Raw genomic sequence first — 72,089 nt, forward strand, 5'->3', positions numbered from 1 at the left:
AATTGTCAGGACGTATTCATTGTAATGATTAAGTGCCATTAAGACTTAATTAACTGTGTCATATAAGAGTGACAGGTCACATTACTGTAATAAATAAATATAATTCTGGATCTAATGTGATGATGTATCTACATGTTTTAAAGGTTCTGCCTGCCAACAAAAACATTTTGTTTTAATCCATCCCCGTTCAGTTGACTTCTCCATCCTTGAGGCCCACTTTTGCTACAGGTCATTCTATATTCAAGAGGGTGAGTGTGGTGCCCCTTCTCAGGTATCTGCAACATTTCTCAGTAACCAGGTTCCAGGAAATGAGCAAAAGCAGCTCTGCGAAAGTAACAACCAAACCCACATCAAGACTTTAAAAGGCTGCAAAAATGGGGAGGGGAATGGGACAGTCAGATGAATGTCCTCCTTCTGGGCTGTAAAATGCTATGATTTTATAACAAGTCACCGTGGAGAGAATTATAAGTACTTGGTTGATGATTTTGACAATAAGCCTGGAATGAGACAATGAAATCCACATTACTATAGAGGACACCATGTTTCCTTTACTTCTGGGTTGGGGGAGGAGATAGAATCATTTACTTCAGGGACCAAGGAGGAGTTAGTATTATTTACTTCTGGGACCGAGGAGGAGGCAGTATCATTTACTTCTGGGACCGAGGAGTTAGCATCATTTACTTTGAGACTGAGGAGTTAGTATTATTTACTTCTGGGACCAAGGAGGAGTTAGTATTATTTACTTCTGGGACCGAGGAGTTAGTATCATTTACTTCTGGGACTGAGGAGTTAGTATCATTTACTTTGGGACTGAGGAGTTAGTATTATTTACTTTGGGACTGAGGAGTTAGTATTATTTACTTCTGGGACCGAGGAGGAGGCAGTATCATTTACTTCTGGGACCGAGGAGTTAGCATCATTTACTTTGGGACTGAGGAGTTAGTATTATTTACTTCTGGGACCGAGGAGGAGGCAGTATCATTTACTTCTGGGACCGAGGAGTTAGCATCATTTACTTTGGGACTGAGGAGTTAGTATTATTTACTTCTGGGACTGAGGAGGAGTTAGGATTATTTACTTCTGGGACCGAGGAGTTAGTATCATTTACTTCTGGGACTGAGGAGGAGTTAGTATCATGTACTTCTGGGACCGAGGAGGGGTGAGTATTATTTACTTCTGGGACTGAGGAGGAGTGAGTATCATTTACTTCTGGGACCGAGGAGTTAGTATCATTTACTTCTGGGACCGAGGAGTTAGTATCATTTAATTCTGGGACTGAGGAGGAGTTAGTATCATTTACTTCTGGGATCGAGGAGTTAGTATCATTTACTTCTGGGACGGAGGAGGAGTTAGTATTATTTAATTCTGGGACCGAGGAGTTAGTATCATTTAATTCTGGGACTGAGGAGGAGTTAGTATCATTTACTTCTGGGACCGAGGAGGAGTTATTATTATTTACTTCTGGGACAGAGGAGGAGTTAATATTATTTACTTCTGGGGCTGAGGAGGAGTGAGTATTATTTACTTCTGGGACCAAGGAGTTAGTATCATTTAATTCTGGGACTGAGGAGGAGTTAGTATTATTTACTTCTGGGACCGAGGAGTTAGTATCATTTACTTCTGGGACCGAGGAGTTAGTATCATTTACTTCTGGGACTGAGGAGGAGTTAGTATCATTTACTTCTGGGACTGAGGAGGAGTTAATATCATTGACTTCTGGGACCGAGGAGTTAGCATCATTTACTTTGGGACTGAGGAGTTAGTATCATTTACTTCTGGGACTGAGGAGGAGTTAATATCATTTACTTCTGGGACCGAGGAGTTAGCATCATTTACTTTGGGACTGAGGAGTTGGTATCATTTACTTCTGGGACTGAGGAGGAGTTAGTATCATTTACTTCTGGGACACAGGAGTTAGCATCATTTACTTTGGGACTGAGGAGTTAGTATTATTTACTTCTGGGACTGAGGAGGAGTTAGTATCATTTACTTCTGGGACTGAGGAGTTAGTATCATTTACTTCTGGGACCGAGGAGTTAGCATCATTTACTTTGGGACTGAGGAGTTAGTATTATTTACTTCTGGGACTGAGGAGGAGTTAGTATTATTTACGTCTGGGACTGAGGAGGAGTTAGTATCATTGACTTCTGGGACCGAGGAGTTGGCATCATTTACTTTGGGACTGAGCAGTTAGTATCATTTACTTCTGGGACTGAGGAGGAGTTAATATTATTTACATCTGGGGCTGAGGAGCAGTTAGTATTATTTACTTCTGGGACCAAGGAGTTAGTATCATTTACTTCTGGGACTGAGGAGGAGATAGTATTATTTACCTCTGGGACTGAGGAGGAGTTACTATCATTTACTTCTGGGGCTGAAGGGGAGTTAGTATCATTTACTTCTGGGACTGAGGAGGAGTTAGTATCATTTACTTCTGGGACCGAGGAGGAGTTAGTATCATTTACTTCTGGGACTGAGGAGGTTAGTATTATTTACTTCTGGGACCGAGGAGGAGTTAGTATTATTTACTTCTGAGACTGAGGAGGAGTTAGTATCATTTACTTCTGGGACTGAGGAGGAGTTAGTATCATTTACTTCTGGGACCGAGGAGGAGTTAGTATTATTTACTTCTGGGACTGAGGAGGAGTTAGTATTATATACTTCTGGGACTGAGGAGGAGTTAGTATCATTTACTTCTGGGACCGAGGAGGAGTTCGTATCATTTACTTCTGGGACTGAGGAGGAGTTAGTATTATTTACTTCTGGGACTGAGGAGGAGTTAGTATTATATACTTCTGGGACTGAGGAGGAGTTAGTATCATTAACTTCTGGGACCGAGGAGGAGTTAATATGATTTACTTCTGGGGCTGAGGAGGAGTTAGTATCATTTACTTCTGGGACCGAGGAGTTAGTATCATTAACTTCTGGGACCGAGGATTACTTAATATTATTTACTTCTGGGACTGAGGAGGAGTTAGTATTATTTACTTCTGGGACCGAGGAGGAGTTAGTATTTACTTCTGGGACCGAGGAGGAGTTAGTATCATTTACTTCTGGGACTGAGGAGGAGTTAGTATCATTTACTTCTGGGACTGAGGAGGAGTTAATATTATTTACTTCTGGGGCTGAGGAGGAGTTAATATTATTTACTTCTGGGGCTGAGGAGGAGTTAGTATCATTTACTTCTGGGACCGAGGAGCAGTTAGTATCATTTACTTCTGGGACTGAGGAGGAGTTAATATTATTTACTTCTGGGGCTGAGGAGGAGTTAGTATCATTAACTTCTGGGACCGAGGAGGAGTTAGTATTATCTACTTCTGGGACTGAGGAGGAGTTAGTATCATTAACTTCTGGGACCGAGGAGGAGTTAATATTATTTACTTCTGGGACCGAGGAGGAGTTAATATTATTTACTTCTGGTGCTGAGGAGGAGTTAGTATCATTTACTTCTGGGACCGAGGAGGAGTTAGTATTATTTACTTCTGGGACCGAGGAGGAGTTAATATTATTTACTTCTGGGGCTGAGGAGGAGTTAGTATCATTTACTTCTGGGACCGAGGAGGAGTTAGTATTATTTACTTCTGGGACTGAGGAGGAGTTAGTATCATTTACTTCTGGGACTGAGGAGGAGTTAGTATCATTTACTTCTGAGACTGAGGAGGAGGTAGTATTATTTACTTCTGGGACCGAGGAGTTAGTATTATTTACTTCTGGGACCGAGGAAGAGTTAGTATTATTTACTTCTGGGACCGAGGAGTTAGTATTATTTACTTCTGGGACCGAGGAGGAGTTAGTATTATTTACTTCTGGGACCGAGGAGGAGTAAATATTATCTACCTCTGGGGCTGAGGAGGAGTTAGTATCATTTACTTCTGGGACCGAGGAGGAGTTAGTATTATTTACTTCTGGGACCGAGGAGGAGTTAATATTATCTACTTCTGGGGCTGAGGAGGAGTTAGTATTATTTACTTCTGGGACCGAGGAGGAGTTAATATTATTTACTTCTGGGGCTGAGGAGGAGTTAGTATCATTTACTTCTGGGACCGAGGAGGAGTTAGTATTATTTACTTCTGGGACTGAGGAGGAGTTAGTATCATTTACTTCTGGGACCGAGGAGGAGTTAGTATTATTTACTTCTGGGACTGAGGAGTTAGTATTATTTACTTCTGGGACCGAGGAGGAGTTAGTATTATTTACTTCTGGGACCGAGGAGGAGTTAATATTATCTACTTCTGGGGCTGAGGAGGAGTTAGTATCATTTACTTCTGGGACCGAGGAGGAGTTAGTATTATTTACTTCTGGGAGCGAGGAGGAGTTAATATTATCTACTTCTGGGGCTGAGGAGGAGTAAGTATTATTTACTTCTGGGACTGAGGAGTTAGTATTATTTACTTCTGGGACTGAGGAGGAGTTAGTATAATTTACTTCTGGGACCGAGGAGGAGTTAGTATTATTTACTTCTGGGACTGAGGAGGAGTTAGTATTATTTACTTCTGGGACCGAGGAGGAGTTAGTATTATTTACTTCTGGGACCGAGGAGCAGCTAGTATTATTTACTTCTGGGACTGAGGAGGAGTTAGTATTATTTACATCTGGGACTGAGGAGGAGTTAGTATTATTTACTTCTGGGACTGAGGAGGAGTTAGTATTATTTACTTCTGGGACTGAAGAGGAGTTAGTATTATTCACTTCTGGGACCGAGGAGGAGTTAGTATTATTTACTTCTGGGACCGAGGAGGAGTTAGTATTATTTACTTCTGGGACTGAGGAGGAGTTAGTATTATTTACATCTGGGACTGAGGAGGAGTTAGTATTATTTACTTCTGGAACTGAGGAGGAGTTAGTATTATTTACTTCTGGGACCGAGGAGCAGTTAGTATTATTTACTTCTGGGACCGAGGAGGAGTTAGTATTATTTACATCTGGGTCTGAGGAGGAGTTAGTATTATTTACTTCTGGGACTGAAGAGGAGTTAGTATTATTTACTTCTGGAACTGAGGAGGAGTTAGTATTATTTACTTCTGAGACCGAGGAGGAGTTAGTATCATTTACTTCTGGGACCGAGGAGGAGTTAGTATCATTTACTTCTGGGACTGAGGAGGAGTTAGTATCATTTACTTCTGGGACCGAGGAGTTAGTATTATTTACTTCTGGGACCAAGGAGATAGTATCATTTAATTCTGGGACTGAGGTGGAGTTAGTATTATTTACTTCTGGGACCGAGGAGGTTAGTATCATTTACTTCTGGGACTGAGGAGGAGTTAGTATCATTTACGTCTGGGACCGAGGAGGAGTTAGTATTATTTACTTCTGGGAATGAGGAGGAGTTAGTTTTATTTACTTCTGGGACCGAGGAGTTAGTATTATTTACTTCTGGGACCGAGGAGGAGTTAGTATTATTTACTTCTGGGACCGAGGAGGAGTTAATATTATCTACTTCTGGGGCTGAGGAGGAGTTAGTATCATTTACTTCTGGGACCGAGGAGGAGTTAGTATTATTTACTTCTGGGACCGAGGAGGAGTTAATATTATCTACTTCTGGGGCTGAGGAGGAGTTAGTATCATTTACTTCTGGGACCGAGGAGGAGTTAATATGATTTACTTCTGGGGCTGAGGAGGAGTTAGTATTATTTACTTCTGGGACTGAGGAGTAGTTAGTATCATTTACCTCTGGGACCGAGGAGGAGTTAGTATCATTTACTTCTGGGACTGAGGAGGAGTTAGTATCATTTACTTCTGGGACTGAGGAGGAGTTAGTATCATTTACTTCTGAGACTGAGGAGGAGGTAGTATTATTTACTTCTGGGACCGAGGAGTTAGTATTATTTACTTCTGGGACTGAGGAGGAGTTAGTATTATTTACTTCTGGGACCGAGGAGGAGTTAATATTATCTACTTCTGGGGCTGAGGAGGAGTTAGTATCATTTACTTCTGGGACCGAGGAGGAGTTAGTATTATTTACTTCTGGGACCGAGGAGGAGTTAATATTATTTACTTCTGGGACTGAGGAGTTAGTATTATTTACTTCTGGGACTGAGGAGGAGTTAATATTATTTACTTCTGGGGCTGAGGAGGAGTTAGTATAATTTACTTCTGGGACCGAGGAGGAGTTAGTATTATTTACTTCTGGGACTGAGGAGGAGTTAGTATTATTTACATCTGGGACTGAGGAGGATTTAGTATCATTTACTTCTGGGACTGAGGAGGAGTTAGTATTATTTACTTCTGGGACTGAGGAGGAGTTAGTATTATTTACTTCTGGGACCGAGGAGCAGCTAGTATTATTTACTTCTGGGACTGAGGAGGAGTTAGTATTATTTACATCTGGGACTGAGGAGGAGTTAGTATTATTTACTTCTGGGACTGAAGAGGAGTTAGTATTATTCACTTCTGGGACCGATGAGGAGTTAGTACTATTTACTTCTGGGACCGAGGAGGAGTTAGTATTATTTACTTCTGGGACCGAGGATGAGTTAGTATTATTTACATCTGGGTCTGAAGAGGAGTTAGTATTATTTACTTCTGGGACCGAGGAGGAGTTCGTATTATTTACTTCTGGGACTGAGGAGGAGTTAGTATTATTTACATCTGGGACTGAGGAGGAGTTAGTATTATTTACTTCTGGAACTGAGGAGGAGTTAGTATTATTTACTTCTGGGACCGAGGAGGAGTTAGTATTATTTACTTCTGGGACCGAGGAGGAGTTAGTATTATTTACATCTGGGTCTGAGGAGGAGTTAGTATTATTTACTTCTGGGACTGAAGAGGAGTTAGTATTATTTACTTCTGGGACTGAGGAGGAGTTAGTATCATTTACTTCTGAGACTGAGGAGGAGCTAGTATTATTCACTTCTGAGACCGAGGAGGAGTTAGTATCATTTACTTCTGGGACCGAGGAGGAGTTAGTATCATTTACTTCTGGGACTGAGCAGGAGTTAGTATCATTTACTTCTGGGACTGAGGAGGAGTTAGTATCATTTACTTCTGGGACCGAGGAGTTAGTATTATTTACTTCTGGGACCAAGGAGTTAGTGTCATTTAATTCTGGGACTGAGGCGGAGTTAGTATTATTTACTTCTGGGACTGAAGAGGAGTTAGTATTATTTACTTCTGGGCCCGAGGAGTTAGTATCATTAACTTCTGGGACTGAGGAGGAGTTAGTATCATTTACGTCTGGGACTGAGGAGGAGTTAGTATTATTTACTTCTGGGAATGAGGAGGAGTTAGTTTTATTTACTTCTGGGACCGAGGAGTTAGTATCATTTACTTCTGGGACTGAGGAGGAGTTAGTATCATTTACTTCTGGGACTGAGGAGGAGTTAGTATCATTTACTTCTGGGACTGAGGAGGAGTTAGTATCATTTACTTCTGGGACTGAGGAGGAGTTAGTATCATTTACTTCTGGGACCGAGGAGTTAGTATTATTTACTTCTGGGACCAAGGAGTTAGTATCATTTAATTCTGGGACTGAGGCGGAGTTAGTATTATTTACTTCAGGGACTGTGGAGGAGTTAGTATAATTTAATTCTGGGACTGAGGAGGAGTTAGTATCATTTACTTCTGGGACTGAGGAGGAGTTAGTATTATTTACTTCTGGAACTGAGGAGGAGTTAGTATTATTTACTTCTGGGACTGAGGAGGAGTTAGTATCATTTACTTCTGGGACTGAGGAGGAGTTAGTATTATTTACTTCTGGGACTGAGGAGGAGTTAGTATCATTTACTTCTGGGACTGAGGAAGAGTTAGTATTATTTACTTCTGGGACCGAGGAGGAGTTAATATTATTTACTTCTGGGACTGAGGAAGAGTTAGTATTATTTACTTCTGAGACTGAGGAGGAGGTAGTATTATTTACTTCTGGGACCGAGGAGGAGTTAGTATTATTTACTTCTGGAACTGAGGAGGAGTTAGTATTATTTACTTCTGGGACTGAGGAGGAGTTAGTATCATTTACTTCTGGGACTGAGGAGGAGTTAGTATTATTTACTTCTGGGACTGAGGAGGAGTTAGTATCATTTACTTCTGGGACTGAGGAAGAGTTAGTATTATTTACTTCTGGGACCGAGGAGGAGTTAATATTATTTACTTCTGGGACTGAGGAAGAGTTAGTATTATTTACTTCTGAGACTGAGGAGGAGGTAGTATTATTTACTTCTGGGACCGAGGAGGAGTTAGTATTATTTACTTCTGGGTCTGAGGAGTTAGTATTATTTACTTCTGGGACTGAGGAGGAGTTAGTATTATTTACTTCTGGGACTGAGGAGGAGTTAGTATTATTTACTTCTGGGACCAAGGAGGAGTTAGTATTATTTACTTCTGGGACTGAGGAGGAGTTAGCATCAATTACTTCTGGGACCGAGGAGGAGTTCGTATTATTTACTTCTGGGACCGAGGAGTTAGTATCATTTACTTCAGGGACTGAGGAGGAGTTAGTATTATTTACTTCTGGGACCGAGGAGTTAGTATCATTTACTTCAGGGACTGAGGAGGAGTTAGTATGATTTACTTCTGGGACCGCGGAGTTAGTATCATTTACTTCAGGGACTGAGGAGGAGTTAGTATTATTTACTTCTGGAACTGAGGAGGAGTTAGTATTATTTACATCTGGGACCGAGGAGGAGTTAATATTATTTACTTCAGGGGCTGAGGAGGAGTTAGTATTATTTACTTATGGGACCAAGGAGTTAGTATTATTTACATCTGGGACCGAGGAGGAGTTAATATTATTTACTTCTGGGGCTGAGGAGGAGTTAGTATTATTTACATCTGGGACCGAGGAGGAGTTAATATTATTTACTTCTGGGGCTGAGGAGGAGTTAGTATTATTTACATCTGGGACCGAGGAGGAGTTAATATTATTTACTTCTGGGGCTGAGGAGGAGTTACTATTATTTACTTCTGGGACCAAGGAGTTAGTATTATTTACTTCTGGAACTGAGGAAGAGTTAGTATTATTTACTTCTGGGACCGAGGAGGAGTTAATATTATTTACTTCTGGGGCTGAGGAGGAGTTAGTATTATTTACTTCTGGAACTGAGGAGGAGTTAATATTATTTACTTCTGGGGCTGAGGAGGAGTTAGTATTATTTACTTCTGGGACCAAGGAGTTAGTATCATTTACTTCTGGGACCGAGGAGGAGTTTGTATTATTTACTTCCGGGACCGAGGAGGAGTTAATATTATCTACTTCTGGGGCTGAGGAGGAGTTAGTATTATTTACTTCTGGGACCGAGGAGGAGTTAACATTATTTACTTCTGGGGCTGAGGAGGAGTTAGTATCATTTACTTCTGGGACCGAGGAGGAGTTAGTATTATTTACTTCTGGGACTGAGGAGGAGTTAGTATCATTTACTTCTGGGACCGAGGAGGAGTTAGTATTATTTACTTCTGGGACCGAGGAGTTAGTATTATTTACTTCTGGGACCGAGGAGGAGTTAGTATTATTTACTTCTGGGACTGAGGAGGAGTTAATATTATCTACTTCTGGGGCTGAGGAGGAGTTAGTATCATTTACTTCTGGGACCGAGGAGGAGTTAGTATTATTTACTTCTGGGACTGAGGAGGAGTTAGTATTATTTACTTCTGGGACCGAGGAGGAGTTAGTATTATTTACTTCTGGGACCGAGGAGCAGCTAGTATTATTTACTTCTGGGACCGAGGAGTTAGTATTATTTACTTCTGGGACCGAGGAGGAGTTAGTATTATTTACTTCTGGGACTGAGGAGTTAGTATTATTTACTTCTGGGACTGAGGAGGAGTTAGTATAATTTACTTCTGGGACCGAGGAGGAGTTAGTATTATTTACTTCTGGGACTGAGGAGGAGTTAGTATTATTTACTTCTGGGACCGAGGAGGAGTTAGTATTATTTACTTCTGGGACCGAGGAGCAGCTAGTATTATTTACTTCTGGGACTGAGGAGGAGTTAGTATTATTTACATCTGGGACTGAGGAGGAGTTAGTATTATTTACTTCTGGGACTGAGGAGGAGTTAGTATTATTTACTTCTGGGACTGAAGAGGAGTTAGTATTATTCACTTCTGGGACCGAGGAGGAGTTAGTATTATTTACTTCTGGGACCGAGGAGCAGCTAGTATTATTTACTTCTGGGACTGAGGAGGAGTTAGTATTATTTACTTCTGGGACCGAGGAGGAGTTAGTATTATTTACTTCTGGGACCGAGGAGCAGCTAGTATTATTTACTTCTGGGACCGAGGAGTTAGTATTATTTACTTCTGGGACCGAGGAGGAGTTAGTATTATTTACTTCTGGGACTGAGGAGTTAGTATTATTTACTTCTGGGACTGAGGAGGAGTTAGTATAATTTACTTCTGGGACCGAGGAGGAGTTAGTATTATTTACTTCTGGGACTGAGGAGGAGTTAGTATTATTTACTTCTGGGACCGAGGAGGAGTTAGTATTATTTACTTCTGGGACCGAGGAGCAGCTAGTATTATTTACTTCTGGGACTGAGGAAGAGTTAGTATTATTTACTTCTGGGACCGAGGAGGAGTTAATATTATTTACTTCTGGGACTGAGGAAGAGTTAGTATTATTTACTTCTGAGACTGAGGAGGAGGTAGTATTATTTACTTCTGGGACCGAGGAGGAGTTAGTATTATTTACTTCTGGGTCTGAGGAGTTAGTATTATTTACTTCTGGGACTGAGGAGGAGTTAGTATTATTTACTTCTGGGACTGAGGAGGAGTTAGTATTATTTACTTCTGGGACCAAGGAGGAGTTAGTATTATTTACTTCTGGGACTGAGGAGGAGTTAGCATCAATTACTTCTGGGACCGAGGAGGAGTTCGTATTATTTACTTCTGGGACCGAGGAGTTAGTATCATTTACTTCAGGGACTGAGGAGGAGTTAGTATTATTTACTTCTGGGACCGAGGAGTTAGTATCATTTACTTCAGGGACTGAGGAGGAGTTAGTATGATTTACTTCTGGGACCGCGGAGTTAGTATCATTTACTTCAGGGACTGAGGAGGAGTTAGTATTATTTACTTCTGGAACTGAGGAGGAGTTAGTATTATTTACATCTGGGACCGAGGAGGAGTTAATATTATTTACTTCAGGGGCTGAGGAGGAGTTAGTATTATTTACTTATGGGACCAAGGAGTTAGTATTATTTACATCTGGGACCGAGGAGGAGTTAATATTATTTACTTCTGGGGCTGAGGAGGAGTTAGTATTATTTACATCTGGGACCGAGGAGGAGTTAATATTATTTACTTCTGGGGCTGAGGAGGAGTTAGTATTATTTACATCTGGGACCGAGGAGGAGTTAATATTATTTACTTCTGGGGCTGAGGAGGAGTTACTATTATTTACTTCTGGGACCAAGGAGTTAGTATTATTTACTTCTGGAACTGAGGAAGAGTTAGTATTATTTACTTCTGGGACCGAGGAGGAGTTAATATTATTTACTTCTGGGGCTGAGGAGGAGTTAGTATTATTTACTTCTGGAACTGAGGAGGAGTTAATATTATTTACTTCTGGGGCTGAGGAGGAGTTAGTATTATTTACTTCTGGGACCAAGGAGTTAGTATCATTTACTTCTGGGACCGAGGAGGAGTTTGTATTATTTACTTCCGGGACCGAGGAGGAGTTAATATTATCTACTTCTGGGGCTGAGGAGGAGTTAGTATTATTTACTTCTGGGACCGAGGAGGAGTTAACATTATTTACTTCTGGGGCTGAGGAGGAGTTAGTATCATTTACTTCTGGGACCGAGGAGGAGTTAGTATTATTTACTTCTGGGACTGAGGAGGAGTTAGTATCATTTACTTCTGGGACCGAGGAGGAGTTAGTATTATTTACTTCTGGGACCGAGGAGTTAGTATTATTTACTTCTGGGACCGAGGAGGAGTTAGTATTATTTACTTCTGGGACTGAGGAGGAGTTAATATTATCTACTTCTGGGGCTGAGGAGGAGTTAGTATCATTTACTTCTGGGACCGAGGAGGAGTTAGTATTATTTACTTCTGGGACTGAGGAGGAGTTAGTATTATTTACTTCTGGGACCGAGGAGGAGTTAGTATTATTTACTTCTGGGACCGAGGAGCAGCTAGTATTATTTACTTCTGGGACCGAGGAGTTAGTATTATTTACTTCTGGGACCGAGGAGGAGTTAGTATTATTTACTTCTGGGACTGAGGAGTTAGTATTATTTACTTCTGGGACTGAGGAGGAGTTAGTATAATTTACTTCTGGGACCGAGGAGGAGTTAGTATTATTTACTTCTGGGACTGAGGAGGAGTTAGTATTATTTACTTCTGGGACCGAGGAGGAGTTAGTATTATTTACTTCTGGGACCGAGGAGCAGCTAGTATTATTTACTTCTGGGACTGAGGAGGAGTTAGTATTATTTACATCTGGGACTGAGGAGGAGTTAGTATTATTTACTTCTGGGACTGAGGAGGAGTTAGTATTATTTACTTCTGGGACTGAAGAGGAGTTAGTATTATTCACTTCTGGGACCGAGGAGGAGTTAGTATTATTTACTTCTGGGACCGAGGAGCAGCTAGTATTATTTACTTCTGGGACTGAGGAGGAGTTAGTATTATTTACTTCTGGGACCGAGGAGGAGTTAGTATTATTTACTTCTGGGACCGAGGAGCAGCTAGTATTATTTACTTCTGGGACCGAGGAGTTAGTATTATTTACTTCTGGGACCGAGGAGGAGTTAGTATTATTTACTTCTGGGACTGAGGAGTTAGTATTATTTACTTCTGGGACTGAGGAGGAGTTAGTATAATTTACTTCTGGGACCGAGGAGGAGTTAGTATTATTTACTTCTGGGACTGAGGAGGAGTTAGTATTATTTACTTCTGGGACCGAGGAGGAGTTAGTATTATTTACTTCTGGGACCGAGGAGCAGCTAGTATTATTTACTTCTGGGACTGAGGAGGAGTTAGTATTATTTACTTCTGGGACTGAGGAGGAGTTAGTATTATTTACTTCTGGGACTGAAGAGGAGTTAGTATTATTCACTTCTGGGACCGAGGAGGAGTTAGTATTATTTACTTCTGGGACCGAGGAGGAGTTAGTATTATTTACTTCTGGGACCGAGGAGGAGTTAGTATTATTTACATCTGGGACTGAGGAGGAGTTAGTATTATTTACTTCTGGAACTGAGGAGGAGTTAGTATTATTTACTTCTGGGACCGAGGAGGAGTTAGTATTATTTACTTCTGGGACCGAGGAGGAGTTAGTATGATTTACATCTGGGTCTGAGGAGGAGTTAGTATTATTTACTTCTGGGACTGAAGAGGAGTTAGTATTATTTACTTCTGGAACTGAGGAGGACTAGTATTATTTACTTCTGAGACCGAGGAGGAGTTTGTATCATTTACTTCTGGGACCGAGGAGGAGTTAGTATCATTTACTTCTGGGACTGAGGAGGAGTTAGTATCATTTACTTCTGGGACCGAGGAGTTCGTATTATTTACTTCTGGGACCGAGGAGGTTAGTATCATTTACTTCTGGGACTGAGGAGGAGTTAGTATCATTTACGTCTGGGACCGAGGAGGAGTTAGTATTATTTACTTCTGGGAATGAGGAGGAGTTAGTTTTATTTACTTCTGGGACCGAGGAGTTAGTATTATTTACTTCTGGGACCGAGGAGGAGTTAGTATTATTTACCTCTGGGACCGAGGAGGAGTTAATATTATCTACTTCTGGGGCTGAGGAGGAGTTAGTATCATTTACTTCTGGGACCGAGGAGGAGTTAGTATTATTTACCTCTGGGACCGAGGAGGAGTTAATATTATCTACTTCTGGGGCTGAGGAGGAGTTAGTATCATTTACTTCTGGGACCGAGGAGGAGTTAATATGATTTACTTCTGGGGCTGAGGAGGAGTTAGTATTATTTACTTCTGGGACTGAGGAGGAGTTAGTATCATTTACCTCTGGGACCGAGGAGGAGTTAGTATCATTTACTTCTGGGACTGAGGAGGAGTTAGTATCATTTACTTCTGGGACTGAGGAGGAGTTAGTATCATTTACTTCTGAGACTGAGGAGGAGGTAGTATTATTTACTTCTGGGACCGAGGAGTTAGTATTATTTACTTCTGGGACCGAGGAGGAGTTAGTATTATTTACTTCTGGGACCGAGGAGGAGTTAATATTATCTACTTCTGGGGCTGAGGAGGAGTTAGTATCATTTACTTCTGGGACCGAGGAGGAGTTAGTATTATTTACTTCTGGGACCGAGGAGGAGTTAATATTATCTACTTCTGGGGCTGAGGAGGAGTTAGTATCATTTACTTCTGGGACCGAGGAGGAGTTAGTATTATTTACTTCTGGGACCGAGGAGGAGTTAATATTATCTACTTCTGGGGCTGAGGAGGAGTTAGTATTATTTACTTCTGGGACTGAGGAGTTAGTATTATTTACTTCTGGGACTGAGGAGGAGTTAATATTATTTACTTCTGGGGCTGAGGAGGAGTTAGTATAATTTAATTCTGGGACCGAGGAGGAGTTAGTATTATTTACTTCTGGGACTGAGGAGGAGTTAGTATTATTTACATCTGGGACTGAGGAGGAGTTAGTATCATTTACTTCTGGGACTGAGGAGGAGTTAGTATCATTAACTTCTGGGACTGAGGAGGAGTTAGTATTATTTACTTCTGGGACCGAGAAGCAGCTAGTATTATTTACTTCTGGGACTGAGGAGGAGTTAGTATTATTTACATCTGGGACTGAGGAGGAGTTAGTATTATTTACTTCTGGGACTGAAGAGGAGTTAGTATTATTCACTTCTGGGACCGAGGAGGAGTTAGTACTATTTACTTCTGGGACCGAGGAGGAGTTAGTATTATTTACTTCTGGGACCGAGGAGGAGTTCGTATTATTTACTTCTGGGACTGAGGAGGAGTTAGTATTATTTACATCTGGGACTGAGGAGGAGTTAGTATTATTTACTTCTGGAACTGAGGAGGAGTTAGTATTATTTACTTCTGGGACTGAGGAGGAGTTAGTATTATTTACATCTGGGACTGAGGAGGAGTTAGTATTATTTACTTCTGGAACTGAGGAGGAGTTAGTATTATTTACATCTGGGACTGAGGAGGAGTTAGTATTATTTACTTCTGGAACTGAGGAGGAGTTAGTATTATTTACAACTGGGACCGAGGAGGAGTTAATATTATTTACTTCTGGGGCTGAGGAGGAGTTAGTATTATTTACATCTGGGACCGAGGAGGAGTTAATATTATTTACTTCTGGGGCTGAGGAGGAGTTAGTATTATTTACATCTGGGACCGAGGAGGAGTTAATATTATTTACTTCTGGGGCTGAGGAGGAGTTAATATTATTTACTTCTGGGGCTGAGGAGGAGTTAGTATTATTTACATCTGGGACCGAGGAGGAGTTAATATTATTTACTTCTGGGGCTGAGGAGGAGTTAGTATTATTTACTTCTGGGACCAAGGAGTTAGTATCATTTACTTCTGGGACCGAGGAGGAGTTAGTATTATTTACTTCTGGGACCGAGGAGGAGTTAATATTATCTACTTCTGGGGCTGAGGAGGAGTTAGTATTATTTACTTCTGGGACCGAGGAGGAGTTAATATTATTTACTTCTGGGGCTGAGGAGGAGTTAGTATCATTTACTTCTGGGACCGAGGAGGAGTTAGTATTATTTACTTCTGGGACTGAGGAGGAGTTAGTATCATTTACTTCTGGGACCGAGGAGGAGTTAGTATTATTTACTTCTGGGACCGAGGAGTTAGTATTATTTACTTCTGGGACCGAGGAGGAGTTAGTATTATTTACTTCTGGGACCGAGGAGGAGTTAATATTATCTACATCTGGGGCTGAGGAGGAGTTAGTATCATTTACTTCTGGGACCGAGGAGGAGTTAGTATTATTTACTTCTGGGAGCGAGGAGGAGTTAATATTATCTACTTCTGGGGCTGAGGAGGAGTAAGTATTATTTACTTCTGGGACTGAGGAGTTAGTATTATTTACTTCTGGGACTGAGGAGGAGTGAGTATAATTTACTTCTGGGACCGAGGAGGAGTTAGTATTATTTACTTCTGGGACTGAGGAGGAGTTAGTATTATTTACTTCTGGGACCGAGGAGGAGTTAGTATTATTTACTTCTGGGACCGAGGAGCAGCTAGTATTATTTACTTCTGGGACTGAGGAGGAGTTAGTATTATTTACATCTGGGACTGAGGAGGAGTTAGTATTATTTACTTCTGGGACTGAGGAGGAGTTAGTATTATTTACATCTGGGACTGAGGAGGAGTTAGTATTATTTACTTCTGGAACTGAGGAGGAGTTCGTATTATTTACTTCTGGGACCGAGGAGGAGTTAGTATTATTTACTTCTGGGACCGAGGAGGAGTTAGTATTATTTACATCTGGGTCTGAGGAGGAGTTAGTATTATTTACTTCTGGGACTGAAGAGGAGTTAGTATTATTTACTTCTGGAACTGAGGAGGAGTTAGTATTATTTACTTCTGAGACCGAGGAGGAGTTAGTATCATTTACTTCTGGGACCGAGGAGGAGTTAGTATCATTTACTTCTGGGACTGAGGAGGAGTTAGTATCATTTACTTCTGGGACCGAGGAGTTCGTATTATTTACTTCTGGGACCAAGGAGTTAGTATCATTTAATTCTGGGACTGAGGTGGAGTTAGTATTATTTACTTCTGGGACCGAGGAGGTTAGTATCATTTACTTCTGGGACTGAGGAGGAGTTAGTATCATTTACGTCTGGGACCGAGGAGGAGTTAGTATTATTTACTTCTGGGAATGAGGAGGAGTTAGTTTTATTTACTTCTGGGACCGAGGAGTTAGTATTATTTACTTCTGGGACCGAGGAGGAGTTAGTATTATTTACTTCGGGGACCGAGGAGGAGTTAATAATATCTACTTCTGGGGCTGAGGAGGAGTTAGTATCATTTACTTCTGGGACCGAGGAGGAGTTAGTATTATTTACTTCTGGGACCGAGGAGGAGTTAATATTATCTACTTCTGGGGCTGAGGAGGAGTTAGTATCATTTACTTCTGGGACCGAGGAGGAGTTAATATGATTTACTTCTGGGGCGGAGGAGGAGTTAGTATTATTTACTTCTGGGACTGAGGAGGAGTTAGTATCATTTACTTCTGGGACTGAGGAGGAGTTAGTATCATTTACTTCTGAGACTGAGGAGGAGGTAGTATTATTTACTTCTGGGACCGAGGAGTTAGTATTATTTACTTCTGGGACCGAGGAGGAGTTAGTATTATTTACTTCTGGGACCGAGGAGGAGTTAATATTATCTACTTCTGGGGCTGAGGAGGAGTTAGTATCATTTACTTCTGGGACCGAGGAGGAGTTAGTATTATTTACTTCTGGGACCGAGGAGGAGTTAATATTATCTACTTCTGGGGCTGAGGAGGAGTTAGTATCATTTACTTCTGGGACCGAGGAGGAGTTAGTATTATTTACTTCTGGGACCGAGGAGGAGTTAATATTATCTACTTCTGGGGCTGAGGAGGAGTTAGTATTATTTACTTCTGGGACTGAGGAGTTAGTATTATTTACTTCTGGGACTGAGGAGGAGTTAATATTATTTACTTCTGGGGCTGAGGAGGAGTTAGTATCATTTACTTCTGGGACCGAGGAGGAGTTAGTATTATTTACTTCTGGGACTGAGGAGGAGTTAGTATTATTTACATCTGGGACTGAGGAGGAGTTAGTATCATTTAATTCTGGGACTGAGGAGGAGTTAGTATTATTTACTTCTGGGACTGAGGAGGAGTTAGTATTATTTACTTCTGGGACCGAGGAGCAGCTAGTATTATTTACTTCTGGGACTGAGGAGGAGTTAGTATTATTTACATCTGGGACTGAGGAGGAGTTAGTATTATTTACTTCTGGGACTGAAGAGGAGTTAGTATTATTCACTTCTGGGACCGAGGAGGAGTTAGTACTATTTACTTCTGGGACCGAGGAGGAGTTAGTATTATTTACTTCTGGGACCGAGGAGGAGTTAGTATTATTTACATCTGGGTCTGAAGAGGAGTTAGTATTATTTACTTCTGGGACCGAGGAGGAGTTCGTATTATTTACTTCTGGGACTGAGGAGGAGTTAGTATTATTTACATCTGGGACTGAGGAGGAGTTAGTATTATTTACTTCTGGAACTGAGGAGGAGTTAGTATTATTTACTTCTGGGACCGAGGAGGAGTTAGTATTATTTACTTCTGGGACCGAGGAGGAGTTAGTATTATTTACATCTGGGTCTGAGGAGGAGTTAGTATTATTTACTTCTGGGACTGAAGAGGAGTTAGTATTATTTACTTCTGGGACTGAGGAGGAGTTAGTATCATTTACTTCTGAGACTGAGGAGGAGCTAGTATTATTCACTTCTGAGACCGAGGAGGAGTTAGTATCATTTACTTCTGGGACCGAGGAGGAGTTAGTATCATTTACTTCTGGGACTGAGCAGGAGTTAGTATCATTTACTTCTGGGACTGAGGAGGAGTTAGTATCATTTACTTCTGGGACCGAGGAGTTAGTATTATTTACTTCTGGGACCAAGGAGTTAGTGTCATTTAATTCTGGGACTGAGGCGGAGTTAGTATTATTTACTTCTGGGACTGAAGAGGAGTTAGTATTATTTACTTCTGGGACCGAGGAGTTAGTATCATTTACTTCTGGGACTGAGGAGGAGTTAGTATCATTTACGTCTGGGACTGAGGAGGAGTTAGTATTATTTACTTCTGGGAATGAGGAGGAGTTAGTTTTATTTACTTCTGGGACCGAGGAGTTAGTATCATTTACTTCTGGGACTGAGGAGGAGTTAGTATCATTTACTTCTGGGACTGAGGAGGAGTTAGTATCATTTACTTCTGGGACCGAGGAGTTAGTATTATTTACTTCTGGGACCAAGGAGTTAGTATCATTTAATTCTGGGACTGAGGCGGAGTTAGTATTATTTACTTCTGGGACTGAGGAGGAGTTAGTATTATTTACTTCTGGGACCAAGGAGTTAGTGTCATTTAATTCTGGGACTGAGGCGGAGTTAGTATTATTTACTTCTGGGACTGAAGAGGAGTTAGTATTATTTACTTCTGGGACCGAGGAGTTAGTATCATTTACTTCTGGGACTGAGGAGTTAGTATTATTTACTTCTGGGACTGAGGAGGAGTGAGTATAATTTACTTCTGGGACCGAGGAGGAGTTAGTATTATTTACTTCTGGGACTGAGGAGGAGTTAGTATTATTTACTTCTGGGACCGAGGAGGAGTTAGTATTATTTACTTCTGGGACCGAGGAGCAGCTAGTATTATTTACTTCTGGGACTGAGGAGGAGTTAGTATTATTTACATCTGGGACTGAGGAGGAGTTAGTATTATTTACTTCTGGGACTGAGGAGGAGTTAGTATTATTTACATCTGGGACTGAGGAGGAGTTAGTATTATTTACTTCTGGAACTGAGGAGGAGTTCGTATTATTTACTTCTGGGACCGAGGAGGAGTTAGTATTATTTACTTCTGGGACCGAGGAGGAGTTAGTATTATTTACATCTGGGTCTGAGGAGGAGTTAGTATTATTTACTTCTGGGACTGAAGAGGAGTTAGTATTATTTACTTCTGGAACTGAGGAGGAGTTAGTATTATTTACTTCTGAGACCGAGGAGGAGTTAGTATCATTTACTTCTGGGACCGAGGAGGAGTTAGTATCATTTACTTCTGGGACTGAGGAGGAGTTAGTATCATTTACTTCTGGGACCGAGGAGTTCGTATTATTTACTTCTGGGACCAAGGAGTTAGTATCATTTAATTCTGGGACTGAGGTGGAGTTAGTATTATTTACTTCTGGGACCGAGGAGGTTAGTATCATTTACTTCTGGGACTGAGGAGGAGTTAGTATCATTTACGTCTGGGACCGAGGAGGAGTTAGTATTATTTACTTCTGGGAATGAGGAGGAGTTAGTTTTATTTACTTCTGGGACCGAGGAGTTAGTATTATTTACTTCTGGGACCGAGGAGGAGTTAGTATTATTTACTTCGGGGACCGAGGAGGAGTTAATAATATCTACTTCTGGGGCTGAGGAGGAGTTAGTATCATTTACTTCTGGGACCGAGGAGGAGTTAGTATTATTTACTTCTGGGACCGAGGAGGAGTTAATATTATCTACTTCTGGGGCTGAGGAGGAGTTAGTATCATTTACTTCTGGGACTGAGGAGGAGTTAGTATCATTAACTTCTGGGACTGAGGAGGAGTTAGTATTATTTACTTCTGGGACCGAGAAGCAGCTAGTATTATTTACTTCTGGGACTGAGGAGGAGTTAGTATTATTTACATCTGGGACTGAGGAGGAGTTAGTATTATTTACTTCTGGGACTGAAGAGGAGTTAGTATTATTCACTTCTGGGACCGAGGAGGAGTTAGTACTATTTACTTCTGGGACCGAGGAGGAGTTAGTATTATTTACTTCTGGGACCGAGGAGGAGTTCGTATTATTTACTTCTGGGACTGAGGAGGAGTTAGTATTATTTACATCTGGGACTGAGGAGGAGTTAGTATTATTTACTTCTGGAACTGAGGAGGAGTTAGTATTATTTACTTCTGGGACTGAGGAGGAGTTAGTATTATTTACATCTGGGACTGAGGAGGAGTTAGTATTATTTACTTCTGGAACTGAGGAGGAGTTAGTATTATTTACATCTGGGACTGAGGAGGAGTTAGTATTATTTACTTCTGGAACTGAGGAGGAGTTAGTATTATTTACATCTGGGACCGAGGAGGAGTTAATATTATTTACTTCTGGGGCTGAGGAGGAGTTAGTATTATTTACATCTGGGACCGAGGAGGAGTTAATATTATTTACTTCTGGGGCTGAGGAGGAGTTAGTATTATTTACATCTGGGACCGAGGAGGAGTTAATATTATTTACTTCTGGGGCTGAGGAGGAGTTAATATTATTTACTTCTGGGGCTGAGGAGGAGTTAGTATTATTTACATCTGGGACCGAGGAGGAGTTAATATTATTTACTTCTGGGGCTGAGGAGGAGTTAGTATTATTTACTTCTGGGACCAAGGAGTTAGTATCATTTACTTCTGGGACCGAGGAGGAGTTAGTATTATTTACTTCTGGGACCGAGGAGGAGTTAATATTATCTACTTCTGGGGCTGAGGAGGAGTTAGTATTATTTACTTCTGGGACCGAGGAGGAGTTAATATTATTTACTTCTGGGGCTGAGGAGGAGTTAGTATCATTTACTTCTGGGACCGAGGAGGAGTTAGTATTATTTACTTCTGGGACTGAGGAGGAGTTAGTATCATTTACTTCTGGGACCGAGGAGGAGTTAGTATTATTTACTTCTGGGACCGAGGAGTTAGTATTATTTACTTCTGGGACCGAGGAGGAGTTAGTATTATTTACTTCTGGGACCGAGGAGGAGTTAATATTATCTACATCTGGGGCTGAGGAGGAGTTAGTATCATTTACTTCTGGGACCGAGGAGGAGTTAGTATTATTTACTTCTGGGAGCGAGGAGGAGTTAATATTATCTACTTCTGGGGCTGAGGAGGAGTAAGTATTATTTACTTCTGGGACTGAGGAGTTAGTATTATTTACTTCTGGGACTGAGGAGGAGTGAGTATAATTTACTTCTGGGACCGAGGAGGAGTTAGTATTATTTACTTCTGGGACTGAGGAGGAGTTAGTATTATTTACTTCTGGGACCGAGGAGGAGTTAGTATTATTTACTTCTGGGACCGAGGAGCAGCTAGTATTATTTACTTCTGGGACTGAGGAGGAGTTAGTATTATTTACATCTGGGACTGAGGAGGAGTTAGTATTATTTACTTCTGGGACTGAGGAGGAGTTAGTATTATTTACATCTGGGACTGAGGAGGAGTTAGTATTATTTACTTCTGGAACTGAGGAGGAGTTCGTATTATTTACTTCTGGGACCGAGGAGGAGTTAGTATTATTTACTTCTGGGACCGAGGAGGAGTTAGTATTATTTACATCTGGGTCTGAGGAGGAGTTAGTATTATTTACTTCTGGGACTGAAGAGGAGTTAGTATTATTTACTTCTGGAACTGAGGAGGAGTTAGTATTATTTACTTCTGAGACCGAGGAGGAGTTAGTATCATTTACTTCTGGGACCGAGGAGGAGTTAGTATCATTTACTTCTGGGACTGAGGAGGAGTTAGTATCATTTACTTCTGGGACCGAGGAGTTCGTATTATTTACTTCTGGGACCAAGGAGTTAGTATCATTTAATTCTGGGACTGAGGTGGAGTTAGTATTATTTACTTCTGGGACCGAGGAGGTTAGTATCATTTACTTCTGGGACTGAGGAGGAGTTAGTATCATTTACGTCTGGGACCGAGGAGGAGTTAGTATTATTTACTTCTGGGAATGAGGAGGAGTTAGTTTTATTTACTTCTGGGACCGAGGAGTTAGTATTATTTACTTCTGGGACCGAGGAGGAGTTAGTATTATTTACTTCGGGGACCGAGGAGGAGTTAATAATATCTACTTCTGGGGCTGAGGAGGAGTTAGTATCATTTACTTCTGGGACCGAGGAGGAGTTAGTATTATTTACTTCTGGGACCGAGGAGGAGTTAATATTATCTACTTCTGGGGCTGAGGAGGAGTTAGTATCATTTACTTCTGGGACCGAGGAGGAGTTAATATGATTTACTTCTGGGGCGGAGGAGGAGTTAGTATTATTTACTTCTGGGACTGAGGAGGAGTTAGTATCATTTACTTCTGGGACTGAGGAGGAGTTAGTATCATTTACTTCTGAGACTGAGGAGGAGGTAGTATTATTTACTTCTGGGACCGAGGAGTTAGTATTATTTACTTCTGGGACCGAGGAGGAGTTAGTATTATTTACTTCTGGGACCGAGGAGGAGTTAATATTATCTACTTCTGGGGCTGAGGAGGAGTTAGTATCATTTACTTCTGGGACCGAGGAGGAGTTAGTATTATTTACTTCTGGGACCGAGGAGGAGTTAATATTATCTACTTCTGGGGCTGAGGAGGAGTTAGTATCATTTACTTCTGGGACCGAGGAGGAGTTAGTATTATTTACTTCTGGGACCGAGGAGGAGTTAATATTATCTACTTCTGGGGCTGAGGAGGAGTTAGTATTATTTACTTCTGGGACTGAGGAGTTAGTATTATTTACTTCTGGGACTGAGGAGGAGTTAATATTATTTACTTCTGGGGCTGAGGAGGAGTTAGTATCATTTACTTCTGGGACCGAGGAGGAGTTAGTATTATTTACTTCTGGGACTGAGGAGGAGTTAGTATTATTTACATCTGGGACTGAGGAGGAGTTAGTATCATTTAATTCTGGGACTGAGGAGGAGTTAGTATTATTTACTTCTGGGACTGAGGAGGAGTTAGTATTATTTACTTCTGGGACCGAGGAGCAGCTAGTATTATTTACTTCTGGGACTGAGGAGGAGTTAGTATTATTTACATCTGGGACAGAGGAGGAGTTAGTATTATTTACTTCTGGGACTGAAGAGGAGTTAGTATTATTCACTTCTGGGACCGAGGAGGAGTTAGTACTATTTACTTCTGGGACCGAGGAGGAGTTAGTATTATTTACTTCTGGGACCGAGGAGGAGTTAGTATTATTTACATCTGGGTCTGAAGAGGAGTTAGTATTATTTACTTCTGGGACCGAGGAGGAGTTCGTATTATTTACTTCTGGGACTGAGGAGGAGTTAGTATTATTTACATCTGGGACTGAGGAGGAGTTAGTATTATTTACTTCTGGAACTGAGGAGGAGTTAGTATTATTTACTTCTGGGACCGAGGAGGAGTTAGTATTATTTACTTCTGGGACCGAGGAGGAGTTAGTATTATTTACATCTGGGTCTGAGGAGGAGTTAGTATTATTTACTTCTGGGACTGAAGAGGAGTTAGTATTATTTACTTCTGGGACTGAGGAGGAGTTAGTATCATTTACTTCTGAGACTGAGGAGGAGCTAGTATTATTCACTTCTGAGACCGAGGAGGAGTTAGTATCATTTACTTCTGGGACCGAGGAGGAGTTAGTATCATTTACTTCTGGGACTGAGCAGGAGTTAGTATCATTTACTTCTGGGACTGAGGAGGAGTTAGTATCATTTACTTCTGGGACCGAGGAGTTAGTATTATTTACTTCTGGGACCAAGGAGTTAGTGTCATTTAATTCTGGGACTGAGGCGGAGTTAGTATTATTTACTTCTGGGACTGAAGAGGAGTTAGTATTATTTACTTCTGGGACCGAGGAGTTAGTATCATTTACTTCTGGGACTGAGGAGGAGTTAGTATCATTTACGTCTGGGACTGAGGAGGAGTTAGTATTATTTACTTCTGGGAATGAGGAGGAGTTAGTTTTATTTACTTCTGGGACCGAGGAGTTAGTATCATTTACTTCTGGGACTGAGGAGGAGTTAGTATCATTTACTTCTGGGACTGAGGAGGAGTTAGTATCATTTACTTCTGGGACCGAGGAGTTAGTATTATTTACTTCTGGGACCAAGGAGTTAGTATCATTTAATTCTGGGACTGAGGCGGAGTTAGTATTATTTACTTCTGGGACTGAGGAGGAGTTAGTATTATTTACTTCTGGGACCAAGGAGTTAGTGTCATTTAATTCTGGGACTGAGGCGGAGTTAGTATTATTTACTTCTGGGACTGAAGAGGAGTTAGTATTATTTACTTCTGGGACCGAGGAGTTAGTATCATTTACTTCTGGGACTGAGGAGTTAGTATTATTTACTTCTGGGACTGAGGAGGAGTGAGTATAATTTACTTCTGGGACCGAGGAGGAGTTAGTATTATTTACTTCTGGGACTGAGGAGGAGTTAGTATTATTTACTTCTGGGACCGAGGAGGAGTTAGTATTATTTACTTCTGGGACCGAGGAGCAGCTAGTATTATTTACTTCTGGGACTGAGGAGGAGTTAGTATTATTTACATCTGGGACTGAGGAGGAGTTAGTATTATTTACTTCTGGGACTGAGGAGGAGTTAGTATTATTTACATCTGGGACTGAGGAGGAGTTAGTATTATTTACTTCTGGAACTGAGGAGGAGTTCGTATTATTTACTTCTGGGACCGAGGAGGAGTTAGTATTATTTACTTCTGGGACCGAGGAGGAGTTAGTATTATTTACATCTGGGTCTGAGGAGGAGTTAGTATTATTTACTTCTGGGACTGAAGAGGAGTTAGTATTATTTACTTCTGGAACTGAGGAGGAGTTAGTATTATTTACTTCTGAGACCGAGGAGGAGTTAGTATCATTTACTTCTGGGACCGAGGAGGAGTTAGTATCATTTACTTCTGGGACTGAGGAGGAGTTAGTATCATTTACTTCTGGGACCGAGGAGTTCGTATTATTTACTTCTGGGACCAAGGAGTTAGTATCATTTAATTCTGGGACTGAGGTGGAGTTAGTATTATTTACTTCTGGGACCGAGGAGGTTAGTATCATTTACTTCTGGGACTGAGGAGGAGTTAGTATCATTTACGTCTGGGACCGAGGAGGAGTTAGTATTATTTACTTCTGGGAATGAGGAGGAGTTAGTTTTATTTACTTCTGGGACCGAGGAGTTAGTATTATTTACTTCTGGGACCGAGGAGGAGTTAGTATTATTTACTTCGGGGACCGAGGAGGAGTTAATAATATCTACTTCTGGGGCTGAGGAGGAGTTAGTATCATTTACTTCTGGGACCGAGGAGGAGTTAGTATTATTTACTTCTGGGACCGAGGAGGAGTTAATATTATCTACTTCTGGGGCTGAGGAGGAGTTAGTATCATTTACTTCTGGGACCGAGGAGGAGTTAATATGATTTACTTCTGGGGCGGAGGAGGAGTTAGTATTATTTACTTCTGGGACTGAGGAGGAGTTAGTATCATTTACTTCTGGGACTGAGGAGGAGTTAGTATCATTTACTTCTGAGACTGAGGAGGAGGTAGTATTATTTACTTCTGGGACCGAGGAGTTAGTATTATTTACTTCTGGGACCGAGGAGGAGTTAGTATTATTTACTTCTGGGACCGAGGAGGAGTTAATATTATCTACTTCTGGGGCTGAGGAGGAGTTAGTATCATTTACTTCTGGGACCGAGGAGGAGTTAGTATTATTTACTTCTGGGACCGAGGAGGAGTTAATATTATCTACTTCTGGGGCTGAGGAGGAGTTAGTATCATTTACTTCTGGGACCGAGGAGGAGTTAGTATTATTTACTTCTGGGACCGAGGAGGAGTTAATATTATCTACTTCTGGGGCTGAGGAGGAGTTAGTATTATTTACTTCTGGGACTGAGGAGTTAGTATTATTTACTTCTGGGACTGAGGAGGAGTTAATATTATTTACTTCTGGGGCTGAGGAGGAGTTAGTATCATTTACTTCTGGGACCGAGGAGGAGTTAGTATTATTTACTTCTGGGACTGAGGAGGAGTTAGTATTATTTACATCTGGGACTGAGGAGGAGTTAGTATCATTTACTTCTGGGACTGAGGAGGAGTTAGTATTATTTACTTCTGGGACTGAGGAGGAGTTAGTATTATTTACTTCTGGGACCGAGGAGCAGCTAGTATTATTTACTTCTGGGACTGAGGAGGAGTTAGTATTATTTACATCTGGGACTGAGGAGGAGTTAGTATTATTTACTTCTGGGACTGAAGAGGAGTTAGTATTATTCACTTCTGGGACCGAGGAGGAGTTAGTACTATTTACTTCTGGGACCGAGGAGGAGTTAGTATTATTTACTTCTGGGACCGAGGAGGAGTTAGTATTATTTACATCTGGGTCTGAAGAGGAGTTAGTATTATTTACTTCTGGGACCGAGGAGGAGTTCGTATTATTTACTTCTGGGACTGAGGAGGAGTTAGTATTATTTACATCTGGGACTGAGGAGGAGTTAGTATTATTTACTTCTGGAACTGAGGAGGAGTTAGTATTATTTACTTCTGGGACCGAGGAGGAGTTAGTATTATTTACTTCTGGGACCGAGGAGGAGTTAGTATTATTTACATCTGGGTCTGAGGAGGAGTTAGTATTATTTACTTCTGGGACTGAAGAGGAGTTAGTATTATTTACTTCTGGGACTGAGGAGGAGTTAGTATCATTTACTTCTGAGACTGAGGAGGAGCTAGTATTATTCACTTCTGAGACCGAGGAGGAGTTAGTATCATTTACTTCTGGGACCGAGGAGGAGTTAGTATCATTTACTTCTGGGACTGAGCAGGAGTTAGTATCATTTACTTCTGGGACTGAGGAGGAGTTAGTATCATTTACTTCTGGGACCGAGGAGTTAGTATTATTTACTTCTGGGACCAAGGAGTTACTGTCATTTAATTCTGGGACTGAGGCGGAGTTAGTATTATTTACTTCTGGGACTGAAGAGGAGTTAGTATTATTTACTTCTGGGACCGAGGAGTTAGTATCATTTACTTCTGGGACTGAGGAGGAGTTAGTATCATTTACGTCTGGGACTGAGGAGGAGTTAGTATTATTTACTTCTGGGAATGAGGAGGAGTTAGTTTTATTTACTTCTGGGACCGAGGAGTTAGTATCATTTACTTCTGGGACTGAGGAGGAGTTAGTATCATTTACTTCTGGGACTGAGGAGGAGTTAGTATCATTTACTTCTGGGACCGAGGAGTTAGTATTATTTACTTCTGGGACCAAGGAGTTAGTATCATTTAATTCTGGGACTGAGGCGGAGTTAGTATTATTTACTTCTGGGACTGAGGAGGAGTTAGTATTATTTACTTCTGGGACCAAGGAGTTAGTGTCATTTAATTCTGGGACTGAGGCGGAGTTAGTATTATTTACTTCTGGGACTGAAGAGGAGTTAGTATTATTTACTTCTGGGACCGAGGAGTTAGTATCATTTACTTCTGGGACTGAGGAGTTAGTATTATTTACTTCTGGGACTGAGGAGGAGTGAGTATAATTTACTTCTGGGACCGAGGAGGAGTTAGTATTATTTACTTCTGGGACTGAGGAGGAGTTAGTATTATTTACTTCTGGGACCGAGGAGGAGTTAGTATTATTTACTTCTGGGACCGAGGAGCAGCTAGTATTATTTACTTCTGGGACTGAGGAGGAGTTAGTATTATTTACATCTGGGACTGAGGAGGAGTTAGTATTATTTACTTCTGGGACTGAGGAGGAGTTAGTATTATTTACATCTGGGACTGAGGAGGAGTTAGTATTATTTACTTCTGGAACTGAGGAGGAGTTCGTATTATTTACTTCTGGGACCGAGGAGGAGTTAGTATTATTTACTTCTGGGACCGAGGAGGAGTTAGTATTATTTACATCTGGGTCTGAGGAGGAGTTAGTATTATTTACTTCTGGGACTGAAGAGGAGTTAGTATTATTTACTTCTGGAACTGAGGAGGAGTTAGTATTATTTACTTCTGAGACCGAGGAGGAGTTAGTATCATTTACTTCTGGGACCGAGGAGGAGTTAGTATCATTTACTTCTGGGACTGAGGAGGAGTTAGTATCATTTACTTCTGGGACCGAGGAGTTCGTATTATTTACTTCTGGGACCAAGGGGTTAGTATCATTTAATTCTGGGACTGAGGTGGAGTTAGTATTATTTACTTCTGGGACCGAGGAGGTTAGTATCATTTACTTCTGGGACTGAGGAGGAGTTAGTATCATTTACGTCTGGGACCGAGGAGGAGTTAGTATTATTTACTTCTGGGAATGAGGAGGAGTTAGTTTTATTTACTTCTGGGACCGAGGAGTTAGTATTATTTACTTCTGGGACCGAGGAGGAGTTAGTATTATTTACTTCGGGGACCGAGGAGGAGTTAATAATATCTACTTCTGGGGCTGAGGAGGAGTTAGTATCATTTACTTCTGGGACCGAGGAGGAGTTAGTATTATTTACTTCTGGGACCGAGGAGGAGTTAATATTATCTACTTCTGGGGCTGAGGAGGAGTTAGTATCATTTACTTCTGGGACCGAGGAGGAGTTAATATGATTTACTTCTGGGGCGGAGGAGGAGTTAGTATTATTTACTTCTGGGACTGAGGAGGAGTTAGTATCATTTACTTCTGGGACTGAGGAGGAGTTAGTATCATTTACTTCTGAGACTGAGGAGGAGGTAGTATTATTTACTTCTGGGACCGAGGAGTTAGTATTATTTACTTCTGGGACCGAGGAGGAGTTAGTATTATTTACTTCTGGGACCGAGGAGGAGTTAATATTATCTACTTCTGGGGCTGAGGAGGAGTTAGTATCATTTACTTCTGGGACCGAGGAGGAGTTAGTATTATTTACTTCTGGGACCGAGGAGGAGTTAATATTATCTACTTCTGGGGCTGAGGAGGAGTTAGTATCATTTACTTCTGGGACCGAGGAGGAGTTAGTATTATTTACTTCTGGGACCGAGGAGGAGTTAATATTATCTAATTCTGGGGCTGAGGAGGAGTTAGTATTATTTACTTCTGGGACTGAGGAGTTAGTATTATTTACTTCTGGGACTGAGGAGGAGTTAATATTATTTACTTCTGGGGCTGAGGAGGAGTTAGTATCATTTACTTCTGGGACCGAGGAGGAGTTAGTATTATTTACTTCTGGGACTGAGGAGGAGTTAGTATTATTTACATCTGGGACTGAGGAGGAGTTAGTATCATTTACTTCTGGGACTGAGGAGGAGTTAGTATTATTTACTTCTGGGACTGAGGAGGAGTTAGTATTATTTACTTCTGGGACCGAGGAGCAGCTAGTATTATTTACTTCTGGGACTGAGGAGGAGTTAGTATTATTTACATCTGGGACTGAGGAGGAGTTAGTATTATTTACTTCTGGGACTGAAGAGGAGTTAGTATTATTCACTTCTGGGACCGAGGAGGAGTTAGTACTATTTACTTCTGGGACCGAGGAGGAGTTAGTATTATTTACTTCTGGGACCGAGGAGGAGTTAGTATTATTTACATCTGGGTCTGAAGAGGAGTTAGTATTATTTACTTCTGGGACCGAGGAGGAGTTCGTATTATTTACTTCTGGGACTGAGGAGGAGTTAGTATTATTTACATCTGGGACTGAGGAGGAGTTAGTATTATTTACTTCTGGAACTGAGGAGGAGTTAGTATTATTTACTTCTGGGACCGAGGAGGAGTTAGTATTATTTACTTCTGGGACCGAGGAGGAGTTAGTATTATTTACATCTGGGTCTGAGGAGGAGTTAGTATTATTTACTTCTGGGACTGAAGAGGAGTTAGTATTATTTACTTCTGGGACTGAGGAGGAGTTAGTATCATTTACTTCTGAGACTGAGGAGGAGCTAGTATTATTCACTTCTGAGACCGAGGAGGAGTTAGTATCATTTACTTCTGGGACCGAGGAGGAGTTAGTATCATTTACTTCTGGGACTGAGCAGGAGTTAGTATCATTTACTTCTGGGACTGAGGAGGAGTTAGTATCATTTACTTCTGGGACCGAGGAGTTAGTATTATTTACTTCTGGGACCAAGGAGTTAGTGTCATTTAATTCTGGGACTGAGGCGGAGTTAGTATTATTTACTTCTGGGACTGAAGAGGAGTTAGTATTATTTACTTCTGGGACCGAGGAGTTAGTATCATTTACTTCTGGGACTGAGGAGGAGTTAGTATCATTTACGTCTGGGACTGAGGAGGAGTTAGTATTATTTACTTCTGGGAATGAGGAGGAGTTAGTTTTATTTACTTCTGGGACCGAGGAGTTAGTATCATTTACTTCTGGGACTGAGGAGGAGTTAGTATCATTTACTTCTGGGACCGAGGAGTTAGTATTATTTACTTCTGGGACCAAGGAGTTAGTATCATTTAATTCTGGGACTGAGGCGGAGTTAGTATTATTTACTTCTGGGACTGAGGAGGAGTTAGTATTATTTACTTCTGGGACCAAGGAGTTAGTGTCATTTAATTCTGGGACTGAGGCGGAGTTAGTATTATTTACTTCTGGGACTGAAGAGGAGTTAGTATTATTTACTTCTGGGACCGAGGAGTTAGTATCATTTACTTCTGGGACTGAGGAGGAGTTAGTATCATTTACGTCTGGGACTGAGGAGGAGTTAGTATTATTTACTTCTGGGAATGAGGAGGAGTTAGTTTTATTTACTTCTGGGACCGAGGAGTTAGTATCATTTACTTCTGGGACTGAGGAGGAGTTAGTATCATTTACTTCTGGGACTGAGGAGGAGTTAGTATCATTTACTTCTGGGACCGAGGAGGAGTTAGTATTATTTACATCTGGGTCTGAGGAGGAGTTAGTATTATTTACTTCTGGGACTGAAGAGGAGTTAGTATTATTTACTTCTGGAACTGAGGAGGAGTTAGTATTATTTACTTCTGAGACCGAGGAGGAGTTAGTATCATTTACTTCTGGGACCGAGGAGGAGTTAGTATCATTTACTTCTGGGACTGAGGAGGAGTTAGTATCATTTACTTCTGGGACCGAGGAGTTCGTATTATTTACTTCTGGGACCAAGGGGTTAGTATCATTTAATTCTGGGACTGAGGTGGAGTTAGTATTATTTACTTCTGGGACCGAGGAGGTTAGTATCATTTACTTCTGGGACTGAGGAGGAGTTAGTATCATTTACGTCTGGGACCGAGGAGGAGTTAGTATTATTTACTTCTGGGAATGAGGAGGAGTTAGTTTTATTTACTTCTGGGACCGAGGAGTTAGTATTATTTACTTCTGGGACCGAGGAGGAGTTAGTATTATTTACTTCGGGGACCGAGGAGGAGTTAATAATATCTACTTCTGGGGCTGAGGAGGAGTTAGTATCATTTACTTCTGGGACCGAGGAGGAGTTAGTATTATTTACTTCTGGGACCGAGGAGGAGTTAATATTATCTACTTCTGGGGCTGAGGAGGAGTTAGTATCATTTACTTCTGGGACCGAGGAGGAGTTAATATGATTTACTTCTGGGGCGGAGGAGGAGTTAGTATTATTTACTTCTGGGACTGAGGAGGAGTTAGTATCATTTACTTCTGGGACTGAGGAGGAGTTAGTATCATTTACTTCTGAGACTGAGGAGGAGGTAGTATTATTTACTTCTGGGACCGAGGAGTTAGTATTATTTACTTCTGGGACCGAGGAGGAGTTAGTATTATTTACTTCTGGGACCGAGGAGGAGTTAATATTATCTACTTCTGGGGCTGAGGAGGAGTTAGTATCATTTACTTCTGGGACCGAGGAGGAGTTAGTATTATTTACTTCTGGGACCGAGGAGGAGTTAATATTATCTACTTCTGGGGCTGAGGAGGAGTTAGTATCATTTACTTCTGGGACCGAGGAGGAGTTAGTATTATTTACTTCTGGGACCGAGGAGGAGTTAATATTATCTAATTCTGGGGCTGAGGAGGAGTTAGTATTATTTACTTCTGGGACTGAGGAGTTAGTATTATTTACTTCTGGGACTGAGGAGGAGTTAATATTATTTACTTCTGGGGCTGAGGAGGAGTTAGTATCATTTACTTCTGGGACCGAGGAGGAGTTAGTATTATTTACTTCTGGGACTGAGGAGGAGTTAGTATTATTTACATCTGGGACTGAGGAGGAGTTAGTATCATTTACTTCTGGGACTGAGGAGGAGTTAGTATTATTTACTTCTGGGACTGAGGAGGAGTTAGTATTATTTACTTCTGGGACCGAGGAGCAGCTAGTATTATTTACTTCTGGGACTGAGGAGGAGTTAGTATTATTTACATCTGGGACTGAGGAGGAGTTAGTATTATTTACTTCTGGGACTGAAGAGGAGTTAGTATTATTCACTTCTGGGACCGAGGAGGAGTTAGTACTATTTACTTCTGGGACCGAGGAGGAGTTAGTATTATTTACTTCTGGGACCGAGGAGGAGTTAGTATTATTTACATCTGGGTCTGAAGAGGAGTTAGTATTATTTACTTCTGGGACCGAGGAGGAGTTCGTATTATTTACTTCTGGGACTGAGGAGGAGTTAGTATTATTTACATCTGGGACTGAGGAGGAGTTAGTATTATTTACTTCTGGAACTGAGGAGGAGTTAGTATTATTTACTTCTGGGACCGAGGAGGAGTTAGTATTATTTACTTCTGGGACCGAGGAGGAGTTAGTATTATTTACATCTGGGTCTGAGGAGGAGTTAGTATTATTTACTTCTGGGACTGAAGAGGAGTTAGTATTATTTACTTCTGGGACTGAGGAGGAGTTAGTATCATTTACTTCTGAGACTGAGGAGGAGCTAGTATTATTCACTTCTGAGACCGAGGAGGAGTTAGTATCATTTACTTCTGGGACCGAGGAGGAGTTAGTATCATTTACTTCTGGGACTGAGCAGGAGTTAGTATCATTTACTTCTGGGACTGAGGAGGAGTTAGTATCATTTACTTCTGGGACCGAGGAGTTAGTATTATTTACTTCTGGGACCAAGGAGTTAGTGTCATTTAATTCTGGGACTGAGGCGGAGTTAGTATTATTTACTTCTGGGACTGAAGAGGAGTTAGTATTATTTACTTCTGGGACCGAGGAGTTAGTATCATTTACTTCTGGGACTGAGGAGGAGTTAGTATCATTTACGTCTGGGACTGAGGAGGAGTTAGTATTATTTACTTCTGGGAATGAGGAGGAGTTAGTTTTATTTACTTCTGGGACCGAGGAGTTAGTATCATTTACTTCTGGGACTGAGGAGGAGTTAGTATCATTTACTTCTGGGACCGAGGAGTTAGTATTATTTACTTCTGGGACCAAGGAGTTAGTATCATTTAATTCTGGGACTGAGGCGGAGTTAGTATTATTTACTTCTGGGACTGAGGAGGAGTTAGTATTATTTACTTCTGGGACCAAGGAGTTAGTGTCATTTAATTCTGGGACTGAGGCGGAGTTAGTATTATTTACTTCTGGGACTGAAGAGGAGTTAGTATTATTTACTTCTGGGACCGAGGAGTTAGTATCATTTACTTCTGGGACTGAGGAGGAGTTAGTATCATTTACGTCTGGGACTGAGGAGGAGTTAGTATTATTTACTTCTGGGAATGAGGAGGAGTTAGTTTTATTTACTTCTGGGACCGAGGAGTTAGTATCATTTACTTCTGGGACTGAGGAGGAGTTAGTATCATTTACTTCTGGGACTGAGGAGGAGTTAGTATCATTTACTTCTGGGACCGAGGAGTTAGTATTATTTACTTCTGGGACCAAGGAGTTAGTATCATTTAATTCTGGGACTGAGGCGGAGTTAGTATTATTTACTTCTGGGACTGAGGAGGAGTTAGTATAATTTAATTCTGGGACTGAGGAGGAGTTAGTATCATTTACTTCTGGGACTGAGGAGGAGTTAGTATTATTTACTTCTGGAACTGAGGAGGAGTTAGTATTATTTACTTCTGGGACTGAGGAGGAGTTAGTATCATTTACTTCTGGGACTGAGGAGGAGTTAGTATTATTTACTTCTGGGACTGAGGAGGAGTTAGTATCATTTACTTCTGGGACTGAGGAAGAGTTAGTATTATTTACTTCTGGGACCGAGGAGGAGTTAATATTATTTACTTCTGGGACTGAGGAAGAGTTAGTATTATTTACTTCTGAGACTGAGGAGGAGGTAGTATTATTTACTTCTGGGACCGAGGAGGAGTTAGTATTATTTACTTCTGGAACTGAGGAGGAGTTAGTATTATTTACTTCTGGGACTGAGGAGGAGTTAGTATCATTTACTTCTGGGACTGAGGAGGAGTTAGTATTATTTACTTCTGGGACTGAGGAGGAGTTAGTATCATTTACTTCTGGGACTGAGGAAGAGTTAGTATTATTTACTTCTGGGACCGAGGAGGAGTTAATATTATTTACTTCTGGGACTGAGGAAGAGTTAGTATTATTTACTTCTGAGACTGAGGAGGAGGTAGTATTATTTACTTCTGGGACCGAGGAGGAGTTAGTATTATTTACTTCTGGGTCTGAGGAGTTAGTATTATTTACTTCTGGGACTGAGGAGGAGTTAGTATTATTTACTTCTGGGACTGAGGAGGAGTTAGTATTATTTACTTCTGGGACCAAGGAGGAGTTAGTATTATTTACTTCTGGGACTGAGGAGGAGTTAGTATCAATTACTTCTGGGACCGAGGAGGAGTTCGTATTATTTACTTCTGGGACCGAGGAGTTAGTATCATTTACTTCAGGGACTGAGGAGGAGTTAGTATTATTTACTTCTGGGACCGAGGAGTTAGTATCATTTACTTCAGGGACTGAGGAGGAGTTAGTATTATTTACTTCTGGGACCGCGGAGTTAGTATCATTTACTTCAGGGACTGAGGAGGAGTTAGTATTATTTACTTCTGGAACTGAGGAGGAGTTAGTATTATTTACATCTGGGACCGAGGAGGAGTTAATATTATTTACTTCTGGGGCTGAGGAGGAGTTAGTATTATTTACTTCTGGGACCAAGGAGTTAGTATTATTTACATCTGGGACCGAGGAGGAGTTAATATTATTTACTTCTGGGGCTGAGGAGGAGTTAGTATTATTTACATCTGGGACCGAGGAGGGGTTAATATTATTTACTTCTGGGGCTGAGGAGGAGTTAGTATTATTTACATCTGGGACCGAGGAGGAGTTAATATTATTTACTTCTGGGGCTGAGGAGGAGTTAGTATTATTTACTTCTGGGACCAAGGAGTTAGTATTATTTACTTCTGGAACTGAGGAAGTGTTAGTATTATTTACTTCTGGGACCGAGGAGGAGTTAATATTATTTACTTCTGGGGCTGAGGAGGAGTTAGTATTATTTACTTCTGGAACTGAGGAGGAGTTAATATTATTTACTTCTGGGGCTGAGGAGGAGTTAGTATTATTTACTTCTGGGACCAAGGAGTTAGTATCATTTACTTCTGGGACCGAGGAGGAGTTAGTATCATTTACTTCTGGGACTGAGGAGGAGTTCGTATTATTTACTTCTGGGACTGAGGAGGAGTTAGTATTATTTACTTCTGGGACCGAGGAGGAGCTAGTATTATTCACTTCTGGGACTGAGGAGGAGTTAGTATTATTTACTTCTGGGACTGAGGAAGAGTTAGTATTATTTACTTCTGGGACTGAGGAGGAGTTAGTATCATTTACTTCAGGGACTGAGGAAGAGTTAGTATTATTTACTTCTGGGACTGAGGAGGAGTTCGTATCATTTACTTCTGGGACTGAGGAAGAGTTAGTATTATTTACTTCTGGGACCGAGGAGGAGTTAATATTATTTACTTCTGGGACTGAGGAAGAGTTAGTATTATTTACTTCTGAGACTGAGGAGGAGGTAGTATTATTTACTTCTGGGACCGAGGAGGAGTTAGTATTATTTACTTCTGGGACTGAGGAGTTAGTATTATTTACTTCTGGGACTGAGGAGGAGTTAATATTATTTACTTCTGGGACCGAGGAGGGGTTAGTATTATTTACTTCTGGGACTGAGGAGTTAGTATTATTTACTTCTGGGACTGAGGAGGAGTTAGTATTATTTACTTCTGGGGCTGAGGAGGAGTTAGTATTATTTACTTCTGGGGCTGAGGAGGAGTTAGTATTATTTACTTCTGGAACTGAGGAGGAGTTAGTATTATTTACTTCTGGGACTGAGGAGGAGTTAGTATCATTTACTTCTGGGACTGAGGAGGAGTTAGTATTATTTACTTCTGGGACTGAGGAGGAGTTAGTATCATTTACTTCTGGGACTGAGGAAGAGTTAGTATTATTTACTTCTGGGACCGAGGAGGAGTTAATATTATTTACTTCTGGGACTGAGGAAGAGTTAGTATTATTTACTTCTGAGACTGAGGAGGAGGTAGTATTATTTACTTCTGGGACCGAGGAGGAGTTAGTATTATTTACTTCTGGGTCTGAGGAGTTAGTATTATTTACTTCTGGGACTGAGGAGGAGTTAGTATTATTTACTTCTGGGACTGAGGAGGAGTTAGTATTATTTACTTCTGGGACCAAGGAGGAGTTAGTATTATTTACTTCTGGGACTGAGAAGGAGTTAGTATCAATTACTTCTGGGACCGAGGAGGAGTTCGTATTATTTACTTCTGGGACCGAGGAGTTAGTATCATTTACTTCAGGGACTGAGGAGGAGTTAGTATTATTTACTTCTGGGACCGAGGAGTTAGTATCATTTACTTCAGGGACTGAGGAGGAGTTAGTATTATTTACTTCTGGGACCGCGGAGTTAGTATCATTTACTTCAGGGACTGAGGAGGAGTTAGTATTATTTACTTCTGGAACTGAGGAGGAGTTAGTATTATTTACATCTGGGACCGAGGAGGAGTTAATATTATTTACTTCTGGGGCTGAGGAGGAGTTAGTATTATTTACTTCTGGGACCAAGGAGTTAGTATTATTTACATCTGGGACCGAGGAGGAGTTAATATTATTTACTTCTGGGGCTGAGGAGGAGTTAGTATTATTTACATCTGGGACCGAGGAGGAGTTAATATTATTTACTTCTGGGGCTGAGGAGGAGTTAGTATTATTTACATCTGGGACTGAGGAGGAGTTAGTATTATTTACTTCTGGAACTGAGGAGGAGTTCGTATTATTTACTTCTGGGACCGAGGAGGAGTTAGTATTATTTACTTCTGGGACCGAGGAGGAGTTAGTATTATTTACATCTGGGTCTGAGGAGGAGTTAGTATTATTTACTTCTGGGACTGAAGAGGAGTTAGTATTATTTACTTCTGGAACTGAGGAGGAGTTAGTATTATTTACTTCTGAGACCGAGGAGGAGTTAGTATCATTTACTTCTGGGACCGAGGAGGAGTTAGTATCATTTACTTCTGGGACTGAGGAGGAGTTAGTATCATTTACTTCTGGGACCGAGGAGTTCGTATTATTTACTTCTGGGACCAAGGAGTTAGTATCATTTAATTCTGGGACTGAGGTGGAGTTAGTATTATTTACTTCTGGGACCGAGGAGGTTAGTATCATTTACTTCTGGGACTGAGGAGGAGTTAGTATCATTTACGTCTGGGACCGAGGAGGAGTTAGTATTATTTACTTCTGGGAATGAGGAGGAGTTAGTTTTATTTACTTCTGGGACCGAGGAGTTAGTATTATTTACTTCTGGGACCGAGGAGGAGTTAGTATTATTTACTTCGGGGACCGAGGAGGAGTTAATAATATCTACTTCTGGGGCTGAGGAGGAGTTAGTATCATTTACTTCTGGGACCGAGGAGGAGTTAGTATTATTTACTTCTGGGACCGAGGAGGAGTTAATATTATCTACTTCTGGGGCTGAGGAGGAGTTAGTATCATTTACTTCTGGGACCGAGGAGGAGTTAATATGATTTACTTCTGGGGCGGAGGAGGAGTTAGTATTATTTACTTCTGGGACTGAGGAGGAGTTAGTATCATTTACTTCTGGGACTGAGGAGGAGTTAGTATCATTTACTTCTGAGACTGAGGAGGAGGTAGTATTATTTACTTCTGGGACCGAGGAGTTAGTATTATTTACTTCTGGGACCGAGGAGGAGTTAGTATTATTTACTTCTGGGACCGAGGAGGAGTTAATATTATCTACTTCTGGGGCTGAGGAGGAGTTAGTATCATTTACTTCTGGGACCGAGGAGGAGTTAGTATTATTTACTTCTGGGACCGAGGAGGAGTTAATATTATCTACTTCTGGGGCTGAGGAGGAGTTAGTATCATTTACTTCTGGGACCGAGGAGGAGTTAGTATTATTTACTTCTGGGACCGAGGAGGAGTTAATATTATCTAATTCTGGGGCTGAGGAGGAGTTAGTATTATTTACTTCTGGGACTGAGGAGTTAGTATTATTTACTTCTGGGACTGAGGAGGAGTTAATATTATTTACTTCTGGGGCTGAGGAGGAGTTAGTATCATTTACTTCTGGGACCGAGGAGGAGTTAGTATTATTTACTTCTGGGACTGAGGAGGAGTTAGTATTATTTACATCTGGGACTGAGGAGGAGTTAGTATCATTTACTTCTGGGACTGAGGAGGAGTTAGTATTATTTACTTCTGGGACTGAGGAGGAGTTAGTATTATTTACTTCTGGGACCGAGGAGCAGCTAGTATTATTTACTTCTGGGACTGAGGAGGAGTTAGTATTATTTACATCTGGGACTGAGGAGGAGTTAGTATTATTTACTTCTGGGACTGAAGAGGAGTTAGTATTATTCACTTCTGGGACCGAGGAGGAGTTAGTACTATTTACTTCTGGGACCGAGGAGGAGTTAGTATTATTTACTTCTGGGACCGAAGAGGAGTTAGTATTATTTACATCTGGGTCTGAAGAGGAGTTAGTATTATTTACTTCTGGGACCGAGGAGGAGTTCGTATTATTTACTTCTGGGACTGAGGAGGAGTTAGTATTATTTACATCTGGGACTGAGGAGGAGTTAGTATTATTTACTTCTGGAACTGAGGAGGAGTTAGTATTATTTACTTCTGGGACCGAGGAGGAGTTAGTATTATTTACTTCTGGGACCGAGGAGGAGTTAGTATTATTTACATCTGGGTCTGAGGAGGAGTTAGTATTATTTACTTCTGGGACTGAAGAGGAGTTAGTATTATTTACTTCTGGGACTGAGGAGGAGTTAGTATCATTTACTTCTGAGACTGAGGAGGAGCTAGTATTATTCACTTCTGAGACCGAGGAGGAGTTAGTATCATTTACTTCTGGGACCGAGGAGGAGTTAGTATCATTTACTTCTGGGACTGAGCAGGAGTTAGTATCATTTACTTCTGGGACTGAGGAGGAGTTAGTATCATTTACTTCTGGGACCGAGGAGTTAGTATTATTTACTTCTGGGACCAAGGAGTTAGTGTCATTTAATTCTGGGACTGAGGCGGAGTTAGTATTATTTACTTCTGGGACTGAAGAGGAGTTAGTATTATTTACTTCTGGGACCGAGGAGTTAGTATCATTTACTTCTGGGACTGAGGAGGAGTTAGTATCATTTACGTCTGGGACTGAGGAGGAGTTAGTATTATTTACTTCTGGGAATGAGGAGGAGTTAGTTTTATTTACTTCTGGGACCGAGGAGTTAGTATCATTTACTTCTGGGACTGAGGAGGAGTTAGTATCATTTACTTCTGGGACCGAGGAGTTAGTATTATTTACTTCTGGGACCAAGGAGTTAGTATCATTTAATTCTGGGACTGAGGCGGAGTTAGTATTATTTACTTCTGGGACTGAGGAGGAGTTAGTATTATTTACTTCTGGGACCAAGGAGTTAGTGTCATTTAATTCTGGGACTGAGGCGGAGTTAGTATTATTTACTTCTGGGACTGAAGAGGAGTTAGTATTATTTACTTCTGGGACCGAGGAGTTAGTATCATTTACTTCTGGGACTGAGGAGGAGTTAGTATCATTTACGTCTGGGACTGAGGAGGAGTTAGTATTATTTACTTCTGGGAATGAGGAGGAGTTAGTTTTATTTACTTCTGGGACCGAGGAGTTAGTATCATTTACTTCTGGGACTGAGGAGGAGTTAGTATCATTTACTTCTGGGACTGAGGAGGAGTTAGTATCATTTACTTCTGGGACCGAGGAGTTAGTATTATTTACTTCTGGGACCAAGGAGTTAGTATCATTTAATTCTGGAACTGAGGCGGAGTTAGTATTATTTACTTCTGGGACTGAGGAGGAGTTAGTATAATTTAATTCTGGGACTGAGGAGGAGTTAGTATCATTTACTTCTGGGACTGAGGAGGAGTTAGTATTATTTACTTCTGGAACTGAGGAGGAGTTAGTATTATTTACTTCTGGGACTGAGGAGGAGTTAGTATCATTTACTTCTGGGACTGAGGAGGAGTTAGTATTATTTACTTCTGGGACTGAGGAGGAGTTAGTATCATTTACTTCTGGGACTGAGGAAGAGTTAGTATTATTTACTTCTGGGACCGAGGAGGAGTTAATATTATTTACTTCTGGGACTGAGGAAGAGTTAGTATTATTTACTTCTGAGACTGAGGAGGAGGTAGTATTATTTACTTCTGGGACCGAGGAGGAGTTAGTATTATTTACTTCTGGAACTGAGGAGGAGTTAGTATTATTTACTTCTGGGACTGAGGAGGAGTTAGTATCATTTACTTCTGGGACTGAGGAGGAGTTAGTATTATTTACTTCTGGGACTGAGGAGGAGTTAGTATCATTTACTTCTGGGACTGAGGAAGAGTTAGTATTATTTACTTCTGGGACCGAGGAGGAGTTAATATTATTTACTTCTGGGACTGAGGAAGAGTTAGTATTATTTACTTCTGAGACTGAGGAGGAGGTAGTATTATTTACTTCTGGGACCGAGGAGGAGTTAGTATTATTTACTTCTGGGTCTGAGGAGTTAGTATTATTTACTTCTGGGACTGAGGAGGAGTTAGTATTATTTACTTCTGGGACTGAGGAGGAGTTAGTATTATTTACTTCTGGGACCAAGGAGGAGTTAGTATTATTTACTTCTGGGACTGAGGAGGAGTTAGTATCAATTACTTCTGGGACCGAGGAGGAGTTCGTATTATTTACTTCTGGGACCGAGGAGTTAGTATCATTTACTTCAGGGACTGAGGAGGAGTTAGTATTATTTACTTCTGGGACCGAGGAGTTAGTATCATTTACTTCAGGGACTGAGGAGGAGTTAGTATTATTTACTTCTGGGACCGCGGAGTTAGTATCATTTACTTCAGGGACTGAGGAGGAGTTAGTATTATTTACTTCTGGAACTGAGGAGGAGTTAGTATTATTTACATCTGGGACCGAGGAGGAGTTAATATTATTTACTTCTGGGGCTGAGGAGGAGTTAGTATTATTTACTTCTGGGACCAAGGAGTTAGTATTATTTACATCTGGGACCGAGGAGGAGTTAATATTATTTACTTCTGGGGCTGAGGAGGAGTTAGTATTATTTACATCTGGGACCGAGGAGGGGTTAATATTATTTACTTCTGGGGCTGAGGAGGAGTTAGTATTATTTACATCTGGGACCGAGGAGGAGTTAATATTATTTACTTCTGGGGCTGAGGAGGAGTTAGTATTATTTACTTCTGGGACCAAGGAGTTAGTATTATTTACTTCTGGAACTGAGGAAGTGTTAGTATTATTTACTTCTGGGACCGAGGAGGAGTTAATATTATTTACTTCTGGGGCTGAGGAGGAGTTAGTATTATTTACTTCTGGAACTGAGGAGGAGTTAATATTATTTACTTCTGGGGCTGAGGAGGAGTTAGTATTATTTACTTCTGGGACCAAGGAGTTAGTATCATTTACTTCTGGGACCGAGGAGGAGTTAGTATCATTTACTTCTGGGACTGAGGAGGAGTTCGTATTATTTACTTCTGGGACTGAGGAGGAATTAGTATCATTTACTTCTGGGACTGAGGAGGAGTTAGTATTATTTACTTCTGGGACCGAGGAGGAGCTAGTATTATTCACTTCTGGGACTGAGGAGGAGTTAGTATTATTTACTTCTGGGACTGAGGAAGAGTTAGTATTATTTACTTCTGGGACTGAGGAGGAGTTAGTATCATTTACTTCAGGGACTGAGGAAGAGTTAGTATTATTTACTTCTGGGACTGAGGAGGAGTTCGTATCATTTACTTCTGGGACTGAGGAAGAGTTAGTATTATTTACTTCTGGGACCGAGGAGGAGTTAATATTATTTACTTCTGGGACTGAGGAAGAGTTAGTATTATTTACTTCTGAGACTGAGGAGGAGGTAGTATTATTTACTTCTGGGACCGAGGAGGAGTTAGTATTATTTACTTCTGGGACTGAGGAGTTAGTATTATTTACTTCTGGGACTGAGGAGGAGTTAATATTATTTACTTCTGGGACCGAGGAGGGGTTAGTATTATTTACTTCTGGGACTGAGGAGTTAGTATTATTTACTTCTGGGACTGAGGAGGAGTTAGTATTATTTACTTCTGGGGCTGAGGAGGAGTTAGTATTATTTACTTCTGGGGCTGAGGAGGAGTTAGTATTATTTACTTCTGGAACTGAGGAGGAGTTAGTATTATTTACTTCTGGGACTGAGGAGGAGTTAGTATCATTTACTTCTGGGACTGAGGAGGAGTTAGTATTATTTACTTCTGGGACTGAGGAGGAGTTAGTATCATTTACTTCTGGGACTGAGGAAGAGTTAGTATTATTTACTTCTGGGACCGAGGAGGAGTTAATATTATTTACTTCTGGGACTGAGGAAGAGTTAGTATTATTTACTTCTGAGACTGAGGAGGAGGTAGTATTATTTACTTCTGGGACCGAGGAGGAGTTAGTATTATTTACTTCTGGGTCTGAGGAGTTAGTATTATTTACTTCTGGGACTGAGGAGGAGTTAGTATTATTTACTTCTGGGACTGAGGAGGAGTTAGTATTATTTACTTCTGGGACCAAGGAGGAGTTAGTATTATTTACTTCTGGGACTGAGAAGGAGTTAGTATCAATTACTTCTGGGACCGAGGAGGAGTTCGTATTATTTACTTCTGGGACCGAGGAGTTAGTATCATTTACTTCAGGGACTGAGGAGGAGTTAGTATTATTTACTTCTGGGACCGAGGAGTTAGTATCATTTACTTCAGGGACTGAGGAGGAGTTAGTATTATTTACTTCTGGGACCGCGGAGTTAGTATCATTTACTTCAGGGACTGAGGAGGAGTTAGTATTATTTACTTCTGGAACTGAGGAGGAGTTAGTATTATTTACATCTGGGACCGAGGAGGAGTTAATATTATTTACTTCTGGGGCTGAGGAGGAGTTAGTATTATTTACTTCTGGGACCAAGGAGTTAGTATTATTTACATCTGGGACCGAGGAGGAGTTAATATTATTTACTTCTGGGGCTGAGGAGGAGTTAGTATTATTTACATCTGGGACCGAGGAGGAGTTAATATTATTTACTTCTGGGGCTGAGGAGGAGTTAGTATTATTTACATCTGGGACCGAGGAGGAGTTAATATTATTTACTTCTGGGGCTGAGGAGGAGTTAGTATTATTTACTTCTGGGACCAAGGAGTTAGTATTATTTACTTCTGGAACTGAGGAAGAGTTAGTATTATTTACTTCTGGGACCGAGGAGGAGTTAATATTATTTACTTCTGGGGCTGAGGAGGAGTTAGTATTATTTACTTCTGGAACTGAGGAGGAGTTAATATTATTTACTTCTGGGGCTGAGGAGGAGTTAGTATTATTTACTTCTGGGACCAAGGAGTTAGTATCATTTACTTCTGGGACCGAGGAGGAGTTAGTATCATTTACTTCTGGGACTGAGGAAGAGTTAGTATTATTTACTTCTGGGACCGAGGAGGAGTTAATATTATTTACTTCTGGGACTGAGGAAGAGTTAGTATTATTTACTTCTGAGACTGAGGAGGAGGTAGTATTATTTACTTCTGGGACCGAGGAGGAGTTAGTATTATTTACTTCTGGGTCTGAGGAGTTAGTATTATTTACTTCTGGGACTGAGGAGGAGTTAGTATTATTTACTTCTGGGACTGAGGAGGAGTTAGTATTATTTACTTCTGGGACCAAGGAGGAGTTAGTATTATTTACTTCTGGGACTGAGGAGGAGTTAGTATCAATTACTTCTGGGACCGAGGAGGAGTTCGTATTATTTACTTCTGGGACCGAGGAGTTAGTATCATTTACTTCAGGGACTGAGGAGGAGTTAGTATTATTTACTTCTGGGACCGAGGAGTTAGTATCATTTACTTCAGGGACTGAGGAGGAGTTAGTATTATTTACTTCTGGGACCGCGGAGGAGTTAGTATTATTTACATCTGGGACCGAGGAGGAGTTAATATTATTTACTTCTGGGGCTGAGGAGGAGTTAGTATTATTTACTTCTGGGACCAAGGAGTTAGTATTATTTACATCTGGGACCGAGGAGGAGTTAATATTATTTACTTCTGGGGCTGAGGAGGAGTTAGTATTATTTACATCTGGGACCGAGGAGGAGTTAATATTATTTACTTCTGGGGCTGAGGAGGAGTTAGTATTATTTACATCTGGGACCGAGGAGGAGTTAATATTATTTACTTCTGGGGCTGAGGAGGAGTTAGTATTATTTACTTCTGGGACCAAGGAGTTAGTATTATTTACTTCTGGAACTGAGGAAGAGTTAGTATTATTTACTTCTGGGACCGAGGAGGAGTTAATATTATTTACTTCTGGGGCTGAGGAGGAGTTAGTATTATTTACTTCTGGAACTGAGGAGGAGTTAATATTATTTACTTCTGGGGCTGAGGAGGAGTTAGTATTATTTACTTCTGGGACCAAGGAGTTAGTATCATTTACTTCTGGGACCGAGGAGGAGTTAGTATCATTTACTTCTGGGACTGAGGAGGAGTTCGTATTATTTACTTCTGGGACTGAGGAGGAATTAGTATCATTTACTTCTGGGACTGAGGAGGAGTTAGTATTATTTACTTCTGGGACCGAGGAGGAGCTAGTATTATTCACTTCTGGGACTGAGGAGGAGTTAGTATTATTTACTTCTGGGACTGAGGAAGAGTTAGTATTATTTACTTCTGGGACTGAGGAGGAGTTAGTATCATTTACTTCTGGGACTGAGGAAGAGTTAGTATTATTTACTTCTGGGACTGAGGAGGAGTTCGTATCATTTACTTCTGGGACTGAGGAAGAGTTAGTATTATTTACTTCTGGGACCGAGGAGGAGTTAATATTATTTACTTCTGGGACTGAGGAAGAGTTAGTATTATTTATTTCTGAGACTGAGGAGGAGGTAGTATTATTTACTTCTGGGACCGAGGAGGAGTTAGTATTATTTACTTCTGGGACTGAGGAGTTAGTATTATTTACTTCTGGGACTGAGGAGGAGTTAATATTATTTACTTCTGGGACCGAGGAGGGGTTAGTATTATTTACTTCTGGGACTGAGGAGTTAGTATTATTTACTTCTGGGACTGAGGAGGAGTTAGTATTATTTACTTCTGGGGCTGAGGAGGAGTTAGTATTATTTACTTCTGGGGCTGAGGAGGAGTTAGTATTATTTACTTCTGGGACAAAGGAGTTAGTATCATTTACTTCTGGGACTGAGGAGGAGTTAGTATTATTTACCTCTGGGACTGAGGAGGAGTTAGTATCATTTACTTCTGGGACTGAGGAGGAGTTAGTATCATTTACTTCTGGGACTGAGGAGGAGTTAGTATTATTTAATACTGGGACTGAGGAGGAGTTAGTATAATTTAATTCTGGGACTGAAGAGGAGTCAGTATCATTTACTTCTGGGACCGAGGAGGATTTAGTATTATTTACATCTGGGACCGAGGAGGAGTTAATATTATTTACTTCTGGGGCTGAGGAGGAGTTAGTATTATTTACTTCTGGGACCGAGGAGGAGTTAATATTATTTACCTCTGGGACCGAGGAGGACTTAGTATCATTTAATTCTGGGACTGAGGAGGAGTTCGTATTATTTACTTCTGGGACCGAGGAGTTAGTATCATTTACTTCTGGAACTGAGGAGGAGTTAGTATTATTTACTTCTGGGACTGAGGAGGAGTTAGTATCATTTACTTCTGGGACTGAGGAGGAGTTAGTATTATTTACTTCTGGGACTGAGGAGGAGTTAGTATCATTTACTTCTGGGACTGAGGAAGAGTTAGTATTCTTTACTTCTGGGACCGAGGAGGAGTTAATATTATTTACTTCTGGGACTGAGGAAGAGTTAGTATTATTTACTTCTGAGACTGAGGAGGAGGTAGTATTATTTACTTCTGGGACCGAGGAGGAGTTAGTATTATTTACTTCTGGATCTGAGGAGTTAGTATTATTTACTTCTGGGACTGAGGAGGAGTTAGTATTATTTACTTCTGGGACTGAGGAGGAGTTAGTATTATTTACTTCTGGGACCAAGGAGGAGTTAGTATTATTTACTTCTGGGACTGAGGAGGAGTTAGTATTATTTACTTCTGGGACCGCGGAGTTAGTATAATTTACTTCAGGGACTGAGGAGGAGTTAGTATTATTTACTTCTGGAACTGAGGAGGAGTTAGTATTATTTACATCTGGGACCGAGGAGGAGTTAATATTATTTACTTCTGGGGCTGAGGAGGAGTTAGTATTATTTACTTCTGGGACCAAGGAGTTAGTATTATTTACATCTGGGACCGAGGAGGAGTTAATATTATTTACTTCTGGGGCTGAGGAGGAGTTAGTATTATTTACATCTGGGACCGAGGAGGAGTTAATATTATTTACTTCTGGGGCTGAGGAGGAGTTAGTATTATTTACATCTGGGACCGAGGAGGAGTTAATATTATTTACTTCTGGGGCTGAGGAGGAGTTAGTATTATTTACTTCTGGGACCAAGGAGTTAGTATTATTTACTTCTGGAACTGAGGAAGAGTTAGTATTATTTACTTCTGGGACCGAGGAGGAGTTAATATTATTTACTTCTGGGGCTGAGGAGGAGTTAGTATTATTTACTTCTGGAACTGAGGAGGAGTTAATATTATTTACTTCTGGGGCTGAGGAGGAGTTAGTATTATTTACTTCTGGGACCAAGGAGTTAGTATCATTTACTTCTGGGACCGAGGAGGAGTTAGTATCATTTACTTCTGGGACTGAGGAGGAGTTAGTATTATTTACTTCTGGGACCGAGGAGGAGCTAGTATTATTCACTTCTGGGACTGAGGAGGAGTTAGTATTATTTACTTCTGGGACTGAGGAAGAGTTAGTATTATTTACTTCTGGGACTGAGGAGGAGTTAGTATCATTTACTTCTGGGACTGAGGAAGAGTTAGTATTATTTACTTCTGTGACTGAGGAGGAGTTCGTATCATTTACTTCTGGGACTGACGAAGAGTTAGTATTATTTACTTCTGGGACCGAGGAGGAGTTAATATTATTTACTTCTGGGACTGAGGAAGAGTTAGTATTATTTACTTCTGAGACTGAGGAGGAGGTAGTATTATTTACTTCTGGGACCGAGGAGGAGTTAGTATTATTTACTTCTGGGACTGAGGAGTTAGTATTATTTACTTCTGGGACTGAGGAGGAGTTAATATTATTTACTTCTGGGACCGAGGAGGGGTTAGTATTATTTACTTCTGGGACTGAGGAGTTAGTATTATTTACTTCTGGGACTGAGGAGGAGTTAGTATTATTTACTTCTGGGGCTGAGGAGGAGTTAGTATTATTTACTTCTGGGGCTGAGGAGGAGTTAGTATTATTTACTTCTGGGACAAAGGAGTTAGTATCATTTACTTCTGGGAATGAGGAGGAGTTAGTATTATTTACCTCTGGGACTGAGGAGGAGTTAGTATCATTTACTTCTGGGACTGAGGAGGAGTTAGTATCATTTACTTCTGGGACTGAGGAGGAGTTAGTATTATTTAATACTGGGACTGAGGAGGAGTTAGTATAATTTAATTCTGGGACTGAAGAGGAGTCAGTATCATTTACTTCTGGGACCGAGGAGGATTTAGTATTATTTACATCTGGGACCGAGGAGGAGTTAATATTATTTACTTCTGGGGCTGAGGAGGAGTTAGTATTATTTACTTCTGGGACCAAGGAGTTAGTATCATTTACCTCTGGGACCGTGGAGGACTTAGTATCATTTAATTCTGGGACTGAGGAGGAGTTCGTATTATTTACTTCTGGGACCAAGGAGTTAGTATCATTTACTTCTGGAACTGAGGAGGAGTTAGTATTATTTACTTCTGGGACTGAGGAGGAGTTAGTATCATTTACTTCTGGGACTGAGGAGGAGTTAGTATTATTTACTTCTGGGACTGAGGAGGAGTTAGTATCATTTACTTCTGGGACTGAGGAAGAGTTAGTATTATTTACTTCTGGGACCGAGGAGGAGTTAATATTATTTACTTCTGGGACTGAGGAAGAGTTAGTATTATTTACTTCTGAGACTGAGGAGGAGGTAGTATTATTTACTTCTGGGACCGAGGAGGAGTTAGTATTATTTACTTCTGGGTCTGAGGAGTTAGTATTATTTACTTCTGGGACTGAGGAGGAGTTAGTATTATTTACTTCTGGGACTGAGGAGGAGTTAGTATTATTTACTTCTGGGACCAAGGAGGAGTTAGTATTATTTACTTCTGGGACTGAGGAGGAGTTAGTATCAATTACTTCTGGGACCGAGGAGGAGTTCGTATTATTTACTTCTGGGACCGAGGAGTTAGTATCATTTACTTCAGGGACTGAGGAGGAGTTAGTATTATTTACTTCTGGGACCGAGGAGTTAGTATCATTTACTTCAGGGACTGAGGAGGAGTTAGTATTATTTACTTCTGGGACCGCGGAGTTAGTATCATTTACTTCAGGGACTGAGGAGGAGTTAGTATTATTTACTTCTGGAACTGAGGAGGAGTTAGTATTATTTACTTCTGGGACCGAGGAGGAGTTAATATTATCTACTTCTGGGGCTGAGGAGGAGTTAGTATCATTTACTTCTGGGACCGAGTAGGAGTTAGTATTATTTACTTCTGGGACCGAGGAGGAGTTAATATTATCTACTTCTGGGGCTGAGGAGGAGTTAGTATTATTTACTTCTGGGACTGAGGAGTTAGTATTATTTACTTCTGGGACTGAGGAGGAGTTAATATTATTTACTTCTGGGACCGAGGAGGGGTTAGTATTATTTACTTCTGGGACTGAGGAGTTAGTATTATTTACTTCTGGGACTGAGGAGGAGTTAGTATTATTTACTTCTGGGGCTGAGGAGGAGTTAGTATTATTTACTTCTGGGGCTGAGGAGGAGTTAGTATTATTTACTTCTGGGACAAAGGAGTTAGTATCATTTACTTCTGGGACTGAGGAGGAGTTAGTATTATTTACCTCTGGGACTGAGGAGGAGTTAGTATCATTTACTTCTGGGACTGAGGAGGAGTTAGTATCATTTACTTCTGGGACTGAGGAGGAGTTAGTATTATTTAATACTGGGACTGAGGAGGAGTTAGTATAATTTAATTCTGGGACTGAAGAGGAGTCAGTATCATTTACTTCTGGGACCGAGGAGGATTTAGTATTATTTACATCTGGGACCGAGGAGGAGTTAATATTATTTACTTCTGGGGCTGAGGAGGAGTTAGTATTATTTACTTCTGGGTCCGAGGAGGAGTTAATATTATTTACCTCTGGGACCGAGGAGGACTTAGTATCATTTAATTCTGGGACTGAGGAGGAGTTCGTATTATTTACTTCTGGGACCGAGGAGTTAGTATCATTTACTTCTGGAACTGAGGAGGAGTTAGTATTATTTACTTCTGGGACTGAGGAGGAGTTAGTATCATTTACTTCTGGGACTGAGGAGGAGTTAGTATTATTTACTTCTGGGACTGAGGAGGAGTTAGTATCATTTACTTCTGGGACTGAGGAAGAGTTAGTATTCTTTACTTCTGGGACCGAGGAGGAGTTAATATTATTTACTTCTGGGACTGAGGAAGAGTTAGTATTATTTACTTCTGAGACTGAGGAGGAGGTAGTATTATTTACTTCTGGGACCGAGGAGGAGTTAGTATTATTTACTTCTGGATCTGAGGAGTTAGTATTATTTACTTCTGGGACTGAGGAGGAGTTAGTATTATTTACTTCTGGGACTGAGGAGGAGTTAGTATTATTTACTTCTGGGACCAAGGAGGAGTTAGTATTATTTACTTCTGGGACTGAGGAGGAGTTAGTATCAATTACTTCTGGGACCGAGGAGGAGTTCGTATTATTTACTTCTGGGACCGAGGAGTTAGTATCATTTACTTCAGGGACTGAGGAGGAGTTAGTATTATTTACTTCTGGGACCGAGGAGTTAGTATCATTTACTTCAGGGACTGAGGAGGAGTTAGTATTATTTACTTCTGGGACCGCGGAGTTAGTATAATTTACTTCAGGGACTGAGGAGGAGTTAGTATTATTTACTTCTGGAACTGAGGAGGAGTTAGTATTATTTACATCTGGGACCGAGGAGGAGTTAATATTATTTACTTCTGGGGCTGAGGAGGAGTTAGTATTATTTACTTCTGGGACCAAGGAGTTAGTATTATTTACATCTGGGACCGAGGAGGAGTTAATATTATTTACTTCTGGGGCTGAGGAGGAGTTAGTATTATTTACATCTGGGACCGAGGAGGAGTTAATATTATTTACTTCTGGGGCTGAGGAGGAGTTAGTATTATTTACATCTGGGACCGAGGAGGAGTTAATATTATTTACTTCTGGGGCTGAGGAGGAGTTAGTATTATTTACTTCTGGGACCAAGGAGTTAGTATTATTTACTTCTGGAACTGAGGAAGAGTTAGTATTATTTACTTCTGGGACCGAGGAGGAGTTAATATTATTTACTTCTGGGGCTGAGGAGGAGTTAGTATTATTTACTTCTGGAACTGAGGAGGAGTTAATATTATTTACTTCTGGGGCTGAGGAGGAGTTAGTATTATTTACTTCTGGGACCAAGGAGTTAGTATCATTTACTTCTGGGACCGAGGAGGAGTTAGTATCATTTACTTCTGGGACTGAGGAGGAGTTCGTATTATTTACTTCTGGGACTGAGGAGGAATTAGTATCATTTACTTCTGGGACTGAGGAGGAGTTAGTATTATTTACTTCTGGGACCGAGGAGGAGCTAGTATTATTCACTTCTGGGACTGAGGAGGAGTTAGTATTATTTACTTCTGGGACTGAGGAAGAGTTAGTATTATTTACTTCTGGGACTGAGGAGGAGTTAGTATCATTTACTTCTGGGACTGAGGAAGAGTTAGTATTATTTACTTCTGGGACTGAGGAGGAGTTCGTATCATTTACTTCTGGGACTGAGGAAGAGTTAGTATTATTTACTTCTGGGACCGAGGAGGAGTTAATATTATTTACTTCTGGGACTGAGGAAGAGTTAGTATTATTTACTTCTGAGACTGAGGAGGAGGTAGTATTATTTACTTCTGGGACCGAGGAGGAGTTAGTATTATTTACTTCTGGGACTGAGGAGTTAGTATTATTTACTTCTGGGACTGAGGAGGAGTTAATATTATTTACTTCTGGGACCGAGGAGGGGTTAGTATTATTTACTTCTGGGACTGAGGAGTTAGTATTATTTACTTCTGGGACTGAGGAGGAGTTAGTATTATTTACTTCTGGGGCTGAGGAGGAGTTAGTATTATTTACTTCTGGGGCTGAGGAGGAGTTAGTATTATTTACTTCTGGGACAAAGGAGTTAGTATCATTTACTTCTGGGAATGAGGAGGAGTTAGTATTATTTACCTCTGGGACTGAGGAGGAGTTAGTATCATTTACTTCTGGGACTGAGGAGGAGTTAGTATCATTTACTTCTGGGACTGAGGAGGAGTTAGTATTATTTAATACTGGGACTGAGGAGGAGTTAGTATAATTTAATTCTGGGACTGAAGAGGAGTCAGTATCATTTACTTCTGGGACCGAGGAGGATTTAGTATTATTTACATCTGGGACCGAGGAGGAGTTAATATTATTTACTTCTGGGGCTGAGGAGGAGTTAGTATTATTTACTTCTGGGACCAAGGAGTTAGTATCATTTACGTCTGGGACCGTGGAGGACTTAGTATCATTTAATTCTGGGACTGAGGAGGAGTTCGTATTATTTACTTCTGGGACCAAGGAGTTAGTATCATTTACTTCTGGAACTGAGGAGGAGTTAGTATTATTTACTTCTGGGACTGAGGAGGAGTTAGTATCATTTACTTCTGGGACTGAGGAGGAGTTAGTATTATTTACTTCTGGGACTGAGGAGGAGTTAGTATCATTTACTTCTGGGACTGAGGAAGAGTTAGTATTATTTACTTCTGGGACCGAGGAGGAGTTAATATTATTTACTTCTGGGACTGAGGAAGAGTTAGTATTATTTACTTCTGAGACTGAGGAGGAGGTAGTATTATTTACTTCTGGGACCGAGGAGGAGTTAGTATTATTTACTTCTGGGTCTGAGGAGTTAGTATTATTTACTTCTGGGACTGAGGAGGAGTTAGTATTATTTACTTCTGGGACTGAGGAGGAGTTAGTATTATTTACTTCTGGGACCAAGGAGGAGTTAGTATTATTTACTTCTGGGACTGAGGAGGAGTTAGTATCAATTACTTCTGGGACCGAGGAGGAGTTCGTATTATTTACTTCTGGGACCGAGGAGTTAGTATCATTTACTTCAGGGACTGAGGAGGAGTTAGTATTATTTACTTCTGGGACCGAGGAGTTAGTATCATTTACTTCAGGGACTGAGGAGGAGTTAGTATTATTTACTTCTGGGACCGCGGAGTTAGTATCATTTACTTCAGGGACTGAGGAGGAGTTAGTATTATTTACTTCTGGAACTGAGGAGGAGTTAGTATTATTTACTTCTGGGACCGAGGAGGAGTTAATATTATCTACTTCTGGGGCTGAGGAGGAGTTAGTATCATTTACTTCTGGGACCGAGTAGGAGTTAGTATTGTTTACTTCTGGGACCGAGGAGGAGTTAATATTATCTACTTCTGGGGCTGAGGAGGAGTTAGTATTATTTACTTCTGGGACTGAGGAGTTAGTATTATTTACTTCTGGGACTGAGGAGGAGTTAATATTATTTACTTCTGGGGCTGAGGAGGAGTTAGTATAATTTACTTCTGGGACCGAGGAGGAGTTAGTATTATTTACTTCTGGGACTGAGGAGGAGTTAGTATTATTTACATCTGGGACTGAGGAGGAGTTAGTATCATTTACTTCTGGGACTGAGGAGGAGTTAGTATTATTTACTTCTGGGACTGAGGAGGAGTTAGTATTATTTACTTCTGGGACCGAGGAGCAGCTAGTATTATTTACTTCTGGGACTGAGGAGGAGTTAGTATTATTTACTTCTGGGACTGAAGAGGAGTTAGTATTATTCACTTCTGGGACCGAGGAGGAGTTAGTACTATTTACTTCTGGGACCGAGGAGGAGTTAGTATTATTTACTTCTGGGACCGAGGAGGAGTTAGTATTATTTACATCTGGGTCTGAAGAGGAGTTAGTATTATTTACTTCTGGGACCGAGGAGGAGTTCGTATTATTTACTTCTGGGACTGAGGAGGAGTTAGTATTATTTACATCTGGGACTGAGGAGGAGTTAGTATTATTTACTTCTGGAACTGAGGAGGAGTTAGTATTATTTACTTCTGGGACCGAGGAGGAGTTAGTATTATTTACTTCTGGGACCGAGGAGGAGTTAGTATTATTTACATCTGGGTCTGAGGAGGAGTTAGTATTATTTACTTCTGGGACTGAAGAGGAGTTAGTATTATTTACTTCTGGGACTGAGGAGGAGTTAGTATCATTTACTTCTGAGACTGAGGAGGAGCTAGTATTATTCACTTCTGAGACCGAGGAGGAGTTAGTATCATTTACTTCTGGGACCGAGGAGGAGTTAGTATCATTTACTTCTGGGACTGAGCAGGAGTTAGTATCATTTACTTCTGGGACTGAGGAGGAGTTAGTATCATTTACTTCTGGGACCGAGGAGTTAGTATTATTTACTTCTGGGACCAAGGAGTTAGTGTCATTTAATTCTGGGACTGAGGCGGAGTTAGTATTATTTACTTCTGGGACTGAAGAGGAGTTAGTATTATTTACTTCTGGGACCGAGGAGTTAGTATCATTTACTTCTGGGACTGAGGAGGAGTTAGTATCATTTACGTCTGGGACTGAGGAGGAGTTAGTATTATTTACTTCTGGGAATGAGGAGGAGTTAGTTTTATTTACTTCTGGGACCGAGGAGTTAGTATCATTTACTTCTGAGACTGAGGAGGAGTTAGTATCATTTACTTCTGGGACTGAGGAGGAGTTAGTATCATTTACTTCTGGGACCGAGGAGTTAGTATTATTTACTTCTGGGACCAAGGAGTTAGTATCATTTAATTCTGGGACTGAGGCGGAGTTAGTATTATTTACTTCTGGGACTGAGGAGGAGTTAGTATAATTTAATTCTGGGACTGAGGAGGAGTTAGTATCATTTACTTCTGGGACTGAGGAGGAGTTAGTATTATTTACTTCTGGAACTGAGGAGGAGTTCGTATTATTTACTGCTGGGACTGAGGAGGAGTTAGTATCATTTACTTCTGGGACTGAGGAGGAGTTAGTATTATTTACTTCTGGGACCGAGGAGGAGTTAGTATCATTTACTTCTGGGACTGAGGAAGAGTTAGTATTATTTACTTCTGGGACCGAGGAGGAGTTAATATTATTTACTTCTGGGACTGAGGAAGAGTTAGTATTATTTACTTCTGAGACTGAGGAGGAGGTAGTATTATTTACTTCTGGGACCAAGGAGGAGTTAGTATTATTTACTTCTGGAACTGAGGAGGAGTTAGTATTATTTACTTCTGGGACTGAGGAGGAGTTAGTATCATTTACTTCTGGGACTGAGGAGGAGTTAGTATTATTTACTTCTGGGACTGAGGAGGAGTTAGTATCATTTACTTCTGGGACTGAGGAAGAGTTAGTATTATTTACTTCTGGGACCGAGGAGGAGTTAATATTATTTACTTCTGGGACTGAGGAAGAGTTAGTATTATTTACTTCTGAGACTGAGGAGGAGGTAGTATTATTTACTTCTGGGACCGAGGAGGAGTTAGTATTATTTACTTCTGGGTCTGAGGAGTTAGTATTATTTACTTCTGGGACTGAGGAGGAGTTAGTATTATTTACTTCTGGGACTGAGGAGGAGTTAGTATTATTTACTTCTGGGACCAAGGAGGAGTTAGTATTATTTACTTCTGGGACTGAGGAGGAGTTAGTATCATTTACTTAAGGGACTGAGGAGGAGTTAGTATTATTTACTTCTGGGACCGAGGAGTTAGTATCATTTACTTCAGGGACTGAGGAGGAGTTAGTATTATTTACTTCTGGGACCGCGGAGTTAGTATCATTTACTTCAGGGACTGAGGAGGAGTTAGTATTATTTACTTCTGGAACTGAGGAGGAGTTAGTATTATTTACATCTGGGACCGAGGAGGAGTTAATATTATTTACTTCTGGGGCTGAGGAGGAGTTAGTATTATTTACTTCTGGGACCAAGGAGTTAGTATTATTTACATCTGGGACCGAGGAGGAGTTAATATTATTTACTTCTGGGGCTGAGGAGGAGTTAGTATTATTTACATCTGGGACCGAGGAGGAGTTAATATTATTTACTTCTGGGGCTGAGGAGGAGTTAGTATTATTTACATCTGGGACCGAGGAGGAGTTAATATTATTTACTTCTGGGGCTGAGGAGGAGTTAGTATTATTTACTTCTGGGACCAAGGAGTTAGTATTATTTACTTCTGGAACTGAGGAAGAGTTAGTATTATTTACTTCTGGGACCGAGGAGGAGTTAATATTATTTACTTCTGGGGCTGAGGAGGAGTTAGTATTATTTACTTCTGGAACTGAGGAGGAGTTAATATTATTTACTTCTGGGGCTGAGGAGGAGTTAGTATTATTTACTTCTGGGACCAAGGAGTTAGTATCATTTACTTCTGGGACCGAGGAGGAGTTAGTATCATTTACTTCTGGGACTGAGGAGGAGTTCGTATTATTTACTTCTGGGACTGAGGAGGAATTAGTATCATTTACTTCTGGGACTGAGGAGGAGTTAGTATTATTTACTTCTGGGACCGAGGAGGAGCTAGTATTATTCACTTCTGGGACTGAGGAGGAGTTAGTATTATTTACTTCTGGGACTGAGGAAGAGTTAGTATTATTTACTTCTGGGACTGAGGAGGAGTTAGTATCATTTACTTCTGGGACTGAGGAAGAGTTAGTATTATTTACTTCTGGGACTGAGGAGGAGTTCGTATCATTTACTTCTGGGACTGAGGAAGAGTTAGTATTATTTACTTCTGGGACCGAGGAGGAGTTAATATTATTTACTTCTGGGACTGAAGAAGAGTTAGTATTATTTACTTCTGAGACTGAGGAGGAGGTAGTATTATTTACTTCTGGGACCGAGGAGGAGTTAGTATTATTTACTTCTGGGACTGAGGAGTTAGTATTATTTACTTCTGGGACTGAGGAGGAGTTAATATTATTTACTTCTGGGACCGAGGAGGGGTTAGTATTATTTACTTCTGGGACTGAGGAGTTAGTATTATTTACTTCTGGGACTGAGGAGGAGTTAGTATTATTTACTTCTGGGGCTGAGGAGGAGTTAGTATTATTTACTTCTGGGGCTGAGGAGGAGTTAGTATTATTTACTTCTGGGACAAAGGAGTTAGTATCATTTACTTCTGGGACTGAGGAGGAGTTAGTATTATTTACCTCTGGGACTGAGGAGGAGTTAGTATCATTTACTTCTGGGACTGAGGAGGAGTTAGTATCATTTACTTCTGGGACTGAGGAGGAGTTAGTATTATTTAATACTGGGACTGAGGAGGAGTTAGTATAATTTAATTCTGGGACTGAAGAGGAGTCAGTATCATTTACTTCTGGGACCGAGGAGGATTTAGTATTATTTACATCTGGGACCGAGGAGGAGTTAATATTATTTACTTCTGGGGCTGAGGAGGAGTTAGTATTATTTACTTCTGGGACCAAGGAGTTAGTATCATTTACCTCTGGGACCGAGGAGGACTTAGTATCATTTAATTCTGGGACTGAGGAGGAGTTCGTATTATTTACTTCTGGGACCGAGGAGTTAGTATCATTTACTTCTGGAACTGAGGAGGAGTTAGTATTATTTACTTCTGGGACTGAGGAGGAGTTAGTATCATTTACTTCTGGGACTGAGGAGGAGTTAGTATTATTTACTTCTGGGACTGAGGAGGAGTTAGTATCATTTACTTCTGGGACTGAGGAAGAGTTAGTATTATTTACTTCTGGGACCGAGGAGGAGTTAATATTATTTACTTCTGGGACTGAGGAAGAGTTAGTATTATTTACTTCTGAGACTGAGGAGGAGGTAGTATTATTTACTTCTGGGACCGAGGAGGAGTTAGTATTATTTACTTCTGGGTCTGAGGAGTTAGTATTATTTACTTCTGGGACTGAGGAGGAGTTAGTATTATTTACTTCTGGGACTGAGGAGGAGTTAGTATTATTTACTTCTGGGACCAAGGAGGAGTTAGTATTATTTACTTCTGGGACTGAGGAGGAGTTAGTATCAATTACTTCTGGGACCGAGGAGGAGTTCGTATTATTTACTTCTGGGACCGAGGAGTTAGTATCATTTACTTCAGGGACTGAGGAGGAGTTAGTATTATTTACTTCTGGGACCGAGGAGTTAGTATCATTTACTTCAGGGACTGAGGAGGAGTTAGTATTATTTACTTCTGGGACCGCGGAGTTAGTATCATTTACTTCAGGGACTGAGGAGGAGTTAGTATTATTTACTTCTGGAACTGAGGAGGACTTAGTATTATTTACATCTGGGACCGAGGAGGAGTTAATATTATTTACTTCTGGGGCTCAGGAGGAGTTAGTATTATTTACTTCTGGGACCAAGGAGTTAGTATTATTTACATCTGGGACCGAGGAGGAGTTAATATTATTTACTTCTGGGGCTGAGGAGGAGTTAGTATTATTTACATCTGGGACCGAGGAGGAGTTAATATTATTTACTTCTGGGGCTGAGGCGGAGTTAGTATTATTTACATCTGGGACCGAGGAGGAGTTAATATTATTTACTTCTGGGGCTGAGGAGGAGTTAGTATTATTTACTTCTGGGACCAAGGAGTTAGTATTATTTACTTCTGGAACTGAGGAAGAGTTAGTATTATTTACTTCTGGGACCGAGGAGGAGTTAATATTATTTACTTCTGGGGCTGAGGAGGAGTTAGTATTATTTACTTCTGGAACTGAGGAGGAGTTAATATTATTTACTTCTGGGGCTGAGGAGGAGTTAGTATTATTTACTTCTGGGACCAAGGAGTTAGTATCATTTACTTCTGGGACCGAGGAGGAGTTAGTATCATTTACTTCTGGGACTGAGGAGGAGTTCGTATTATTTACTTCTGGGACTGAGGAGGAATTAGTATCATTTACTTCTGGGACTGAGGAGGAGTTAGTATTATTTACTTCTGGGACCGAGGAGGAGCTAGTATTATTCACTTCTGGGACTGAGGAGGAGTTAGTATTATTTACTTCTGGGACTGAGGAAGAGTTAGTATTATTTACTTCTGGGAATGAGGAGGAGTTAGTTTTATTTACTTCTGGGACCGAGGAGTTGGTATCATTTACTTCTGGGACTGAGGAGGAGTTAGTATCATTTACTTCTGGGACTGAGGAGGAGTTAGTATCATTTACTTCTGGGACCGAGGAGTTAGTATTATTTACTTCTGGGACCAAGGAGTTAGTATCATTTAATTCTGGGACTGAGGCGGAGTTAGTATTATTTACTTCTGGGACTGAGGAGGAGTTAGTATAGTTTAATTCTGGGACTGAGGAGGAGTTAGTATCATTTACTTCTGGGACTGAGGAGGAGTTAGTATTATTTACTTGTGGAACTGAGGAGGAGTTCGTATTATTTACTTCTGGGACTGAGGAGGAGTTAGTATCATTTACTTCTGGGACTGAGGAGGAGTTAGTATTATTTACTTCTGGGACTGAGGAGGAGTTAGTATCATTTACTTCTGGGACTGAGGAAGAGTTAGTATTATTTACTTCTGGGACCGAGGAGGAGTTAATATTATTTCCTTCTGGGACTGAGGAAGAGTTAGTATTATTTACTTCTGAGACTGAGGAGGAGGTAGTATTATTTACTTCTGGGACCAAGGAGGAGTTAGTATTATTTACTTCTGGAACTGAGGAGGAGTTAGTATTATTTACTTCTGGGACTGAGGAGGAGTTAGTATCATTTACTTCTGGGACTGAGGAGGAGTTAGTATTATTTACTTCTGGGACTGAGGAGGAGTTAGTATCATTTACTTCTGGGACTGAGGAAGAGTTAGTATTATTTACTTCTGGGACCGAGGAGGAGTTAATATTATTTACTTCTGGGACTGAGGAAGAGTTAGTATTATTTACTTCTGAGACTGAGGAGGAGGTAGTATTATTTACTTCTGGGACCGAGGAGGAGTTAGTATTATTTACTTCTGGGTCTGAGGAGTTAGTATTATTTACTTCTGGGACTGAGGAGGAGTTAGTATTATTTACTTCTGGGACTGAGGAGGAGTTAGTATTATTTACTTCTGGGACCAAGGAGGAGTTAGTATTATTTACTTCTGGGACTGAGGAGGAGTTAGTATCAATTACTTCTGGGACCGAGGAGGAGTTCGTATTATTTACTTCTGGGACCGAGGAGTTAGTATCATTTACTTCAGGGACTGAGGAGGAGTTAGTATTATTTACTTCTGGGACCGAGGAGTTAGTATCATTTACTTCAGGGACTGAGGAGGAGTTAGTATTATTTACTTCTGGGACCGCGGAGTTAGTATCATTTACTTCAGGGACTGAGGAGGAGTTAGTATTATTTACTTCTGGAACTGAGGAGGACTTAGTATTATTTACATCTGGGACCGAGGAGGAGTTAATATTATTTACTTCTGGGGCTCAGGAGGAGTTAGTATTATTTACTTCTGGGACCAAGGAGTTAGTATTATTTACATCTGGGACCGAGGAGGAGTTAATATTATTTACTTCTGGGGCTGAGGAGGAGTTAGTATTATTTACATCTGGGACCGAGGAGGAGTTAATATTATTTACTTCTGGGGCTGAGGCGGAGTTAGTATTATTTACATCTGGGACCGAGGAGGAGTTAATATTATTTACTTCTGGGGCTGAGGAGGAGTTAGTATTATTTACTTCTGGGACCAAGGAGTTAGTATTATTTACTTCTGGAACTGAGGAAGAGTTAGTATTATTTACTTCTGGGACCGAGGAGGAGTTAATATTATTTACTTCTGGGGCTGAGGAGGAGTTAGTATTATTTACTTCTGGAACTGAGGAGGAGTTAATATTATTTACTTCTGGGGCTGAGGAGGAGTTAGTATTATTTACTTCTGGGACCAAGGAGTTAGTATCATTTACTTCTGGGACCGAGGAGGAGTTAGTATCATTTACTTCTGGGACTGAGGAGGAGTTCGTATTATTTACTTCTGGGACTGAGGAGGAATTAGTATCATTTACTTCTGGGACTGAGGAGGAGTTAGTATTATTTACTTCTGGGACCGAGGAGGAGCTAGTATTATTCACTTCTGGGACTGAGGAGGAGTTAGTATTATTTACTTCTGGGACTGAGGAAGAGTTAGTATTATTTACTTCTGGGAATGAGGAGGAGTTAGTTTTATTTACTTCTGGGACCGAGGAGTTAGTATCATTTACTTCTGGGACTGAGGAGGAGTTAGTATCATTTACTTCTGGGACTGAGGAGGAGTTAGTATCATTTACTTCTGGGACCGAGGAGTTAGTATTATTTACTTCTGGGACCAAGGAGTTAGTATCATTTAATTCTGGGACTGAGGCGGAGTTAGTATTATTTACTTCTGGGACTGAGGAGGAGTTAGTATAATTTAATTCTGGGACTGAGGAGGAGTTAGTATCATTTACTTCTGGGACTGAGGAGGAGTTAGTATTATTTACTTCTGGAACTGAGGAGGAGTTCGTATTATTTACTTCTGGGACTGAGGAGGAGTTAGTATCATTTACTTCTGGGACTGAGGAGGAGTTAGTATTATTTACTTCTGGGACTGAGGAGGAGTTAGTATCATTTACTTCTGGGACTGAGGAAGAGTTAGTATTATTTACTTCTGGGACCGAGGAGGAGTTAATATTATTTCCTTCTGGGACTGAGGAAGAGTTAGTATTATTTACTTCTGAGACTGAGGAGGAGGTAGTATTATTTACTTCTGGGACCAAGGAGGAGTTAGTATTATTTACTTCTGGAACTGAGGAGGAGTTAGTATTATTTACTTCTGGGACTGAGGAGGAGTTAGTATCATTTACTTCTGGGACTGAGGAGGAGTTAGTATTATTTACTTCTGGGACTGAGGAGGAGTTAGTATCATTTACTTCTGGGACTGAGGAAGAGTTAGTATTATTTACTTCTGGGACCGAGGAGGAGTTAATATTATTTACTTCTGGGACTGAGGAAGAGTTAGTATTATTTACTTCTGAGACTGAGGAGGAGGTAGTATTATTTACTTCTGGGACCGAGGAGGAGTTAGTATTATTTACTTCTGGGTCTGAGGAGTTAGTATTATTTACTTCTGGGACTGAGGAGGAGTTAGTATTATTTACTTCTGGGACTGAGGAGGAGTTAGTATTATTTACTTCTGGGACCAAGGAGGAGTTAGTATTATTTACTTCTGGGACTGAGGAGGAGTTAGTATCATTTACTTAAGGGACTGAGGAGGAGTTAGTATTATTTACTTCTGGGACCGAGGAGTTAGTATCATTTACTTCAGGGACTGAGGAGGAGTTAGTATTATTTACTTCTGGGACCGCGGAGTTAGTATCATTTACTTCAGGGACTGAGGAGGAGTTAGTATTATTTACTTCTGGAACTGAGGAGGAGTTAGTATTATTTACATCTGGGACCGAGGAGGAGTTAATATTATTTACTTCTGGGGCTGAGGAGGAGTTAGTATTATTTACTTCTGGGACCAAGGAGTTAGTATTATTTACATCTGGGACCGAGGAGGAGTTAATATTATTTACTTCTGGGGCTGAGGAGGAGTTAGTATTATTTACATCTGGGACCGAGGAGGAGTTAATATTATTTACTTCTGGGGCTGAGGAGGAGTTAGTATTATTTACATCTGGGACCGAGGAGGAGTTAATATTATTTACTTCTGGGGCTGAGGAGGAGTTAGTATTATTTACTTCTGGGACCAAGGAGTTAGTATTATTTACTTCTGGAACTGAGGAAGAGTTAGTATTATTTACTTCTGGGACCGAGGAGGAGTTAATATTATTTACTTCTGGGGCTGAGGAGGAGTTAGTATTATTTACTTCTGGAACTGAGGAGGAGTTAATATTATTTACTTCTGGGGCTGAGGAGGAGTTAGTATTATTTACTTCTGGGACCAAGGAGTTAGTATCATTTACTTCTGGGACCGAGGAGGAGTTAGTATCATTTACTTCTGGGACTGAGGAGGAGTTCGTATTATTTACTTCTGGGACTGAGGAGGAATTAGTATCATTTACTTCTGGGACTGAGGAGGAGTTAGTATTATTTACTTCTGGGACCGAGGAGGAGCTAGTATTATTCACTTCTGGGACTGAGGAGGAGTTAGTATTATTTACTTCTGGGACTGAGGAAGAGTTAGTATTATTTACTTCTGGGACTGAGGAGGAGTTAGTATCATTTACTTCTGGGACTGAGGAAGAGTTAGTATTATTTACTTCTGGGACTGAGGAGGAGTTCGTATCATTTACTTCTGGGACTGAGGAAGAGTTAGTATTATTTACTTCTGGGACCGAGGAGGAGTTAATATTATTTACTTCTGGGACTGAGGAAGAGTTAGTATTATTTACTTCTGAGACTGAGGAGGAGGTAGTATTATTTACTTCTGGGACCGAGGAGGAGTTAGTATTATTTACTTCTGGGACTGAGGAGTTAGTATTATTTACTTCTGGGACTGAGGAGGAGTTAATATTATTTACTTCTGGGACCGAGGAGGGGTTAGTATTATTTACTTCTGGGACTGAGGAGTTAGTATTATTTACTTCTGGGACTGAGGAGGAGTTAGTATTATTTACTTCTGGGGCTGAGGAGGAGTTAGTATTATTTACTTCTGGGGCTGAGGAGGAGTTAGTATTATTTACTTCTGGGACAAAGGAGTTAGTATCATTTACTTCTGGGACTGAGGAGGAGTTAGTATTATTTACCTCTGGGACTGAGGAGGAGTTAGTATCATTTACTTCTGGGACTGAGGAGGAGTTAGTATCATTTACTTCTGGGACTGAGGAGGAGTTAGTATTATTTAATACTGGGACTGAGGAGGAGTTAGTATAATTTAATTCTGGGACTGAAGAGGAGTCAGTATCATTTACTTCTGGGACCGAGGAGGATTTAGTATTATTTACATCTGGGACCGAGGAGGAGTTAATATTATTTACTTCTGGGGCTGAGGAGGAGTTAGTATTATTTACTTCTGGGACCGAGGAGGAGTTAATATTATTTACCTCTGGGACCGAGGAGGACTTAGTATCATTTAATTCTGGGACTGAGGAGGAGTTCGTATTATTTACTTCTGGGACCGAGGAGTTAGTATCATTTACTTCTGGAACTGAGGAGGAGTTAGTATTATTTACTTCTGGGACTGAGGAGGAGTTAGTATCATTTACTTCTGGGACTGAGGAGGAGTTAGTATTATTTACTTCTGGGACTGAGGAGGAGTTAGTATCATTTACTTCTGGGACTGAGGAAGAGTTAGTATTATTTACTTCTGGGACCGAGGAGGAGTTAATATTATTTACTTCTGGGACTGAGGAAGAGTTAGTATTATTTACTTCTGAGACTGAGGAGGAGGTAGTATTATTTACTTCTGGGACCGAGGAGGAGTTAGTATTATTTACTTCTGGGTCTGAGGAGTTAGTATTATTTACTTCTGGGACTGAGGAGGAGTTAGTATTATTTACTTCTGGGACTGAGGAGGAGTTAGTATTATTTACTTCTGGGACCAAGGAGGAGTTAGTATTATTTACTTCTGGGACTGAGGAGGAGTTAGTATCAATTACTTCTGGGACCGAGGAGGAGTTCGTATTATTTACTTCTGGGACCGAGGAGTTAGTATCATTTACTTCAGGGACTGAGGAGGAGTTAGTATTATTTACTTCTGGGACCGAGGAGTTAGTATCATTTACTTCAGGGACTGAGGAGGAGTTAGTATTATTTACTTCTGGGACCGCGGAGTTAGTATCATTTACTTCAGGGACTGAGGAGGAGTTAGTATTATTTACTTCTAGAACTGAGGAGGAGTTAGTATTATATACATCTGGGACCGAGGAGGAGTTAATATTATTTACTTCTGGGGCTGAGGAGGAGTTAGTATTATTTATTTCTGGGACCAAGGAGTTAGTATTATTTACATCTGGGACCGAGGAGGAGTTAATATTATTTACTTCTGGGGCTGAGGAGGAGTTAGTATTATTTACATCTGGGACCGAGGAGGAGTTAATATTATTTACTTCTGGGGCTGAGGAGGAGTTAGTATTATTTACATCTGGGACCGAGGAGGAGTTAATATTATTTACTTCTGGAACTGAGGAAGAGTTAGTATTATTTACTTCTGGGACCGAGGAGGAGTTAATATTATTTACTTCTGGGGCTGAGGAGGAGTTAGTATTATTTACTTCTGGAACTGAGGAGGAGTTAATATTATTTACTTCTGGGGCTGAGGAGGAGTTAGTATTATTTACTTCTGGGACCAAGGAGTTAGTATCATTTACTTCTGGGACCGAGGAGGAGTTAGTATCATTTACTTCTGGGACTGAGGAGGAGTTCGTATTATTTACTTCTGGGACTGAGGAGGAATTAGTATCATTTACTTCTGGGACTGAGGAGGAGTTAGTATTATTTACTTCTGGGACCGAGGAGGAGCTAGTATTATTCACTTCTGGGACTGAGGAGGAGTTAGTATTATTTACTTCTGGGACTGAGGAAGAGTTAGTATTATTTACTTCTGGGACTGAGGAGGAGTTAGTATCATTTACTTCTGGGACTGAGGAAGAGTTAGTATTATTTACTTCTGGGACTGAGGAGGAGTTCGTATCATTTACTTCTGGGACTGAGGAAGAGTTAGTATTATTTACTTCTGGGACCGAGGAGGAGTTAATATTATTTACTTCTGGGACTGAGGAAGAGTTAGTATTATTTACTTCTGAGACTGAGGAGGAGGTAGTATTATTTACTTCTGGGACCGAGGAGGAGTTAGTATTATTTACTTCTGGGACTGAGGAGTTAGTATTATTTACTTCTGGGACTGAGGAGGAGTTAATATTATTTACTTCTGGGACCGAGGAGGGGTTAGTATTATTTACTTCTGGGACTGAGGAGTTAGTATTATTTACTTCTGGGATTGAGGAGGAGTTAGTATTATTTACTTCTGGGGCTGAGGAGGAGTTAGTATTATTTACTTCTGGGGCTGAGGAGGAGTTAGTATTATTTACTTCTGGGACAAAGGAGTTAGTATCATTTACTTCTGGGACTGAGGAGGAGTTAGTATTATTTACCTCTGGGACTGAGGAGGAGTTAGTATCATTTACTTCTGGGACTGAGGAGGAGTTAGTATCATTTACTTCTGGGACTGAGGAGGAGTTAGTAATATTTAATACTGGGACTGAGGAGGAGTTAGTATAATTTAATTCTGGGACTGAAGAGGAGTCAGTATCATTTACTTCTGGGACCGAGGAGGATTTAGTATTATTTACATCTGGGACCGAGGAGGAGTTAATATTATTTACTTCTGGGGCTGAGGAGGAGTTAGTATTATTTACTTCTGGGACCAAGGAGTTAGTATCATTTACCTCTGGGACCGAGGAGGACTTAGTATCATTTAATTCTGGGACTGAGGAGGAGTTCGTATTATTTACTTCTGGGACCGAGGAGTTAGTATCATTTACTTCTGGAACTGAGGAGGAGTTAGTATTATTTACTTCTGGGACTGAGGAGGAGTTAGTATCATTTACTTCTGGGACTGAGGAGGAGTTAGTATTATTTACTTCTGGGACTGAGGAGGAGTTAGTATCATTTACTTCTGGGACTGAGGAAGAGTTAGTATTATTTACTTCTGGGACCGAGGAGGAGTTAATATTATTTACTTCTGGGACTGAGGAAGAGTTAGTATTATTTACTTCTGAGACTGAAGAGGAGGTACTATTATTTACTTCTGGGACCGAGGAGGAGTTAGTATTATTTACTTCTGGGTCTGAGGAGTTAGTATTATTTACTTCTGGGACTGAGGAGGAGTTAGTATTATTTACTTCTGGGACAGAGGAGGAGTTAGTATTATTTACTTCTGGGACCAAGGAGGAGTTAGTATTATTTACTTCTGGGACTGAGGAGGAGTTAGTATCAATTACTTCTGGGACCGAGGAGGAGTTCGTATTATTTACTTCTGGGACCGAGGAGTTAGTATCATTTACTTCAGGGACTGAGGAGGAGTTAGTATTATTTACTTCTGGGACCGAGGAGTTAGTATCATTTACTTCAGGGACTGAGGAGGAGTTAGTATTATTTACTTCTGGGACCGCGGAGTTAGTATCATTTACTTCAGGGACTGAGGAGGAGTTAGCATTATTTACTTCTGGAACTGAGGAGGAGTTAGTATTATATACATCTGGGACCGAGGAGGAGTTAATATTATTTACTTCTGGGGCTGAGGAGGAGTTAGTATTATTTACTTCTGGGACCAAGGAGTTAGTATTATTTACATCTGGGACCGAGGAGGAGTTAATATTATTTACTTCTGGGGCTGAGGAGGAGTTAGTATTATTTACATCTGGGACCGAGGAGGAGTTAATATTATTTACTTCTGGGGCTGAGGAGGAGTTAGTATTATTTACATCTGGGACCGAGGAGGAGTTAATATTATTTACTTCTGGAACTGAGGAAGAGTTAGTATTATTTACTTCTGGGACCGAGGAGGAGTTAATATTATTTACTTCTGGGGCTGAGGAGGAGTTAGTATTATTTACTTCTGGAACTGAGGAGGAGTTAATATTATTTACTTCTGGGGCTGAGGAGGAGTTAGTATTATTTACTTCTGGGACCAAGGAGTTAGTATCATTTACTTCTGGGACCGAGGAGGAGTTAGTATCATTTACTTCTGGGACTGAGGAGGAGTTCGTATTATTTACTTCTGGGACTGAGGAGGAATTAGTATCATTTACTTCTGGGACTGAGGAGGAGTTAGTATTATTTACTTCTGGGACCGAGGAGGAGCTAGTATTATTCACTTCTGGGACTGAGGAGGAGTTAGTATTATTTACTTCTGGGACTGAGGAAGAGTTAGTATTATTTACTTCTGGGACTGAGGAGGAGTTAGTGTCATTTACTTCTGGGACTGAGGAAGAGTTAGTATTATTTACTTCTGGGACTGAGGAGGAGTTCGTATCATTTACTTCTGGGACTGAGGAAGAGTTAGTATTATTTACTTCTGGGACCGAGGAGGAGTTAATATTATTTACTTCTGGGACTGAGGAAGAGTTAGTATTATTTACTTCTGAGACTGAGGAGGAGGTAGTATTATTTACTTCTGGGACCGAGGAGGAGTTAGTATTATTTACTTCTGGGACTGAGGAGTTAGTATTATTTACTTCTGGGACTGAGGAGGAGTTAATATTATTTACTTCTGGGACCGAGGAGGGGTTAGTATTATTTACTTCTGGGACTGAGGAGTTAGTATTATTTACTTCTGGGACTGAGGAGGAGTTAGTATTATTTACTTCTGGGGCTGAGGAGGAGTTAGTATTATTTACTTCTGGGGCTGAGGAGGAGTTAGTATTATTTACTTCTGGGACAAAGGAGTTAGTATCATTTACTTCTGGGACTGAGGAGGAGTTAGTATTATTTACCTCTGGGACTGAGGAGGAGTTAGTATCATTTACTTCTGGGACTGAGGAGGAGTTAGTATCATTTACTTCTGGGACTGAGGAGGAGTTAGTATTATTTAATACTGGGACTGAGGAGGAGTTAGTATAATTTAATTCTGGGACTGAAGAGGAGTCAGTATCATTTACTTCTGGGACCGAGGAGGATTTAGTATTATTTACATCTGGGACCGAGGAGGAGTTAATATTATTTACTTCTGGGGCTGAGGAGGAGTTAGTATTATTTACTTCTGGGACCAAGGAGTTAGTATCATTTACCTCTGGGACCGAGGAGGACTTAGTATCATTTAATTCTGGGACTGAGGAGGAGTTCGTATTATTTACTTCTGGGACCGAGGAGTTAGTATCATTTACTTCTGGAACTGAGGAGGAGTTAGTATTATTTACTTCTGGGACTGAGGAGGAGTTAGTATCATTTACTTCTGGGACTGAGGAGGAGTTAGTATTATTTACTTCTGGGACTGAGGAGGAGTTAGTATCATTTACTTCTGGGACTGAGGAAGAGTTAGTATTATTTACTTCTGGGACCGAGGAGGAGTTAATATTATTTACTTCTGGGACTGAGGAAGAGTTAGTATTATTTACTTCTGAGACTGAGGAGGAGGTAGTATTATTTACTTCTGGGACCGAGGAGGAGTTAGTATTATTTACTTCTGGGTCTGAGGAGTTAGTATTATTTACTTCTGGGACTGAGGAGGAGTTAGTATTATTTACTTCTGGGACTGAGGAGGAGTTAGTATTATTTACGTCTGGGACCAAGGAGGAGTTAGTATTATTTACTTCTGGGACTGAGGAGGAGTTAGTATCAATTACTTCTGGGACCGAGGAGGAGTTCGTATTATTTACTTCTGGGACCGAGGAGTTAGTATCATTTACTTCAGGGACTGAGGAGGAGTTAGTATTATTTACTTCTGGGACCGAGGAGTTAGTATCATTTACTTCAGGGACTGAGGAGGAGTTAGTATTATTTACTTCTGGGACCGCGGAGTTAGTATCATTTACTTCAGGGACTGAGGAGGAGTTAGTATTATTTACTTCTGGAACTGAGGAGGACTTAGTATTATTTACATCTGGGACCGAGGAGGAGTTAATATTATTTACTTCTGGGGCTCAGGAGGAGTTAGTATTATTTACTTCTGGGACCAAGGAGTTAGTATTATTTACATCTGGGACCGAGGAGGAGTTAATATTATTTACTTCTGGGGCTGAGGAGGAGTTAGTATTATTTACATCTGGGACCGAGGAGGAGTTAATATTATTTACTTCTGGGGCTGAGGCGGAGTTAGTATTATTTACATCTGGGACCGAGGAGGAGTTAATATTATTTACTTCTGGGGCTGAGGAGGAGTTAGTATTATTTACTTCTGGGACCAAGGAGTTAGTATTATTTACTTCTGGAACTGAGGAAGAGTTAGTATTATTTACTTCTGGGACCGAGGAGGAGTTAATATTATTTACTTCTGGGGCTGAGGAGGAGTTAGTATTATTTACTTCTGGAACTGAGGAGGAGTTAATATTATTTACTTCTGGGGCTGAGGAGGAGTTAGTATTATTTACTTCTGGGACCAAGGAGTTAGTATCATTTACTTCTGGGACCGAGGAGGAGTTAGTATCATTTACTTCTGGGACTGAGGAGGAGTTCGTATTATTTACTTCTGGGACTGAGGAGGAATTAGTATCATTTACTTCTGGGACTGAGGAGGAGTTAGTATTATTTACTTCTGGGACCGAGGAGGAGCTAATATTATTCACTTCTGGGACTGAGGAGGAGTTAGTATTATTTACTTCTGGGACTGAGGAAGAGTTAGTATTATTTACTTCTGGGACTGAGGAGGAGTTAGTATCATTTACTTCTGGGACTGAGGAAGAGTTAGTATTATTTACTTCTGGGACTGAGGAGGAGTTCGTATCATTTACTTCTGGGACTGAGGAGGGGTTAGTATTATTTACTTCTGGGACTGAGGAGTTAGTATTATTTACTTCTGGGACTGAGGAGGAGTTAGTATTATTTACTTCTGGGGCTGAGGAGGAGTTAGTATTATTTACTTCTGGGGCTGAGGAGGAGTTAGTATTATTTACTTCTGGGACAAAGGAGTTAGTATCATTTACTTCTGGGACTGAGGAGGAGTTAGTATTATTTACCTCTGGGACTGAGGAGGAGTTAGTATCATTTACTTCTGGGACTGAGGAGGAGTTAGTATCATTTACTTCTGGGACTGAGGAGGAGTTAGTATTATTTAATACTGAGACTGAGGAGGAGTTAGTATAATTTAATTCTGGGACTGAAGAGGAGTCAGTATCATTTACTTCTGGGACCGAGGAGGATTTAGTATTATTTACATCTGGGACCGAGGAGGAGTTAATATTATTTACTTCTGGGGCTGAGGAGGAGTTAGTATTATTTACTTCTGGGACCAAGGAGTTAGTATCATTTACCTCTGGGACCGAGGAGGACTTAGTATCATTTAATTCTGGGACTGAGGAGGAGTTCGTATTATTTACTTCTGGGACCGAGGAGTTAGTATTATTTAATTCAGGAACTGAGGAGGAGTTAGTATTATTTACTTCTGGGACTGAGGAGGAGTTAGTATCATTTACTTCTGGGACTGAGGAGGAGTTAGTATTATTTACTTCTGGAACTGAGGAGGAGTTAGTATTATTTACTTCTGGGACTGAGGAGGAGTTAGTATCATTTACTTCTGGGACTGAGGAGGAGTTAGTATTATTTACTTCTGGGACCGAGGAGGAGCTAGTATTATTTACTTCTGGGACTGAGGAGGAGTTAGTATCATTTACTTCTGGGACTGAGGAAGAGTTAGTATTATTTACTTCTGGGACCGAGGAGGAGTTAATATTATTTACTTCTGGGACTGAGGAGGAGTTAGTATCATTTACTTCTGGGACTGAGGAGGAGGTAGTATTATTTACTTCTGGGACCGAGGAGGAGTTAGTATTATTTACTTCTGGGACCGAGGAGGAGCTAGTATTATTTACTTCTGGGACCGAGGAGGAGTTAGTATTATTTACTTCTGGGACTGAGGAGGAGTTAGTATTATTTACATCTGGGACTGAGGAGGAGTTAGTATTATTTACTTCTGGGACTGAGGAGGAGTTAGTATTATTTACATCTGGGACTGAGGAGGAGTTAGTATTATTTACTTCTGGGACCGAGGAGGAGTTAGTATTATTTACTTCTGGGACTGAGGAGGAGTTAGTATTATTTACATCTGGGACTGAGGAGGAGTTAGTATTATTTACTTCTGGGACTGAAGAGGAGTTAGTATTATTCACTTCTGGGACCGAGGAGGAGTTAGTATTATTTACTTCTGGGACTGAAGAGGAGTTAGTATTATTCACTTCTGGGACCGAGGATGAGTTTGTATCATTTACTTCTGGGACCGAGGATGAGTTAGTATCATTTACTTCTGGGAATGAGGAGGAGTTAGATTTATTTACTTCTGGGACTGAGGAGTTAGTATTATTTACTTCTGGGAATGAGGAGGAGTTAGTATTATTTACTTCTGGGACCGAGGAGTTAGTATTATTTACTTCTGGGACCGAGGAGGAGTTAGTATTATTTACTTCTGGGGCTGAGCAGGAGTTAGTATTATTTACTTCTGGGGCTGAGGAGGAGTTAGTATTATTTACCTCTGGGACTGAGGAGGAGTT

The sequence above is a fragment of the Heterodontus francisci genome, chromosome 17 (assembly GCF_036365525.1).
Source record: "Heterodontus francisci isolate sHetFra1 chromosome 17, sHetFra1.hap1, whole genome shotgun sequence".
Taxonomy (NCBI): domain Eukaryota; kingdom Metazoa; phylum Chordata; class Chondrichthyes; order Heterodontiformes; family Heterodontidae; genus Heterodontus; species Heterodontus francisci.